Source organism: Octopus bimaculoides, chromosome 23 (genome assembly GCF_046866305.1).
Source record: "Octopus bimaculoides isolate indiv1 chromosome 23, ASM4686630v1, whole genome shotgun sequence".
Lineage (NCBI taxonomy): Eukaryota > Metazoa > Mollusca > Cephalopoda > Octopoda > Octopodidae > Octopus > Octopus bimaculoides.
In genome coordinates, this window is record NC_142950.1 from 11,915,530 (window position 1) to 11,983,029 (window position 67,500).

General features: G+C 38.3%; 3 protein-coding genes across 3 annotated transcripts in view; 2 read left to right on the forward strand and 1 right to left on the reverse strand.

Annotated features, from left to right (window-relative positions):
• The first annotated feature begins 2,153 nt into the window (after window positions 1-2,153).
• LOC106881279 (F-box/WD repeat-containing protein 9) lies at window positions 2,154-8,497 on the forward strand. The gene is made up of 5 exons (XM_089340138.1): window positions 2,154-2,280; window positions 4,382-4,616; window positions 4,730-4,843; window positions 6,485-6,661; window positions 8,354-8,497. The coding sequence occupies exons 2-5, from the start codon at window positions 4,410-4,412 to the stop codon at window positions 8,432-8,434; spliced, it is 579 nt and encodes a 192-aa protein (XP_089196264.1). The 5' UTR covers window positions 2,154-2,280; window positions 4,382-4,409; the 3' UTR covers window positions 8,435-8,497.
• Window positions 8,498-9,002: 505 nt separating this feature from the next.
• On the reverse strand, window positions 9,003-32,904 carry LOC106881280 (succinate dehydrogenase [ubiquinone] iron-sulfur subunit, mitochondrial). The gene is made up of 9 exons (XM_014931609.3): window positions 32,810-32,904; window positions 24,507-24,593; window positions 20,796-20,854; window positions 19,135-19,278; window positions 18,291-18,369; window positions 16,129-16,251; window positions 14,110-14,219; window positions 13,008-13,122; window positions 9,003-10,962 (listed from the first exon to the last, which is right to left on the reverse strand). The coding sequence occupies exons 1-9, from the start codon at window positions 32,879-32,881 to the stop codon at window positions 10,873-10,875; spliced, it is 879 nt and encodes a 292-aa protein (XP_014787095.1). The 5' UTR covers window positions 32,882-32,904; the 3' UTR covers window positions 9,003-10,872.
• A 28,635-nt stretch (window positions 32,905-61,539) lies between these two features.
• The window catches only part of LOC106878417 (uncharacterized), a 94,159-nt gene continuing 88,198 nt past the window's right edge, over window positions 61,540-67,500 (forward strand). The window contains exon 1 of the mRNA XM_089340139.1: window positions 61,540-61,795. The gene's annotated coding sequence lies outside the window, so the exon portion shown is untranslated. The remainder of the gene's footprint in view (window positions 61,796-67,500) is intronic.

Here is a 67,500-nt window from a genome sequence, read left to right on the forward strand (position 1 = left end):
CTGATGCCTTATTTCTAGTGAGACAGTTGCAGGAGAAATACCTAGCTAAGGATAAACCTCTGTACCTGGCTTTCGTTGACATGGAGAAAGCCTTTGACAGGGTCCCCCGATCCCTTATCTGGTGGTCAATGAGGAAACTTGGGATAGAAGAATGGTTAGTGAGAGCTGTGCGAGCCATGTACAGAGATGCTGCCAGTAAGGTGAGGGTTGGAAATGAGTACAGCAATGAATTCCGGGTAGAGGTAGGGGTCCACCAAGGTTCCGTCCTCAGCCCCCTCTTATTTATCATAGTCCTCCAGGCAATCACAGAGGAGTTCAAGACAGGTTGCCCCTGGGAGCTCCTCTATGCTGATGACCTTGCCCTAATTGCGGAGTCACTATCAGAACTAGAGGAGAAGTTTCAGGTGTGGAAGCAAGGTCTAGAATTGAAGGGCCTTAGAGTCAACCTAGCTAAAACCAAAATCCTAATAAGTAGGAAGGTAGATAAAACACAAACCCCTTCAGGTAGATGGCCCTGCTCAGTATGTAGAAAAGGAGTAGGTAGTAACTCTATAAGATGTACCCGGTGCAAGCTATGGACACATAAGAGGTGCAGCAACATCAAAGGCAGGTTAACTAGCAAGTTAGTTTTTGTTTGTGGCAGATGTTCAGGTGCAATAAAGACTGTAAACAAACAGGAAACAACTTCTATCTCATTCCAGGGTGAAAAACTAGAGGTATTCGATAGCTTCCGCTATCTGGGCGACCGAGTTAGTAGTGGGGGTGGGTGCGCTGAAAGTGTAGCTGCTAGAATAAGAATAGCCTGGGCAAAGTTTAGAGAGCTCTTACCCCTGCTGGCGACAAAGGGACTCTCACTCAGAGTAAAAGGCAGACTGTATGACGCATGCGTACAAACAGCCATGCTACATGGCAGTGAAACATGGGCTCTAACTGCTGAGGACATACGTAAGCTCGCAAGGAATGAAGCCAGTATGCTCCGTTGGATGTGTAATGTCAATGTGAATACCCGTCAGAGTGTAAGTATCTTGAGAGAAAAGCTGAACATTAGAAGCATCAGTTGTGGTGTGCAAGAGAGATGATTGCGCTGGTATGGACATGTGGTGAGAATGGATGAGGATAGCTGCGTGAAAAAGTGCCACACCCTAACAGTTGAGGGAACCCGTGGAAGAGGTAGGCCCAGGAAGACCTGGGCTGAGGTGGTGAGGCAAGACCTTCGTACATTGGGCCTCACCGAGGCGATGACTACTGACCGAGACCTTTGGAAATGTGCTGTGCGTGAGAAGACCCGGCAAGCCAAGTAAGATCGTTGCCAGTGCCCCTGGAGTGGTTCTTGTGCGGGTGGCACATGAGATGCACCATTTTGAGCGTGGCCGTTGCCAGTACCGCATGACTGGCTCCCGTAGGATTTTCGAGCGAGATCGTTGCCAGTGCCCCTGGACTGGCTTGTGCGGGTGGCACATAAAAGACACCATTTCGAGCGTGGCCGTTTTCGTGCGGGTGACACGTAAAAGCACCCACTACACTCTCCGAGTGGTTGGCGTTAGGAAGGGCATCCAGCTGTAGAAACTCTGCCAAATCAGACTGGAGCCTGATGTTGCCATCCGGTTTCACCAGTCCTCAGTCAAATCGTCCAACCCATGCTAGCATGGAAAGCAGACGTTAAACGATGATGATGATGATGATGATGATATATATATAAAAATATATATATATATATATAAATATATATATAAATATATATATATATATATATAAATATATATATATATATATATATATATAAAAATATATATATATATATATATATAAAAATATATATATATATATATATAAAAATATATATATATATATATAAAAATATATATATATATATAAAAATATATATATATATAAAAATATATATATATATATATATTTATAAATATATATATATATATTGTATATAAACCCAAGCTGTTATATTTATTTTGACTATCCACATAATTACCTGCATATCTGCTCACCTAGATTCCTCTTATAGATACACTTTACCTTGTGAAATTGTTCCCTTGTAAAGACATTTGCATCATTTGAGTGCTACTAATTGTTTTTTTTTTATGCCAAGAATCTCTAGATCTCATCTGTTGACTATATATGTGTATATATATCTTTCATCCTTTCATTTCAGGGCTGGGTATGGTGTTTGAATTCTTACGGTGATCAGTTCTGCTCAGGATGCTGGGATTCAAATATCCGGCTGTGGGATTCAAACCCTAACATTGCTCTCGTTTCTACATTCAGGTAGGGGCTCAGAAGCCACGCGCCCTCATTCAGAAGGAATGGCCCTTTTTCTTGATTCTTAAAACTTTATTTTAATTTGTATTTTAACCCTGAGCTGAGGGAGCAAGTTACTTGCAGCTTTGTGAACCTCTCCTGGATGTTTTTACCTTCTGTCATTTGTTTTACTCAGTTACTGCAGCCCTGCTTGGGCACTGCCTTGAAGGGTTCAGGGAAACAAATGAACCCCAGTATTTTTTTTTTTTTTGAAGTCAGGTACTTATTTTGCAATGTTACAGAGCATAAACAAACCAAAACCAGTTAAGTGGTTGTATGGGAGGGGAACAAACAGAAAGACCCATTCACTAGCAGATATGCATGACAGGCTTCTTTCAGTTTCTGTCTACAAAATCTACTCACAAGACTTTGGTCATCCCAAGGCTATAGAAGGCACTTGTCCAAGGTGCCATGCAGTGGGACTGAACCGGAAATCATGTGGTTGGGAAGTAAGCTGCTTGCCACACCTGCACCCTGTGAGTTTTTAGCAGAAATTTTTCTTGGTTAGCAAAGTGAAGAGGAAGTTCCAGAAAGTTTCTGTTCTGTGAAGAAGAGTTTGGACTATTAAATGCTGTGGGAGTTATTTAGCAGGGCGATGACACTCTAGGGATGAAGAGAGGCAAGTGAGTCTAGTAATAGACTTGATAGGAACTGTTGAAGTAATAGAGAAGGTAGTATAAATATAAAACTTTGTCCTAACAGTCTTACAGCTGCCATGCAGTGGCACTGAAGACCAGAACCATGTGGTTGGGAAGCAAGCTTCTTATTTCTTTATTGCCCACAAGGGGCTAAACATAGAGGGGACAAACAAGGACAGACAGTGCGTAACTGGTACTTAATTTTTCGACCCCGAAAGGATGAAAGGCAAAGTCGACCTCGACGGAATTTGAACTCAGAACGTAACGGCAGACGAAATACCACTAAGAATATCGCCTGGCGTGCTAACGTTTCTGCCAGCTCACCGCCTTCTTACCACACAGCCATACCTGTGATTATTTATTCACATTGTTTTGAATTAATCAAACATTTTCTTGCAGCTTTGAGATTTTGATGAGGCAACTGTTAATTTTTAGAATGATATTGTAGGGTTAGTGTAAAAGGCCAGGTGTGACTATTTTGAACATAAAACAGGTAGAATATTTTGGCCGGATATGGTCAGTTTAAATGTTAAACTTGTTTTTACAAGTGAAGTACTTTATTCTGCTACTTTTGTGATTAATCATTCATCACCATGGCCCAAGCAGTGTCAATACAATGGCACACTGAGACAAATACACACACATATCCATGTGTGTATGAAGGCATGTGGTCTAGCTGTTATGGTGTTGCACGCACGACCATAAGATCATCATTTCAGTTCCTGAAACGGTTAGTATTTCTATTAACTGGAATTTTTTTAATGAAACTTTGATTTCTAGCATAAAACAGCTTTAGAAACACGCTGGAATGATCAAAATAACATTTTAAATCGAAATAAGCGAGATATTGGGTGAAAATTTAGCAAACCTCATTTGAATATCAGAGAAATATACCTAGTAGATATAGCAAAAAGGTTAGATATGTGTAAATATTGACAGATAATTATGAAATTTGTAATTCTTAAGTGATCTCATATGAGATCACTGGTAGGTAATGGGTTAAGCAAAACACATCATTTCTTTATTTCACATAGCTCCAGTCAATTCAGACTGTAAATGAGTTACCTGCAGTGGACTGGAATCCTGTTTAGAGTAATGTCATGATCTTGATCGTCCATATATCATAGACCTACTTGCCTAGCTAGCTGGGTGGTTATCATTTGAAAACAACGGCAATACAAGGAAGTACATTGTGACTAGCAGTGTATAGAAATGTCTAATAGTAATGTTAGAAGACGCCCAATGTGCCAAACACTGGGATCAAACACAAAGCCTCAAAAACTGAATACGGTTAGGAGTATGGATTGGGTACATTACAATTTGGGTACTCTACCATTGTAATTATTTCCTGGGTATTTTAGAGTCTGCTATATAGATTGGTTACTTCGTTCTTACTGGGTACCTCTGCACTGACTACATTTCACTTGCAGGTGTAATTCAGCAGTCTTGGATATCTATATGGAACCAAACTTGATCATTGCTGGCACCCACTTCAGAACTATGTGCACCATTGACACAAGGGATGGACTCGTTAATGAGGTGAAGTTGCATCGGATGCCTGTCCTGTGCTTGGCAGTCACACAAAAATACATCATTACAGGTAGTGAAGACAGCCAGATTTGTGTCTATGACCGGAGAGCGGGTTCTGTCTACAAGAAGATTGCTGTGAGTTTTCGGTAACCTTTTCTCTCAACATGTTGTCCTATCTTTTGCCACCATCGTTTCTCTCCTAAATTGTTATTCTGTTGATGACTCAGTGATGCTGTTTCTTCTTCCAGCTAGACTACTACCCATTGTGCCTGACATTCAACAATAACCATTTATGGGTTGGTGACCATGTGGGACACTTACTGCTATTTGATGCTACAGATGACCAGTTTAACCTTGTGATGGTGAGTAAATGGCTACTCTTCCCTCCTCTTGTGATCACATTGTTGTATATTTTTATTTTGCATAAGCTCCAGCAGTCTTGTTTCCATGCCGGTGGCACATAAAAAGCACCATTTGAGTGCGATCGTTTCCAGCTTCGCCTTACTGGCATTCGTGCCGGTTTGGACTGACTCCTGTGCTGGTGGCATGTAAAAAAACACCATTTGAGCGTGGCCATTGCCAGTACCGGCCCTCGTGCTGGTGGCACATAAAAGCACCCACTACACTCTCGGAGTGGTTGGCATTAGGAAGGGCATCCAGCTGTAGAAACTCTGCCAGATCAGACTGGAGTTTGGTGTAGCCATCTGGTTCACCAGTCCCCAGCCAAATCGTCCAACCCATGCTAGCATGGAAAGCAGACGTTAAATGATGATGATTTGACTGTGACCAAGCTGGAGCGCTGCTTTTGATCCTTTGCCATTCAGATAACTATCAAAATGTACGAGGGGGCGCTGAAAAGTTCCTAGCTTTAATGGCATCACGAAAGGCCTTGCAAGCCCAACCTTCCGAGTTCTTTTACAGGGCTTAGAAAAACTGAAAGATCACTGCAATGAGTGTGTGAATCTGAGAGGGGAATATGTTAAATAAAACCATAATTAACTGATCCTCCCATATTTTCTTGTAATAGGTGTGTGAATATGGAGTAAAATCATTAACTGATCCTCCTGTATTTTCTTTCACCCAAAGCCAGGAACTTTTCAGTACCCCTTTGTAATGCTTATTTATTCACATTGTTTTGAATTAATCATAGATTATCCTGTAGCTTCAAGATTTTGATGATGTGATTGCTTATTTTTAGAATGACATTGTAGGATAAGTGTGAGAAGCTAGATCTTGCCAGTTTGAACATAAAACAGAATATTTGGTTGGCTATTGATGGTTTAAATGCTAAAGGGTTAAAGTCTGACATTGACATTGTGACCAGGAAGGCTATTGAGCATGTATCCTCACAAATCAAGATGGCGGAAAAGAGGAGTTTGCTGTGATTAGGCTGGGGCACAGCCTTCACCCTTTAATATTTAAACTGGTCATATATTCCCCAAATATTCTACTTGTTATATGTCCAAAGGCACATGGCTCAATGGTTAGAGCATTAGGCTCACAATGATGCAATAGTGAGTTCAATTCCCAGACTGGGCTCTGTGTCATGTTCTTGAGCAAGACACTATTTCATGTTGCCCCAGTTCACTGGTGCCAAACTGTATTGGTCTTTCCCTTGGATTACGTCAGTGTCATTGAGAGGGGAGACTGGAATGCATGGGCGACTGTTGGTCTTGAACAACCTTGCCCGGACTTGTGCCTTGGAGGCTACTCCAAGGCACAAGTCCGGGCAAGGTTTCTAGGTGCAGTCTCATGGTCAAAGGGGATCTTTACCCTTTTATATGTTCAAATCAACCAGATCCAGCTTATCACACCTACCCTACAATGCCATTCAAAAATAAACAATTGCATTGTTGAAATCACAACACTACGAGATAATGCACATTTAATTCTAAACAAGGTGAATAAATAAACATTACATTAGACAGAGTAATCTGAAAGCTGAAGGAGTTAACTCTAAAATAACGATATTTTCAAATTCATGTTTCCATTTTTTTGTTCAGACACATGATTTAGGTTCAAGTTCAAACCGGTGCAAGTTGACCACAATAAGGCATTCCATGGGAGCTTTGTTCACATCATCCAATGAGAGAAAGGAAGGAAAAGTTACAATCATGGAACCAACAGCAAATCTACAACGGATCTCTAGTATTTCACCCAATTTTGGAGAAATAGCTGGGGTAAGTCCAATTCTTGTCTTTGCAGAGAGAAGTTAAAGTTGAACATCAGCTTCCATATGACTATAAAGATCATGACCTATTCTCTACCCCATTTACCTTAAACACGCACACACACACACATACATACAGAGCTAATATGTATGCTTGTATATGTTGGACCTCTTAAAACCAGAAACCTTGAAACTTGCTCATTGTCAGACCACAGAAATTGATACCCTTGTGAGAACTCTCAATGGAAACATGATCATACCATCTGATTCCACATACATTTCTATATACACCTGTGTGTAAAGATATGAGGGGTATTGAAAAGTTCCTGGCTTTAAGTGTTTCACGAAAGGCATGGTTGAGGACCCAACTTTCCGAGTTTGTTTTACAGTGCTTAGAAAAACTGAAGGACCACTGCAATAAGTGTGTGAATCTGAGAGGGGAATATGTTGAATAAAATCATAATTAACTGATCCACCCATATTTTCTTTTACCCAAAGCCAGGAACTTTACAGCACCCCCTTGTATGTATGTATATATATAGATATGGGAGGTGCTGAAAAGTTCCTGTCTTTAAGGGTATCGCAAAAGGCCTGGTTGGAGGCCCAACATTCCAAATTCTTTTGCAGGGCATAGAAAAACTGAAGGACTACTACAATAAGTAGTACATTGATTCTCCTATATTTTCTTTTACCCAAAGCCAGGAACTTTTCAGCACTCCCTTGTATATTTATATACCAAAGTTAGCAAATTCTGCCACAAGAAGTGATATAAGCCCTGAAGTTTAAAACTCAAAAATCCAAAGCTGTGGCACTGGATTTAAGGGCTCCAACTTGTTGTAGGAAGGGTTCTGCAACAGACATACAGAACATGGCACAGCTGTGTGGTTAAGAAGCTCACTTTGCCATCATGAGGTTCAATCCCACAGCACAACACCTTGGGTTAGTCTCTTCTACTTCACTGCTCGGAGCCAAGCAATGCCTTGTGAGTAGATCTGGTCGATGGAAACTGTGATGGAAGCCTGTCTTTTTTTGTAAGTGTGCATACATTTAGTTTCAGTTATAGGAGCACTGCCTTGAAGGGGTTAGTCGAGCAGATTGACACCAGTACTTGTTTCTTAAGGCCCACTATTTATTCTATCTGTCTCCTTTCTGGCAAACTTCTAAGTTACAGGAGATGTAAACAAACCAACACCAGCTGTGAAGTGATGGAAGGAGACAAACACAAACAAATAGACACACATATATACATAGATATACGCACACTCATGAAGGGCTTCTTTCAGTTTCCATCTACCAAATCACCTCAAAAGGCTTTGGTTGGTCCAGGACTATACGTAGGAAACATTTGCCCGATGTGTTATGTAGTGAGATTGAACCAGAACCTTGTGGCCAGGGGAGCAAACTCCTTACCACACAGTCATGCTTACAGTTGTATATGTGTGTGGTGTTTTTGTCCCTCCACCACTAGACAACCGGTGTCAGTTTATTTACATCCTTGTAACTTATCCGTTCAGCAAAATAGACAGAATGAGTACTGGGGATTGATTAGTTTGACTAAAATCCCTTGAAAGCAGTGTGCCATCTTGGCCCCAACCCAATGACTAAAACAAGTAAAAGCTAGAAAAGAAAAAAATGACTTCCTTAATTCTATCTAACCATTCTCTTCCATCTTGATTCTACCAAATCTTTTTTTCTTTTGCAGTTGGATCATAGCAATAATACCCTTGCTTATGCTGGCAGTAATTGTTGCGTTGAGATTTGGAGACCAAAACATCAACTTTAGCTTTTTTTTTTTTATCATTATTATTATTTTTGTCTGTTTATGTAAATAAATTTTAACATATTTTGTTTTGTTTTCCATGCTGTTTAACATTATTGCATTTATTTGGAACTGGATTACTTGTACACAAGCAAGAAGCAGTAGGTGAAGTCGTGGTTGGATTTCTATGTAGGAAGAGTCAACCAAGGCCTTTTGGGTGGACAGGATGCTTTTTGCATGGCACAAACAGTGGCAGGGTCAGCAAGTAACTTGCAAAACAAAGATCCCTTGAGAGGGGGCATTGGATGAGATGATCTCGTGTCAGATGATGAAAGGTTTGAGTGTGATACAGAGGCAGGAACAGGTGTCTTGCTGTAGAGGAGGTACATGGTTACCCAGCTGCAAGTTCTACTCAGAGCGTACCTTCAACGAAAGGTCCACTCAATAAGAGCATGCTTTTGACTACACTACACTAAAGCTCCTCTCACTCCACTCAGTACACACTTTCAACTCATTACTGCACACCAAAGCTTCACATGCTAGAGGATACCTTCAACTCTTACACCAAAAAAAAAAACTAAGAAATACCTTGTTCCTTCCTATGAATGTTTTATTCATCAACTTTTATATTTAAAAGAAAGAAATATAATTCTCTTGTGATAATGTAGTTTTATTAATACCCAATAAATAGAGCTAAATGTCTATATTTATAAAATATACACTATTAATAGTTTGTGTGTGTGTGTATATATATATATATATATATACATATATACATACATACACACGCATTTGCACACAGCACAGTTTGTGTATGTATGTATGTCTATATATCTACACAGACATACACAAACTATAATTTAGTTTGTATGGATATATACATCATACACTTACAGTACAGTTTGTGTGAGTATATATGCACATACATAAATATAGTTTTTATGTATATATGTACATACACTTACATTATAGTTTATATAAGTACATATATAAATGCACAATCATACAGTACAATTTGTGCATGAGTGTGTGTGTGTGTATACATATGCACATACAGTGTGGTTTGTGTGTGTACTAGTATATAAATATAGACACACTCAATGACATGTTCTTATTCTGTTATATATACATACATACACACACACACGTGCTTTATGCCAGTCCTGTGCAGAAATAAAAAGTAAATATTTGTAGTTGCCATGAGAGAAGGTTACCAAAGAATCGCCCCAGAAAGTGTATTTTAAAAACTGCTTGCATTAAAAGCAGCTAATATTGGGGTAGTATTAAATGACATCCCTGGATTAATCTGGTGGCAGCTAATCTATTTATGGCTGACCATCTAATGAAGGATTCAAACTTTGACCAGTTTTAGATAAAGAACTTCAAATCAGAAGAAACTGCTCTATTTGTCAGCAAACAACCACAATGAAGCCATACAGAGCAACAAGACTATACCTGCACCAACAAGGTATTGTGGATCAAGTCAGGAGGGGACCAAGAAAACTTTCGAAAACCTTAAAACTAACAAGTAATTCAAGCATTTGTAGCTTTTTCGAGATTTCCTAACAAAGGAGGAGTGTGTGAGCATAAATTAAATTTTCGAAGACAAGACACGGGCAACCTTTTACGAGATTTTACAAGAAGCAGACCACATAAGACATGGTTCATAAGAAGGCACCACTAAAAACAATTGAAGGTAAGTTTTCACTAAGCATGCCATTCAGAAAGTCTGTTGGGCCGCAGGTTGCTCTAAGAGGTGGCAGATGGTCAAACACAAATTATAACATTTGCACAACCTGTTTGAAGTGACCAGCGAAAGAAGTAGAATTCCCTCACCCCTGCCTGAGAACTGGGAGAAAGGAAGGAAAATCTCAACATGGACCATTGAACTATATATATATATATAATGATTTTGCTTAGGTATAGTAATACTAATAACCTGTCATTAGAACTTTTCGTTTTGAGTGCACAGCTGTAAGCTAATGGAGTATGTAATTCTTCTCTTAACATAACACACTATGTATATATGCCTGTAACGATATTCCTCACTACTACTGATCCAAACCAGGGCAGTAACAATGTGGCTTACACCAGGGGGGTAAACAACTGAAGAATATAAAAGAGAGAGGAATTTGGTAAATGCTGCTTTGAAGTGTAATGACTTATGTAATCTGTGATAAGAAAAGAATCCAGATTAAAGTTTTCTTTTCAAGTTCACCCACTAGATCCATTGCAAAGCACTTCTTACGACATCTAAAGAACATTTAGGAAAACAGACTTTTAAATAAACAAGTTTATATTCTGGAAATTAAAAACAGCAATAATTACAGCTAAATAGTTTCCAGAGGCAACATTTTTATTCTAACATAAAAAAAAAAGGAAATGTAGATGTAATAATATACTTTATATATACTGTGGAGAAGTTCATCTGATTATAATTAAATACTACCAGCTAATTACCATTATGCATGAGCTGCACTAGTTTCAGCATTCTTTTTATAGAGAGCCAACATCTTTTTAATTTCTCCAATAGCCAACCCAGGATTCAAATGCTGAAAAAAAATAAAACCATTTCCATTGTGAGTATACAAACATTAGAGACAGAACATGTGGAATTTGTGAAAAACTTAAAACACAAGGTCACACATTAAGGACACAAGATATTGAGTCAGCCTTAGTATAAAGCTATTTTTGATTTTGATACAGAACCATAAATTTAGGAGCAAGTCTACTGAACAAGTCGCAGTACAGGGCTATTACTAACTCTGGCACACAACAACACAGTTGTAGTAAAAGATGAATACAGTCGTTAACAAAATCAACCCCTCAGCCCCAGTCCATAACTTGTGATAATTGATACACAGTCACACATTTTGTAGTAAAAATGGAATATAGTCATCTATTGAATCAGTCTCTCAGCCCTAGCATAGGGCTATTGCTAACATCTGGATTAAAATTAGAATGCAGGCAGTGTATACTTAGCCATTTAGCATTCAGGTTTTTGTCAAATGTATTGCTTATTTATTCACATTGTTTTGTAGTTTCAAGATTTTAATGGTGTGTTTGTATACTTTTATAATGACATTGCAGGGTAGATGTGAGAGGTTGGATGTGGTCAGTTTTAACATAAAACAGGTAAAATATTTGGGCTGGATTAAATGCATTTTAATGCAATCATGGCCAAACTGCAGTCCCGGGTACTTTCTGAATGGCACATCAAATGATAGGCCATGTCTCTTGAAAAAGGCTATCCATTCGTGGTTTAATCTATTTAAGGGGCGTAAACAAATCAGCTTTATTATAATGCTTATTTATTCAAATTGTTTTGAATAATCCATGCAATTATCTCATGGTTTTGAGATCTTGATGATGTGACTATTTTAACACTGACTGGTTTACATGCTAAAGGGTTAAAGGCTTCTTTGTGTGATTTGGTTGCTATTTCTAGAAAATTAAACAACTGTGTAGCAGCCCGTTGCCAACAGAGGTGACATCATCATCAACAGTAATACAATGAGGGTGATATAGAGTATATCATAGGTTCTTGAAAATGAAAGGAAGTATTTATTGGAGTTGTGTGAGATCTGCAATGCTGTATGCGAGTGAGACAAGGTTTCTGGGGGAAGTGAAATGGCAATTTTGAGAAGGACCAAGAGAGAGCAATGTGTGGTGTTAAACTATTGTACAGTCTCACACTTGTATTTCAAATGATTTAGGCTCAAGTTCACTGGCTTTCAGTGTTGCTTTGAGTTGGTCCTTGTATCTTCCAAAAAGGTCAGCCTCAATCTTTTTCCCTGATGTGAACTCACTGAATAAGACTTGGCATAAGAACTTTGACTCTCCCATTCTTGATAAATATCCTGACCATTGAAAACAAGTGTTTCAAGATCAGTGATTTGATACATTGACTTGGTCACATAGTGTTCCTGTTTGATGCTCAGGATTGAAAATTGTAAAATAAGTAATGAAAAACTGGCTTGAAAAGGAAGCATGCCAACCACTTCATACGGGTGGGTGTACTGGGTATTTTCGTGTGCCACAAGCACTATTGAGATCCCTATGCAACTCGCAAGACTATGAATCCAAGGGAAATGGGGGGGGGAGCTTTATACTAGGGGATGAGGGGGTCAAAGTATGACAGAAGGAAAGGTAGCAGAACAGGTTCTTGTAGAAGAGCTGCATGGTCACTCACATTTAGTAGGGGAGGGAGAGAACGATCAGTTGGTGCTCCAAAGACACAGATAGTAAAGATGGGGTGTCCAGGTGGACTCCTCAGGATATGAGATGAATAGAAGAGGTGGAGGGGGCGTTATTCTAAACAACTAAACCTTACATTATAACTGAAAGAGCAGCAGATAAAAAGCCTTGCAGTGTTTAGTTACATTGAGTTGAAATCCTACTTAGGCAGGTTCTATTCTTTTTGCCCTTTCTGGGTTGGATTACTTTACTTATTTGTGGCCTTGTGCTAATAATAAAAGTCATTATTCAAATAGACAAATCATAAATGCTACAGCAATTTTAGTCAACAGATTTACATTAACAGAAGACAGAATTAAAAAAAAACAAAAAAACAAACAAAAAAAAAAACAAAACTTACTTTTGGACAGGTTTTGGTACAATTCATGATAGTGTGACACCTGTAGACGGAGAACTTGTCTTCCATTTTGGATAGCCTTTCAACAGTAAAATCATCTCGAGAATCAATCATCCAACTGTAATGTAATGAGACAGTTGCAGTTAAAGCCTCTGATGTCTTAATTTAACTGTTTAGCATTCAGATTAGTAACACTTACTTATTCATATTGTTTTGAATTAATTATCTCAGAGCTTCGAGATTTTTGATGATGTGATTGTTTATTTTTAGAATGACATTGTAAGGTAAGTGTGAAAGGCCAAATCTGGCTGGTCTGAACATAAAACTGGAAGAATATTTGAGCTGGATATACTCTTTACTTGTTTCAGGTCATTTGACTGCGGCCATGCTGGAGCACCACCTTTAGTCGAGCAAATCGACCCCAGGACTTATTCTTTGTAAGCCTAGTACTTATTCTATCGGTCTCTTTTGCCAAACCGCTAAGTGACGGGGACGTAAACACACCAGCATCGATTGTCAAGTGACGTTGGGGGGACAAACACAGACACACAAACATACACACACACATATATACAACGGGCTTTTTTCAGTTTCCGTCTACCAAATCCACTCACAAAGCTTTGGTCAGCCTGAGGCTATAGTAGAAGACATTTGCCCAAGGTGCCACGCAGTGGGACTGAACCCAGAATCATGTGGTTGGTAAGCAAGCTACTTACCACACAGCCACGCCTGCGCCTATGGCTGGATTAAATGCTAAAGAATTAAATTTGGACATTTTAAAACTAAGAGGTTTTATATTACAGAACCAGAGCAAGTTTCAAGTGGATTGGCATGGCATAAAAATGGTTAATTGTGCATAAATATGCTGGAGTGCTGAAAAGTTTGTGGTTTTAAGGGTATAATGAAAAGCCTGGATGGTGGCCTAACCTTCCGAGGGCCTAGAAAAACTGAAGGACCACTGTAATAAGTGTGTGAATCTGAGAGGGGGGGGGGTATGTTGAATAAAATCATAATTAACTGATCCTTTTGTATTTTCTTTTACTCAAAGCCAGGAACTTTTCAGCACCCCTTAGTATGCAGTAATATAACAGAAACAAGTTCCTACCGATAAGCTTGCATAAGGACTGCAGGACCAAGATATTTGTCAGAGTTCCACCAGTAACTGGGGCAGGAGGTACTGCAGCAGGCACACAATATACATTCATAAAGACCATCCTGAAAAAGAAAACACAATTCACCATATTGGAATATGCAAATGACATAAACACAGTTTTATTTGAATCTCTTAAACATAGACACAAGATCAGTTTTATAAAGAAAAGATGGGGCACATAGTCTACTGAGTCTACCCTAAAATATTGCTGGTATTTTATTTGTAACAAAGATTTATTCAAGATGAACCATGTGTTGAGGGATCAAAGACCAGTCATCGGTAGTTGCCACCATAAAGTGGAAGGGACACTCAATAAACATTGTTGGTTGGACAAGATCAACAAGTACTAAGGTAGCAAAACTGGCAGACTACCTTCTGATCCTGCCTGAATGAACTTCCTCCTCTCAGACCTCCCCACTCCATCTTCTCTTCGACCTATTCCTTGAATTACTGCCACCTCTCAAAGACCACTTCATCACTGAACTATATCCAGATCACCACTGGAACTATATTTGGAATACCACAATTAACCTACTTAGATTACCACCTTCCTAGATCTTAACCTTGGATTGCTGTTGATTTTTATCTTCAATATCAGATGTCAAAGTAACACTAACGAGGTTGAGAAAGACATGAGCATCATAACATCTCAGAACATTTGTACATTCTAGAAAAACAACATAGGAGTAAAGATGAAGTACTGACTTCTCCGTACAGGTTCATAAACCAGGAACTTATCTTGGTTTCTCAGTAATGGAGAATACAAGAACCTACTGAGCCAACCCATCACAAGATTAACTCCTCTCCACCCAGCTGTTGCGGCTACAAGTTTTCAGCTGAGTGAACTGTAGCAACATGAAAGGAAGTGACTTGCTCAAGAACACAACGGCCTATCCATTCATCCATTTTCTCTACCCATCATTCCTGGGAGTAGAGCCTTTAGGCACTTTCTTCTCCATAGAGTCCTATCAGAAGTAACAATCATGAAACTTTTTGGTTGGATTCCCAAGCATGACTAACAGATGCTATGCAGATTATCCCACCACTTTGTTCTTGGTCTACCCCTAAGTTTTCTGTCAGTCGTGGAGGTACAGTTCCTCAGGCACCTCCTCCTCTACAGAGTCCTTTCAGAAGCAACCATAATTACATCTTCTGGTTGGATTCCCAAGCAAGACCAATTGAGACTAGGGATAACATCCAACTACTTTATTCTTGGTCTACCCTCAAGGTTTCCTGTCAGTCATGGAGGTAGAGTTCCTCAGGCACCTCCTCCTCTACAGAGTCCTATCAGAAGCAACCTTCATTACACTTTCCTGCTAGATTCCTCAAGTGTGACCAACTGAGACTATAGATGTTATGCAACCATTTCGTTCTTGGTCTACTCCTAGGTCTCCTGCTGCCAGGCTTTGCATGAAGAATATGTCTTGCAATTCTTTCCTGTGACCCTCTAATCACATGTTCGTAGGACCAGAGCTGTGACCTCTCAATGTGAAGCAGTGGCTCAGCTTGAAGAGACCCTCCACTGATCTCTCAGCTATGCACCCTATTGATTACTGTTACTCCAGAGACCCTTCAAACCTATGACTTCATGACTGTGAACTCAACACCCAAACCACTGGGTCACACGTCTTCAATAGCAACAGTAAACCAGTTTTATATTTTCATTAATGCTTTGGAAAAAAAGTATGAACATCACAATAATCTCAGGAAACTACATCTTTTACTCATGTGATTATTAATACTAAAAAGTCAAAATTGAACCCATAAAAGTGTATCCACTTATGTATCCCAGTGACTAAAACTTCTTAGAAGTCTCATCAATCTTGCTTAATCATTTAACAATATACTTTCGAGTATTGTTTGGCCGTTTAAGAATTTATCTAAAAGCCTTGCCAGTTAGTTCTGCTTGGTCTGTAAATAGACTTCAAAGACTTACCAATTTTAATGTGTTTTAGAACATACAAGCCTTACCAATTTTGCTCTATCCCGCACAGACTGAAGGTACTGTTCCTTGCCAATATCTTCTTCCTTAATATCTTTCTTCTTCAAGTATGGTTCAATAGAAGCATACTGGGCATAAAAGTTGTTCATATCCTGAAGAGAAACAATAGAATATCTCAGTATAACACATAGATCACTGGAGGGAGAGTGAGAATTAAACCTTCCTGGTTATTATTCTAAAGATACTCATAATAAAAAGACATCATACTTTCATACCTCTCAATACTACTACATACCACTTAGTTGAGGAACCTTGTCTTATGGGTGTTAGGTGATCTCAACAGCTCTGGTGCCACAAAGAAAAAAAAAAAAGCACCCTATACACTCTGTTGGCATTATGAAGGGCATCCAGCCATAAAAACTATGCCAAAACTGACATAGGAGCTCAGAACAGCCTTCTGGCTTGTCAGTTCATGCACAAACCATCCAACCCATACCAGCATGGTTAAAACATTAAATGATGATGATGTTACTTTTTAGGGAGATTCAGTTCCATGTATGTAATCGTTGTAGTAAAAACAAACTTTGCTATTCTTAGTAGACATTTTCAATACATCTCCTGATGTATTTTATTATAAACACACAGCCATAAACATTTATTTATCTATATATCAAAGGGATTGTGTTATAACATTATTCCACATATACAAAAACAGCCATACCAACAATCCAACATACTTCCATCATTAGCTGCCCCATGGATATCATTATGGTTTCAACACCTGGGAAGTACCATTCAATCCGACAGTGTCAACAGCACTAAAAGAAGTGCTGTTTGGGAACAAACATACCAAAAAACAAAACACACAACTTTCAAACACATTTACCCTATGCACAACAGTATTCAATCAAATATAGGCAGGATTAAACACTGACTTTAAAATTAAACTACAAGAAATACACAAATCTATTATGTAAATCCCTCTACCATACTTTAGTCTTTCAAGACCTGGCATAAAACCACCTCCCCTTCTCAAATACTCTCCCTACTTTGCTTTGTTTTTTTTTTTATCCCTTTCCTTTTTATTTTTCTGCCTTACCTAACCCTAACTTACTTGGCAATCTCACTGTGCCAGTGTCATGTAAAAAAAAGACACTCAGCACACACTGTAAAGTGGCCAGCATTAGGAAGGGCACCCATATGTTAATAAATACATGGCCATAAACATTTATCTGTAAGGCCCAAAGGAGATTTAAATATTATTCCTTGCTGATCTTATTAAACACATATAACCTTTAACAATTATCCTATAATATGAAAAGGATAAAGTTCCTGAATCATATAGACTCATAGTGATGGTTTCCATGGGGAAACTGGGAAACCATCGCTGGATGGGATGCTGGTCCACCGCAGGAATACTCATTTTATTTTTGCTAGCAGAGTGAACTGGAGCAATGTGAAATGAAGTGTTTTGCTTAAGAACACAACACATCACCCGGTGCAGGAATTGAAACGCCCTAACCATTAAGCCACACAGCTCCACATCCAACAAGATATTTATTCGTATATGTAAGGTCTAAATGACATCTAAATATTGTTAACTAGAATTAACTAGTGCTTGTCTTTAGGATTGTTTCCAACATCCTACACTGTTGTCCTCATCAACTTCTGATTTCCATGCTGGCATGAGCTGGACATTTCATCATGGTCCAAATCAGCAGCAGTACTGCTCTTCTAGAAGGGTTGGCTGGCTTAGGGACACTATGTCTCATGTATCATTTTTGGCATGGCTATGAGGTACGAAGTTTGCCTCCTAACCACATAGTTCTGGGACTCTAGGGCTCTGGGCTCAGTCCTACTGCATGGCACCTTGGGCAGGTGTCTTCTACTATAGCCCCAGGCTGACCAAAGCCTTGTGAGTGGAGTTGGTAGACAAAAACTGAAAAATGACCGTTGTGTATGTTGGTGTGCATGTGCTCCTGTCTCTTGGCCTTGACATCATGATGGTTACTCACGTTTAGGAGAAAGACAGTGATGATATTTCAAATGTTTACACTATATACATTGACTTGTATGCTAGAAAATATGGTAAATAAGCATTACATTTCACGGTGTAATCTGAATGCTAAAGAGTTATATAAACATTTTGTTTTAAACAACAAAAACATTGAATTCAAAAACTGCCACTTACAGGCACAAGGTCCTTAATCACATACATGTGAGGTAGAGGGTAAATCTTGGTGGGCTTCGATAAATTACCATCAATTTTACTGGAAAATAGAAAAGGGATAAAGAAAATTGAGATGTCAAACAGATTGAAAAAAAAAAAAGGAGACTAACCTGACATAGTCAACATTTGAAGAAAAAGAGAATCTTTCATTATCTGTTGCTTGTTTCTATTTAAAAGTTTAATTAACATAAACGACAACCTAGAAGAGATATTTAAGGGTGCCAGTGACACGTAAAAGCGACCTGTGGCAGTGACACATAAAAAGCACCCACTACACTCTCGGAGTGGTTGGCATTAGGAAGGGCATCCAGCTGTAGAAACCAAGCCAAAATCAGATGAGCCTGGTACGGCTTACCAGTTCCAGTCAAACCGTCTGACCCATGCCAGTAGGGGAAATGGACACTAAATGATGATGATGATGATGATGATGAAGTAAGTCAATTACATTGATACTAGTGCTCATTTTATCGATCTTGAAAGGATGAAAGACTAAGTCGACATTAGCAGGATTTGAACGCAATAAATACATCTAGAGCAAAAATTTTTAATGGACCTATAAAATAATACTGTGGATCTCCAGTTTACTATTTTGCTTGTGTGGATCCCTAAAATTTTGTATGGATCTCAAAAGGTTATAAGGACCCTGGTTGAGAACCACTGCTCTCTACAGTCTCCTTCTCCCAAACATCACAGCCTTGAGAAGAGGGAGAGAGAGAGAGGAAGTGTGTGTGTGTGTGTGTGTGTGTGAGATGTATACATCAAATAGATTGTTCAAGTTATATATTAAGAATTTCAAGTTACTCACCAGATACATGCCAAGGTGTTCACACCACCGATATTCATGGCACAAGAGCCACAGATGCCTTCACGACAAGACCGCCGAAATGTTAAAGTGGGGTCATCCTCATTCTTTATCTTGATCAAGGCATCAAGGACCATGGGCCCACATCTGTAAACCAGAATAAATGACAATGATTCTTTTATATTTTGGTACAAGGGCAGCAATTTTAGGGGGAAGGGGGAAGTTGATTACACTGACACCCACCCCCCGCCAATACTCAACTGGTATTTATTTTATTGAACCTCCCCCCACCAAAGTATGAAAGGCCAAGTCAACCTCAGCAGTATTCAACTTTGCCTTTCATCCTTTTGGTTTGACAGCATCTAATGGGTCTGAGGACTGCATCATATTCCAGCGACTGTTTCGGCAGGTTTTCTACAGCACAAGGCTTTGGTCTGCCCGGGGCTATAGCAGAAGATACTTGCCCAAGATGCCATGCATTGGGACTGAACCCAAATCCATGTGCTTGGGAAGCAAACTTCTTACCACACAGCCTTTTCCATGCTGGCATGGGTTAGACAAAACTAGTTGAAATAGATTTTCTATCACTGGACACTCCTGCTGTCACCAATCCTTAACTGTTTTGCTGGAAAGATATTTTCTCATTCCAATGGTCTTTACATGTCATAAGTTGAAACTAAAGGACTTTTGCTTACTGGGGATCATAAAGAAATATACTTTTTATTTTAAGTCCCACAGACAGCCTTTGACTTTTACTATTGTAAAGGGGTTTTCAATCCAGTATTTGACAAGTCCCTTAACCCCTTGAGGGTTGTTGGGAGCGCTATAGCCACGCAGTATATCTAGGCCAAGAAAGCCTAGTGGAACCCATCCCTCTCCAGGCTAAACTCATTTCTACTGCTGAGTGGACTGGAGCAGTATGAAATGAAGTGCTTTGCTCAAGAAGACAACACATTGCCCGGTCCAGGGATCAAAACCACAATCTTATGATCAAGAGTCCAACACCCTAACCACTAAACCACATACCTCCACCTCCGGTATTTATATACAATTAATTATAGCTTTATATGCTCCAAGAGCCACTGTTCTAAAAGAAAAAAATTCACTTGTTTTCTTTTATATTTGCTCAGACAGTGTTAATAAGCACACACACATCTATTGTGTTTTACTGACAACACAATGACAGAGTGTATGTGTGTGGGAGGACACATAATACAAAAAGTGACTGGGGTGGGTGAAGATTCATATATTAAACTGTAAATAGGTGCAGGAGGAGTTGTGTGGTAAGTAGCTTGCTTACCAACCACATAGTTCCAGGTTCAGTCCCACTGCGTGGCACCTTGGGCAAGTGTCTTCTACTATAGCCTCGGGCTAACCAAAGCCTTGTGAGTGGATTTGGTAGACAGAAACTGAAAGAAGCCCGTTGTATATATGTATATATATATATATATATGTATGTGTGTTTGTGTGTCTGTATTTGCTGGTGTGTTTACATCCCCGTAACTTAGCGGTTCGGCAAAAGAGACTGATAGAATAAGTACTAGGCTTACAAAGAATAAGTACTAGGCTTACAAAGAATAAGTCCTAGGGTTGATTTGCTCGACTAAAGGCGGTGCTCCAGCATGGCCACAGTCAAATGACTGAAACAAGTAAAAGAGAGTTACCTGTTTAAGTCAATTTCATAGCTTTGCATCCGTGGTTTATCTCCCTGCTTGTCTGGATCCTAGAGAAGAGAGAACAAAGTAATTAGTGTAACTGGTAACACTTCACTGATTAGGGAGCAAAAGAGATCAAAAAGAGTACCCATCAGTAATATTCCCTGTCCCATCCCATCTTCTTCGCTCACTATTCCTGAGAGAGTTGTGGGGTTAGAGTCTTCAGGCACCTCCTCCATAGGGTCCTATCAGAAGCAAGTGTGACTAACTGAGGTTATGGTTATTATCCGACCATCTATCCGTAGGTATTCTATCAGTCGTGGCCATAGAATCCTCAGGAAGCTCCTCCATAGGGTCCTTGCTGAAGTGACTGCCATTACACTTTCCTGTAGGGTTCCCAAACATAACCAACTGAAACGATGGATATTAGGCACCCATGACAGTGACACATAAAAGGCACCTGCTACACTCTTGGAGTGGTTGGCATTAGGAAAGGGATCCAGCTGTAGAAACCAAGCTCAAATCAGACGAGCCAGGTACAGCTTTCCAGTCAAACTGTCCAACCCATGCCAGAATGGAAAACGGACACTAAATGATGACGATGATTATGATCTCATTCTTGGTCTACCACTGGGTCTCTTGCTGGTTGAGTCAACTTGAGGAATTCATCTTGTGATTCTTCCTTGCAACATTCTAATCACATGTCAGTCACACCGGAGCTGTGATTTTTCAATGCAGAGAAGTAGCAGCTCAACTATTAGAGATACCCTGATCTCCAAGCTATGCACACTGTCGATTAATGGTACCCTAGAGATTCTTCACAGGAATTCCATTTAAAGTGCTTCTATTCACAATCGTACATATCTTAAACTACATTTAGTATGCAATTACAAACACTGTACCTTATAAAAACCGAGTCACTGCATTTCTGACAGGTGCTGGTGGCATGTAAAAAGCTAAATTCGAGCACGACCGATGCCAGTGTCGCCTGACTGGCACCCATGCTGGTGGCATGTAAAAAGCACCATTTGAGCATAGTCGATGCCAGTGCCACCTGACTGGCTTTCTTGCTGGTGGCACGTAAAAAGCACCATTCAAGTACGGTTGATGCCAGTGCCGCCTGACTGGCTTCCGTGCTGGTGGCACAGAAAAAGCACCCACTACACTCTTGGAGTGGTTGGCATTAGGAAGGGCATCCAGCAGTAGAAATCTTGCCAGATCAGATTGGAGCCTGGCGCAGCGTCTCAAACTATCCAACCCATGCCAGCATGGAGGCGAACATTAAACGATGATGATGATTGTCTATACAACCCAGTCAGATGAATCTCACAGAGAATACTTTCATTCATACATGCATATGCATTGACAGAATCGTTAATGTTGTACAAAATAACTTGTAGTATTTTCACCATCAGCTAAAGCGTTGAGTTCAAATGCTACCAAAGTTAAGTTAGCCTGTCATCCTTTCAAGGAAAATAATATAAAATAACACTTGAATTACTGGTATATTTTATGACTTCCCCCACCCCACCACCTTCCAAATTTGCTTTGTGCCTATGCGTATTATATGTACACACAGATTATATACTCTTTTACTTTTTTACTTGTTTCAGTCTTTTGACTGTGGCCATGCTGGAGCACCGCCTTTTAGTCGAGCAAATCGACCCCAGGACTTATTCTTTGTAAGCCTAGTACTTATTCTATCGGTCTCTTTTGCCGAACCGCTAAGTTACGGGGACATAAACACACCAGCATCGGTTGTCAAGCGATGTTGGGGGGACAAACACAGACACACAAACACATACATACATATATATATATATATATATATATATATACATATATACGACGGGCTTCTTTCAGTTTCCGTCTACCAAATCCACTCACAAGGCTTTGGTCGGCCCGAGGCTATAGTAGAAGACACTTGCCCAAGATGCCACGCAGTGGAACTGAACCCGGGACCATGTGGTTGGTAAGCAAGCTACTTACCACACAGCCACTCCTGTATATTATCATCAGTTAACGTTACCTTTGCAATGCTTGAATGGGTCAGAAGGAATTTGTTGTGGCAGATTTTCTCTGGCCGGATGCCCTTCCTGTTGCCAACACTCAGCTGTTTCCAAGTAAGGTAATATTGGTTTCAAATTCTGACACAAGGCCAGCAATTTCGATGGAAAGAGTAAACTCAAGTACATCAACCCCAGTGCTTAACTGGTACTTATTTTATCCCCCACCACCACCACCCACTCCCCTGAAAGGCATGAAAGGCGAACTCAGTCTCAGTGGAGTTTGAACTCAGAAAGTAGACGGATGAAATGCCGCTAAGCATTTTGCCTGCTTTGTCTGCTGTGGTAATGATTCTGCCAGCTGTGTAATATTGGTTTCAAATTCTGGCAGAAGGCCAGCAATTTCTACCCCAGTACTCAACTGGTACTAATTTTACATACTCCCCCCGCCAAAAGGGATGAAAAGCAAAGTCGACACTAGCAGAATTTGATTTCAGAATGTAAAGATGGACGAAATGCCACTAAGCACTTTACCTGCAGCAGTAAGGATTCTTATTTCTTAATTGCCCACAAGGGGCTAAACATAGAGGGGACAAACAAGGACAGACAAAGGAATTAAGTTGATTACATCGACGCCAGTGCGTAACTGGTACTTAATTTATCGACCCCAAAAGGATGAAAGGCAAAGTCAACCTCGGCGGGATTTGAACTCAGCCTTCCGCCCGGTGTGCTAACATTTCTGCCAGCTCACCACCTTGAAGGCGAGCTGCAGTAAGGATTCTGCCAGTTCACTGCATTCACGTAAGGCAGTATTTAAATGATGATGATAAAATTTATTTTATCATGGTACATCTTAAGATGGTACATAAGATGTACCATTTTGAGCGTGACCGTTGCCAGTACCGCCTGACTGGCCTTTGTAGGGTTTTCGAGCGAGATCGTTGCCAGTGCCCCTGGACTGGCTCTTGTGCGGGTGGCACATAAAAGACACCATTTCGAGCGTGGCCGTTCTCGTGAGGGTGACACGTAAAAGCACCCACTACACTCTCTGAGTGGTTGGCGTTAGGAAGGGCATCCAGCTGTAGAAACTCTGCCAAATTAGATTGGAGCCTGGTGTTGCCATCCGGTTTCACCAGTCCTCAATCAAATCGTCCAACCCATGCTAGCATGGAAAGCGGGCGTTAAACGATGATGATGATGATGATGATTAAACGACCTTACTATACAAAACTCCACACTGGCACAGGTATGGCTGTGTGGTAAAAGCTTGTTTCCCAACCACATGGTTCCAGGTTCAGTCACACCATGTGGCACTTTGGGCAAGTGTCTTTTACTATAGCCTCGGGCCAACCAAAGCCTTGTGAATGGATTTGGTAGACAGAAACTGAAAGAAGCTCATCGAATGTGTATATATATATATGTGTGTGTGTATGTATCTTTGTGTCTGGGTCTGTCCCCCACCACTGCTTGACAACCGGTGTTGGTGTGTTTACATCCCTGTAACATAGCAGTCTGGCAAAGAGACTGATAGAATAAGTTCCAGGCTTTAAAAAAAAAAAATGTCCTGAGGTTGATTTGTTTGGCAAAACCCTTCAAGGTGATGCCCCAGCATGGCCACAGTCAAATGGCTGAAACAAGTAAGAGATAAAAGATCAAACAGCAAACATTTGGAGACACCTGTAATTAATCTTATAAACACATTGTAATTACTCACCCATCTGTAAATAGTAAAAGTTTTTACATGCTTGCTTGGTTCCGCTGCGACTGCAGCTGCAGTCTGCGCACATCTCACTGACTGGGACTGAAAGTAAAAAGATAGAATTGATTATGAAAATTTCAATTAATTTGGTTTTTTTATGTCATCATCATTTGAAGTCTGTTTTCCAAACTGGCATCAGTTGGATGGATTTGACAGGAGCTGGCAAGCCAGAGGACTGTGCTAAGTTCCAATGTCTGCTTTGGTATAGTTTCTATGACTGGATGTCCTTCCTAATGCCAAGCACTTTACAGAGTGTACTGGGTGCTTTTTATGTGGTACCAGCACCAGCGAGGTGACCAAGTAACTCGCAAAACAAGACTTCCTCAACTAAGAGGTGTAGTACTGATATTGAGGGGGGTGGTTTTAGGCTAGGTGATAAGAGGTTAAGGTATGACAGGGAAACAGGTACAGGTGTCTTGCTGTAGGAGAGATACATGGTTTCTTGTATTAAAAATTCCACAAGTACATAGGCGCAGGAGTGGCTGTGTGGTAATTAGCTTGCTTAACAACCACATGGTTTCAGGTTCATTCCCACTGCGTGGCACCTTGAGCAAGTGTCTTCTACTATAGCCTCAGACTGACCAAAGCCTTGTGAGTGGATTTGGTAGATGGAAACTGAAAGAAGCCCGTCGTATATGTGTGTGTGTGTGTGTGTGTGTGTGTGTGTGTGTGTGTGTGTGTGTGTGTGTGTGTGTGTGTGTTTGTCCCCCCAACATCGCATGACAACCGATGGTGGTGTGTTTACGTCCCCGTAACTTAGCGGTCCGGCAAAAGAGACTGATAGAATAAGTACTAGGCTTACAAAGAATAAGTCCTGGGGTCGATTTGCTCGACTAAAGGCGGTGCTCCAGCCTGTCCAAAGCATTTTCATAATTTTTAGTTAGCCCTTGATTCATACATTCTGAGTAATATAAAGCTTTCCTTTCGTAAGTCCCAAATTTGGTGATTGAAATGTGTATAATATATATGATGTACAGATGTCAGGGAAATATGTCCTCTTCATTACATGTGACACACAGGACAGGCAAAGGGTTAGAAAGAGTACATTGGATAAGACAGTCCGAGATACACTTTGTCTAGAAAAGACAACAAGACAGTTACAGCTGGAATATGCTTGGTAAAGTCGTATCAATCAGGCTGACTTGATATCAAACAGCACCGCAAACTGATGTAAGTCTTCCAACTGTAATTAATCTAGCTAATCTACAGCTAATCTAGGTCTCCGCAATAAAAACCCCAGCAGCCTGGAGGCAGTTACATTGGATTAACCCCTTAACATTCATATCATTCTGTCAAATGTAATGCTTTCTTATTCATATTGTTTTGAATTAATCATGAATTATCTTGTCGTTATGAGATTTTGAAATGGTAACTATTAATGTTTCGAATGATATTGTAGGGTCAGTGTGAGAAGCCAGATCTGGACAGTTTGAACATAAAATACACTGAATATTTTGGCCAGATATAGCCAGTTTAAATGCTAAAGGGTTAAAATGTTGGCACAGTTTGTATATATGAGCAGAGTCTATAACAGAAGCTTTGAGAAGATGGGAAAGAGCTGCTCTCAAAAATTAAGGGACTGCCTTTTTTTACTATGGGAGGGCTTGTCAGATATTCATGGGCTCCTCCTTAGCTCTTTAAATTAATATACCAGCTGAATACCCCTAATATGGGCCTTGTAGATGGCAGATGAGACTACAATAAAATCCTTTGCATGTGAAGGTCATGTTGTTTCACATCATCATCATCATCATCATCATCATCATCATCATCATCATCATCATCATCATCATCATCATCATCATCATAGTAATTCTTTTTAATTTTTGGTGGCAAGTGCAGCAATTGATGGGAGGGGCAAGTTGATTAGAACGACCCCAGTATTTCACTGGTACTTAGTTTACTGAACCTGAAAAAAAAATGAAAAAAAAAAAGGGCAAAGTCTACTCAAGCAGTATTTGAGCTCAAAATGTAAAGCTGTGGAAACACTACTAAGCCTTTTGCCTGGTGTGCTAAGGATTCTTTTGCCAGCTAGCCATCCTCATCATCATAATAATTCTTTCTACTAAAGGCACAAGGCCTGAAATTTTGAGGGAGAGGACTATCAATTACATCAACCCCAGTATTTCACTGGTACTTAATTTATCAACCCTGAAAGGATGAAAGGCAACGTTGACCCCAACAGTATTTGAACTCAGAATGTTAAGTCAGATGAAATACCAGAGCATCATAATAATAATGGTTTCAAATTTTGCCACAAGGGCAGCAATTTTGGGGGCGGGGACTAGTTGATTACATCAACCCCAGTGCTTCACTGGTACTTAATTTATCAACCCCGAAAGGATGAAAGGCAAAGTTGATCTCATCAGAATCTGAACACAGTATGTAACAACAGACAAAATACCACTAAGCATTTCACCTGGTTTGCTAAACATTCTGCCAGCGTTGCCGCCTTTAGCATCATAATAATAATGATTCTCATCACTGTAATAATGCTGGAGTAGGGTGGACATAGCAGGAAAATACACTGGTACCCAAGGAAAAATACTAGAGCAGTGTACAATGGTAATCTTTTCCTCAAGAAGTCACCATACTCTCACTTTGTACAGAAACAAACACAGCTAAATGCATACTGAAAATAATAACATAGCTTAGAACGATTCAAGTGATCTATAACTTGTTTAGTTCCAGCCCTAAACAATGGGAAATCACATTAGTTTCCTATCTAGCATTCAGTAAGCATTGCAATGTTTTAGAATAATAGGGTGTAATTTGGGATGGATGTTTGACTGCTATTTCCAGCAGCTGGATGTCTCCTTCCTACTATGTATTTATAAGTGTTTCTTTCTTTTTTGTTTACCTGTATTGTGTGTTAGTTAGCCATAGGGTTCATGTAATTCTTGTGTAATGTTTTGGCCAGCTTCAGCCACAGAACTTTCTGAATGATATGCTTAATGAAAAGTTACCTTGAATTCTTTTAACCCTTTCGTTACTGTATATATATTTTGAGATGCTCTGCGTTTCTTTCAATTACTTTAAATATAACAAAGAATTTAGTAAAATAACTTAGTTATCATTCAGCTAAATTGTGACTAAGGTTTGGTGGAAGATTTTAATTCAAAACTTATGAAAACAAGACATTTGTACTACAGAGCCGAGCCGGGTTCAGCCTGGTTGGTAACGAAAGGGTTAAGAGCGTGACCCACCTGATGACAAATCCTGTCTCGTGCAGTCCACTTCTTGCAAAAGGTTGCCCGTGCCTTTTTAAGGACTTAACAGTGAGGACAAGGAATGAAATACTCGCATACCTAAACAGTTTAGACCAGTGGTTCTCAACCAGGGTCCATATAAGATTTTGCAGGGATCCATACAAGCAAAATAGTAAATTAAATATCCAAGGTAGTATTTTAAGAATCCATGAAAGAATTTGGATTTAGATGTATTTAAAGCAAGAAACGGCTCAGTTTCTTTCTCTACCATTTTACATAATTCAAACTACACAAATGATTGCATATTCTCTCTTTTTCTCTTTTACTTGTTTCAGTCTTTTTGACTGTGGCCATGCTGGAGCACCGCCTTTAGTCGAGCAAATCGACCCCAGGACTTATTCTTTGGAAGCCTAGTACTTATTCTATTGGTCTCTTTTGCCGAACCGCTAAGTTACGGGGACATAAATACACCAGCATCAGTTGTCAAGCGTTGTTGGGGGGACAAACACAGACACACATACATATATATATATATATATATATATATATATATATATACATATATACGACAGGCTTCTTTCAGTTTCCGTCTACCAAATCCACTCACAAGGCTTTGGTCGGCCCGAGGCTATAGTAGAAGACACTTGCCCAAGGTGCCACGCAGTGGGACTGAACCCGGAACCATGTGGTTGGTAAGCAAGCTACTTACCACACAGCCACTCCTACGCCTGATGAACAAAATAGGAATTTTTTTAAAAAGTATCTACAAGAGTTTTTAAACGTTGAATGGCTATGAGGGTTCACCAAAATAAAATACTAACCAAAGGGGTTCAGAGGAAAAAAAAAAAAATGGTCGAGAACTGCTGGTTTAAATTATTTAGTATAAAATATTGGCTCCAGTCAATATTTATAGCAAGGTCATTCAAGCCAGACATGTTAGATTCGATGTGAAAGTTATATAACATTGAGACTACTCTCCTTGAAGATTTGCTACAGATACAAAAACAACTAGAAAAGCATCTGGAGCAGAGCCAAAGAGGTGGCATCAAATCTTGATTGAAATCAAACTCTCCCTTGGTGGCACGAGTTGAAAGAGAAGAAGGGTGAATTATTACACAACATCTGATGATAGCAAACAATAAATGACCAACACAGATGATTCACCTGAAGAGGCTTATTTCAGAAAATAGGCTTAACCCCTTTTGTTACAATATCTCTATTGAAAATTAACTACATTTGTTTCAATTAATTTTTTAAATAAATGAAGAATTTAATAAAAATAACTGTCATTATTAAGCTGGTGTTTGAAGTAAATTAACATGAAATTTTGATGGAAGATTTTAATATAGATCATTTTAAAAACAGGAAGCTTGTATCATAGAACCAAGGGGTGATCTAAGGCAAGTTGGTATTATTGCATAATAAACTGTTTACTGAAAATTTTGATCTATTATGGTAATAATATTCCACAATGTCTGAAAGTGAGCTGCCAAGAAAGCAAAATGGTTGGCATACTGATAATTCCAGACCTTAAACAATGAAGATTTCATAATAGAAAGGCAACATTTATAATCAGCACATAAAATTATGGAGAAGCAGAAGAAAAATCTGTGGTTGTGTGGTTAGAAGTTAGCTTTCCAACCAAATGGTTTCAGGTTCAGTGCAACCAAATATCTTCTAAACCTTGTAAGTGGATTTGGCAGACGGAAACTGAAAGAAGCCTATCATGTGTGTGTGTGTTTCCGTCTTCTTGTCTTGACATAACACAATAGTTGTAAATGATTGCCATTGTCAAACAAGCAGTGTCATTTCTAACATTCTACAAGAATATGATGTCTGACATTGGAAAATATTATCTTGCTTGGAAACAGGAGAGGATTGGCAATCGGAAGGGTAATCCTGCTACAGAAAATCTGTCTCAATTAACTCCATCTGACCCATGAAAGCATGGAGAAGGTGTGCGTTACAATGATGATGACTGAATGGCTACAAACTTTGTGAGATATTTCCAACCGTTTAGTTTGAAAACACTGAGAATTCCAGTAACAAAAACACAACAACCTTTTTTAGCAAGCTCAATAACTTAGTCTTTTACTTGTTTCAGTCATTTGACTGCGGCCATGCTGGAGCACTGCCTTTAGTCGAGCAAATTGACCTCAGGACTTATTCTTTGCAAGCCTAGAACTTATTCTACCGGTCTCTTTTGCCGAACTGCTAAGTGACGGGGACATAAACACACCAGCATCGGTTGTCAAGCAATGCTAGGGGGACAAACACAGGCACACATATATACATATTGTATATACATATATACGACGGGCTTCTTTCAGTTTCCGTCTACCAAATCTACTCACAATGCTTTGGTCGGATCCAGGCTATAGTAGAAGACACTTGCCCAAGATGCCACGCAGTGGGACTGAACCTGGAACCATGTGATTGGTAAGCAAGCTACTTACCACACAGCCACTCCTGCACCTAACTCCATAAGGTTTAAAACACAAGTTGCTGATTTAGGGAACATCAGTGTTAGAAATTGGTTTTGAAAGTGTTATTGGAAATTTTACAAACAAGAAAGTTTATGATTTGTTTTGTACAGAATATTTACACGTCTAACCAATGCAAACAAGGAAAGACAGACGTGAAACAAACAATATTATTATCAGGTCATTCATAATCCCAAACCCAAAAGCTGTCTACTTAGGTCATATCTTGGCACACCTACATATGTAACCCACCTTCTCCAACTTTGTTTCCTCATAACATTCAGAAAAATGGATATTTTCAAGGCAATTTTCTACAGGTACTTTTTAGATGGTGTAGTATACGATTATACTGGAATTTAATAAGAAAAGAAATTATTGAGTGCACACATACAATACTAACGTACATCACATAATTTTTCAAAAATTTCGAGTTTCATTTTGTAAATATACAAAATGCTCCAGCATGACCACAGCCTTAGTGCTGAAAAGAATACAGAATATATCTGATGTATCTCAGTATGTATGTGTGTGTGTGTGTGTGTGTGTGCATCCACCGTTTTCTTTTCTTTTTTCATATTAAATTTCGATATAATCCTAAGCTACGCCATCTGAAATGTATTTGTAGCATATTTCATTTAAAAATATCCATTTTCTGAAAGCTATGAGGAAACAAAGTCGAGGGATGGGACACAATCGTATAGGTGTACCCATATTTTATCGTAACCAGATTTTTCAATAAGGGATAAACTACATCTTTAAAATCCCACGATGTGCTATCGTCTTCATTGATAAAATTTAATCCAAGACAATCATGCTCCATTTTGCTACTCTTGAAATCACCTTCTCCAACATTACATATGAAAACAAACGGTCGACTGAAGCTGGCCAAAACATTACATAAGACTTACATAATAATTACACAGTCTACGTGACTAACAAACACACCATACAGGTAAACAAGGAAGAAACACCTGTAAATACGTAGTAACAACGAGATATCCGTCTGCTGGAAATAGCAGTCGAACAGCCATCCCAAATCACTATTCTTTAAAAGAAAGAAAAGGACACATTAGAAAATGTAGTCTGCGGTACACTATGCCTAAAACACAAGTGTTCACAGCTGAAACTTTCCCTTATAGACATAGACAGCCAAGTTACATGAACCAATTATAACGGTTGATAGATATAGAGAAATTATGATTGATTTTCAGGACAATTATGTATATATGTAAGTGTGTGTGTTTCAGTCACTGGACTTGAAGGGTTTTAACCAAACAAATGGAACCCCCACCCCAGTACTCTATATATTTTAAAACCTGGTACTTATTCTATTGGACTCCTTCGCCGAACCGCTATGGTATGGCGATGTATATAACGGGCTTCTTTCAATTTCCGACAACCAAATCTACTTACAAGGTTTTTCTCGGCTCGAGACTATAGTTGAAGATATTGACCCCAGGTTCCGCGTAGTAGAACTGAACCCAAGACCACATGATTGAGAAGCAAACTTCTCACATCACAGCAGCAATAAGAAGAAACGGTTCTTTCAAGGGTAACGTGGGTTTTTGTTATTTAGTCCTAATCCATCCTTTCGTATTCTCCAATGTATCCTTACTTTGAAGACAGTCGGATGTGATTTTTAGGAAGACTTAGATGTTGTCTTGCAAGTAGAGTTACCGTGTAGATGCTCCCTTGTTAACCGGAGTTAAAATGTTATTATTTAACCCTAGGCTCTATACCTCAGATCAGTCTGAAAGAGCAGTACTATGACTTGGCCGCTATTTTTAGTAGGGTCAATGCTCGCGAAGAACTTCACACCTGTTCAGGTTAATATGCTACTTAGTAGAGGTCTTCGCTGCTCTGCAGTTATTAAACAGACTAATATATATGTGTTTGTGTGTGTGTACATGCATATGTCTGTATATGTATATATGCTTCTGTCTGAGTATGTATATATTCGTGTGTGTGTCTGTGTATCTGTATATATGCGTAAGTTTCTGTGTATCTGTATATATGTGTGTGTGCCTGTGTATATGTGTATTTACATATATATTTATATACACACACACACACTAGGGGGATGTAGAAAAGTTTCTGGCTTTAAGGGTGTCGCGAAAGGCCTGGTAAGGGGACCACCCTTCCGAGTTCTTTTACAGGGTATAGAAAAACTGAAGGACCATTGCAATAAGTGTGTGAATCTGAGAGGGGTGCATGCTGCAGAAAATCTTAATAATTAATCCTTCTGTATTTCATTTTACCCAAAGCCAGGAACTTTTCAGCCTCCCCTCGTATGTATGTATAAGTCTGCCTTAATAGCATGTTGAGAAAACAGCACCGTATGGTGACAATAAGTAACGGAATACCGTAAGGAAGCAAATATGTAAGGGAATTTTAAATAGAGACATCAATAGACACAGCAAGTAAATGTTTGGATTTAAAAAAGTTGTTGTGCCTAACCAAGGTCAGACTGCATTATATATTGCTAATGTAAAAGGACAAGAAAACGTAGAGAAAGCTAAAGGAAAAACTCTATTAAAATGAAAGAAGCATTAATTGATTGACTCACTTGTAGAACTGGGACCAAGGCTTTCGAAATGGGCAAAAGTCGAGAGAGAGAAGAACAAGGGACAGCCATCATGTTTGGGTTGTTGTTGTTTATGTAAGAGTACACTTACACTCTACTTGTACCCACACTCCACTCCACTGTTAACTGCGCATGTCAAGTGCGTCACACCGGAATAAGCTTATGTAAGCGAGACAACACATGCACAAACACGTACGCAGATATATATATATATATATATATATATATATATATATATATATATATATATATACACACACACACATTCATTTTTACATACAACACACGCATGTATTTATATGTATATATATATATATATACATACACACACATATACATACATCTATAAGCATACCTACACTAATGTGCCCCACCTCCTCTCATTAGACTGTTTCCTCCAAACTTTCAGAAAAATGGATATTCTTTTAATAAATATTTCTAAAATACTTTTCATTTCGTGTAGATTACGATCATATATGAATTTAATGTGAAAAAGAAAAAATATTATTTGGCGCGAGCGCGCACTCTTTTTTTTTTTTTTTTTTTTTCATTTCAGCGCTTTTGATCTTGAACTGAACTATTCGACGGTTTATCTTGTTTTGCTCTATTCCCCCTGTCATTTTGGAAGATTTTAAGCTTTTTTGATAGCGCTCTGTATAGTTTTGCCACCTTTCTTTTCTTTTCCTCTCCCCACCACCTTATTCTTGTACATTCGTTGCTCTTTCTCTCCCAATCACCAGTGACTGCCGATTGGTAGGGTTGCCACTGCTTTAGCCTATCCATTCTTGGTGGCGGAGGCATGCGTCGAACGACCAAGAGACCTGCTTGGTGGCGCGACTAATGTAACAATAGATCAACTTCTGACCTCTCATTCTCCACCAACTTCGGTACGCTCGAGAGAAGCTAACCTCTCTCTACCATGGGTTCCGAACGGAATTAACCCTGACAACCCCACCACTCCTACAAGTTTTAAACCTCCCTCCACACCACCTGACCCCCGTTCTACTCCCACCATTGGAACCGATGCTGCTTACCCTGCCTCCTCTGCTAATTTACTTCCTCGGTCGATGCTAGCTCACCACTTGACTGTGCTCTCTGCTTGCACTAGCCGATATCTAAAGACAATTAATTGTCACCTGTGCCACCAAAATTACCACAGTAGTTGTGTCTGCATCACCAAGGCTCAAGCGAAAAGTCTTCCATACTGGACTAGCAGTCAGTGCCACTTTTATCCAAAGGAGGGTGCGCTGAAAGTGTAGCTGCTAGAATAAGAATAGCCTGGGCAAAGTTCAGAGAGCTCTTACTTCTGCTGGTGACAAAGGGCCTCTCACTCAGAATAAAAAGCAGACTGTATGACGCATGTGTACGAACAGCCATGCTACATGGCAGTGAAACATGGGCCGTGATTGCTGAGGACATGCGTAAACTCACAAGGAATGAAGCCAGTATGCTCCAATGGATGTGTAATGTCAGTGTGCATACTCAACGGAGTGTAAGTACCTTGAGAGAAAAGTTGAACATAAGAAGCATCAGTTGTGGTGTGCAAGAGAGACGATTGCGCTGGTATGGTCATGTAGCGAGAATGGATGAGGATAGTTGTGTGAAAATGTGCCACACCCTAGCGGTTGAGAGAACCTGTGGAAGAGGTAGACCCAGGAAGACCTGGGATGAGGTGATGAAGCACGACCTTCGAGCATTAGGCCTCACCGGGGCAATGACTTCTGACTGAGACCTTTGGAAATATGCTGTGCGTGAGAAGACCCGGCAAGCCAAGTGAGACCATAATCCAAGGCCTCTGCCAGGGGTGTAGCCAGCCCACTTATGCATACCTTTCCTTCACTGGACACTAAATTCGGCTTGTGAAGACCTGTTGGGGCAAGCGAAATTGCGATAATACCTGTACCAGTGGAGCGCTAAGAGCACCGTCCGAGCGTGATCGTTGCCAGAGCAGCTGTCTGGCTTCCGTGCCAGTGGCATGTAAATAGCACCATTTGAGCGTGATCGTTACCAGCGTCGCCTTCCTGGCACTTGGGACTAGACAGAAAAAGTGAAAGTCATAGGAAGTAACAACAAGGATAGCTACAATCTGCCAATGCCAAACATTTTTCTCTGCGGCTACAGAACATAGCATAGTCAAAGAGAAAAACAATACAAACAACAGTGTAAAAAAAGTGCTGGTTGAAAATGACAGATGTTCCGAGTGGACTGGCTGCAGCTTGTCAGTTGGAGGGCCCAGAACTGAGGAAGCTGCAAAACATGCACCACATAGGGGTTGACAGGATTTCCTTTTTGGCCAGGACGGTCGACCCTGATAACATCAGGGTGAGTGGTTGGAAAGTAGTTGCGAGTTGTGACAGGTGTCAGACCATCGACCCGACACCTAGTGTGCATGAAACAGGAAAGATCTGCGCGAAGGAAAACTTGAAAAGGCTAGCCATAGATGTGATGCATTAACGGGGAAGGTTATACCTCTCGATTGTGGGCCAGGGTGAATATGGAGAGAAATCAGGACAGAAATTGCAGATGCACTGAATGCAGTGTTCTTGGAAAGAGAGCCAGTAGATGAGCTGTTGATGGACAATAGTATAATTTTTCGCTCAGAGCAGCTGAGGGAGATGCTCGAATGATGGAACATCAGACATTTCTTCAGAGTTGTGTACAGGCCTAGTGGAAATGGGATTATGGAACAACATTGCACAATCAAAGCCATAGCTGAGAGGAGACGAATCTCCCCCATGGAGGCAGTCTTCTGATACAACATTTCACCCAGGGTAGGACAAACTGAAGATTCAACCCTGCAAAGAGCCATATATCAGTACGAGTAGAAACACCCAAGCATGGTGCCGCAGCTGCCAGAATTGTAAGGGGTTGCATCTGTCCAGGTTGGAGATGAAGTATGGGTGAAGCTCCCTAATGCACAGTACACAATACAATGAGAGAAAGGAAGGGTGACTGCAATTAGTCCTCAGAATAATATATCAGTGGATGGAATGTCACGTCACATCTTGGACATTTGGAGGGCAGTTAGCTCCTCTTCCGCAGGTGCCCTCAATTTTAAGCACTTTTTCATATAGCTGTCTTCATTCATACGTATCGCATGTCCAAACCAGCAGTCTTCTCTCTTGCATGTTGCATCTGATTCCTCTTACATCCAACTTTACTCTCAATCTATTTCATTATCTATTATATTTGCACTTTATTGTACATTCACCCTGATGTTGCATATCCATCGGAGTATACTAGCTCCATTCCTCTCTAGTCACTAGATCAGTGGTCCCCAACCTTTTCACTATCAAGGACCCCTTTTATTTAAATAAGTTTTCCCTCGGATCCCTTTTAATATGCTTATCATTATGTATGTGTGTGTGTATATGTGTGTGTGTATATATATATATATATATATATATATATATATATACTTAATTTAAAAGCAGCAGAAATATAACAAAAGACTGTTACTCTGAGTTTCACGTTCCTGTTCATCCGATGAATGAGAATGTGAAACTCCGAGTAACAGTCTTTTGTTATATTTCTGCTGCTTTTAAATAAAGCATATTACTCTACCTCCGGTATTTGAGTACTCTATTTTCTACCTTGTTGCACATTTATGTGCTTACTCCGGTATATATATATATATATATATATATATATATATATATATATATGTGAAATTTTGAATTTAGTTCACTGACCCCCAGTACTACCTTTGCGGACTACAGGGGCCTGCGGACGACAAGCTGCGAACCACTGCACTAGATCTTAGTGACTACCCTAGTGACACTTAATTGTACACATCTATTTCTGAATTTTTTTGCTTTTTACTTCGCTTAAAACTAGTGAACAAAAAATATACTCTGACCTAGTTTAGGTTCTAGTTTTATGATTTGAATTTCAAACCTTAGGATCATCATAGGGTCATCCTGTTAACCATTTTATAGTCGTATTAAGTTCCTGAATGTTCATCTCTAATTCTTTGCACTCATAAATTATTGTTCCCTGCCAAATATAATAGCACCAAACCAATATACTTCTAGTTTGCTTCAAACCACAACACATTGAAGAAAGCTGCATAGACTCTTAACCAGATGAGCAAACTGGATGCAAATAAAAACCGCGTAGTGAGATGTCCATGCAGCAGAAACATATGTTGGGCAAATCTAAATTAAATATACTGTATAATTGATTGTAATAATAAAAATATGTGTGGATGTACTATTCTCTTTATTCATTGAATTGTCTTGTGTCTGTGTATGTATGCATGTGTGTATATATATATATATATATATATATATATATATATATATATATATATATATATTATATATATATAATACATCAAGTACAGGACATCACCAACAAGTGAAAAATATGTAAACACACGAGAGATAAGTACAGGACAAAATACCAAGAAAAATAGCCTGAGGCTATAGTAGAAAACACTTACCCAAGATGCTAAGCAGTGGAACTGAACTAGGGATCATATGGTTGGGAAGCAAATTTCTTACCACACAGTCACCTGAAAATTTTTTGGGGTGGGAATAAGAGGAGTTCCAGAAAATTCATACGAGTCGTTACCTCATAACTCTCAGAAAAATAGGTACTTTTTATTTAGTTTTTTCAATGAAATTTTCTATAAATATCTTTTAGATGATGTAGATTACGAATTTCTCGGAAAAAAAGATGAGGGTGTGGATATTTCATGCACGTTGACTTTGTTTCCTCACTTGTTCTGATGATGTAGATTAAAATTTTGTCCGAAAAAAATTACTTTTTCTTCTGCAATTTATTAAACGAATACTCTTAATACAATAAAATTCCCCGAAGATCCCAGCATAATTTTTGGTATGGCTGTTTAGCATATTATAATTTTTGGTATGGCTGTTTAGCATATTATAATTTTTGGTATGGCTGTTTAGCATATTATAATTTTTGGTATGGCTGTTTAGCATATTATAAGTCTAAAAAAAAAAATTTTTTAATGTATTCATTTAGCAAATTCCAGAAGGAAAAAGGAAGAATATTATGGGGGCTAAAAAGTTCCTGGCTTTAAGGGTATTGCAAAAGGCCAAGTTGGAGGACCAACCTCCAAGTTCTTTTACAGGGATTAGAAAAACTGAAGGACCGTTGCAATAAGTGTGTGAATCTGAGAGGGGAATATTTTGAATGAAATCATAATTAATTGATTCTTCTGTAGTTTCTTTTACCCAAAGCTAGGAACTTTTCAGCACCCCCTCGTAGTTCTTAAAAGAATTATTTTTCAACATAAGCGCAGGAGTGGCTGTGTGGTAAGTAGCTTGCTTACCAACCACATGGTCCCGGGTTCAGTCCCACAGTCTTCTACTATAGCCTCGGGCCAACCAAAGCCTTGTGAGTGGATTTGGTAGACGGAAACTGAAAGAAGCCCATCGTATATATGTATATGTATATATATGTGTGTCTGTGTTTGTCTTCCCAACATCGCTTAATAACCGATGCTGGTGTGTTTACATACCCGTAACTTAGCGGTTCGGCAAAAAGAGACCGATAGAATAAATACTCGGCTTACAGAGAATAAGTCCTGGGGTCGATTTGCTCGACTAAAAGGCGGTGCTCCAGCATGGCCGCAGTCAAATGACTGAAACAAGTAAATGAGTAAAAAGAGTAGTAACTACAACTGTCGGAATTCTGCTTTAAGCACCACATATAAACCCTCAGAACTTTTTGTATTTTGGGGGATATTCAGTAAATTCTTAGGAATTTGTGTTCTATACATGGGAATTCATACGATTTTGAAAAAAACAAATTAATTTTTATTTCTTTTATTTCCCACACCCATAAATACTAAAATTTTCGCTCTTTTTCCAATTTGTCTTTTTAAATCAAAGTTCAAAATTCGGACAGGCTGAATGTTTTGCTTAAATCACAGCAACTGACCACATTTGGGTGCATCGTCATTCCGTTATGTTTATGGGGAGAAAAATATTGAAAGGCATCAATATATGTTAGAGTGACGAAGAAGCAAGGTGGTTGAGAGTTGTGCTAGAAATAACAGCTATATCGCCCTTAAATAATCATACACAATTTTTTTTTTTTTTTTGCATAATCGTATGAATTTCCATGTGTAGAACACTAATTCGCAAAAACTTTCCGAAAATTCCAAAAAACAAAAAAGTTATGGGGGTGGGTTATTATATGTGGTGCTCAAACCAGAATTCAGAAAAAGTTTCTGAAGGAATTAGGGAATATGTCCGTAGGGTGAAAACAGTTTTTTTTTTTTCTAATCTAAGCTTATTTACGGTCTAAACTTCGATTTCAAATCCCGCTAGAGGTCAAATTTGCCTGCATTCTTACTGGAGCCATCAGTCAAGCATCTGTCTTAAAAGGTACTACTAAAGCAGCGCGGACCCGAACGCGCAGTCGCGCGTCCGCACTAGCTAGTCGTGAGTGGTCGATCCTAACCCTAACCCTATTCCTAACCCTAACCCTAACCCTATTCCTAACCCTAACCCTAACCCTAAACACGTATTCATTTGCACACGCGGGTTAGGGATAGGGTTAGGGTTAGGGACAGGGTTAGGGTTAGGGTTAGGGATAGGGTTAGGGTTAGGATCGACCACTCAAGACTAGCTAGCGCGGAGGCGCGACTGCGCGTTCGGGTCCGCGCTGCTTTAGTAGTACCGTCTTAAAATACACTCTAGGTGTCATTGGAAGGTGATACACTAGTTATGGGGAAACTTAAACTAACGGGCGATTTAATGGCACACTATCGACAAATTCTTTGGGGTTTTTTTAAGTTTAGCTCGCGTGATGAGGCATGTCCCATGCTTCTCGAACACAGTTGCCCACGTGCGGTGAGATACTAGGTGCAAGGGACGGAATTCCGGTAGTGCTAACGCAGTGACTTCCCTTGAATTATGTCTAAACTTATAAACTGACAAGTTTTTGGATTTAGGTGAATGACAATTTCAAAATAAAAAATTTTAATTTTAAACAATTGCAAGATACATCCTCAAAATATTTTCTCTGCAAAAATTTACATTACAAGCGCAGGAGTGGCTGTGTGGTAAGTAGCTTACTTACCAGCCACATGGTCCCGGGTTCAGTCCCACTGCATGACACCTTGGGCAAATGTCTTCTACTATAGCCTCGGGCCGATATGATTGACCGTTGACTGAACACTATTCAATTTTTTTTTCTCCGTGTTTTTCTCCTTGTCTCCGTATTCTTTCTGTTGAAGAGCGTAGCTTGAAACGTCAAAGACTTTCCGTATTCCCGAGCGTCATACTAATATATACTTTTGTTATTTACACCACCTGTCCTCGTCTGTTGTTATTTTTTGTATATTCTCCCATATATATATATATATATATATATATATATATATATATATATATATATATATATATATGTATATATATATATATCATCATCATCATCGTTTAAGCGGACGTTAAACGATGATGATGATGATATATATATATATATATATATATATGTATGTATGTGTGTGTTTGTGTGTCTGTTTGTCCCCCCAGCATTGCTTGACAACCGATGCTGGTGTGTTTACATCCCTGTAACTTAGCGGTTCAGCAAAAGAGACCGATAGAATAAGTACTAGGCTTACAAAGAATAAGCTCTGGGGTCGATTTGCTTGACTATAAAGGCGGTGCCCCAGCATGGCCGCAGTCAAATGACTGAAACAAGTAAAAGCGTAAAGGAGTAAACAGAAAATTTGTGAATGTAAGAATTGAAACCACTACAATCAGACATGGGAAGTGACATCACAATCATAAATGAGAAAACATGGGAACAAATGGGTAAACCGAAATTATGTAGTCCAAACAAAATAGTGTAGGGTGTTATGAGAAGAAAATTATATTTCACAGGCGAACATGTTTGTAATATAATGTTCAAAGATTGAACCAAAAAAGTGAATGTTTATGAGTTGAAAAAAATCCGAGAATTTATTTGGAGAAATTTAATTTATGGCATACACCCATAAGCGTTTTGTGCAATAATGTAAAAGGGGCAGTCAAACGATCAAACGAGGTCGATGAACTGAAACCAAAACAAGTGATGTGGAACATCATGCATGAACTACTAGTAACTTTGGAAGAAATAAAAAAGAAATGCGAGAAATGACAAATTTACTAATGAGACAAAAAGAAAACTGTGATGGACAAAAGCAAATAAAGAAAGGTCTGATGCAAAGAACCCTGGTGTACTAATGTACACTCAGAGGGTGGTCATACCACAGACTTTACAGAAAAGAATGCTGAAAGAGTTCCATGTGGGACACCCAGGCGTCTCTAGAATGAAAGCGCTGATCTGAAGTTTCATATGCTGGCCAAGCATGGACAAGGAAGTTGAAAACCTGATAAAAGGCTGCAGAAGCTGTGTGCTGGCAGGGAAACTACCAACTACAAAATGTGAACCTTGGCTGGAAGTAAAAATATCATGGTCTTGATTTAATATCAATTTTGCAGGCTTGGTAAATGGATATTATTATTTAATAGTAGTGGACAGCTAGCATGCTTGTGACATTACCATGAGTGATGGCTTGCTTCAGTCGTTGAATCTTGTGGTGTGTGACCAATTGACACACCAGGTGTTGAATTGATGTTTCTTTCTTTTCCTTTTCTTTCTTCCTCTTTTTCTTATTTTTCTCCTTTTTTCTTTCTCCACTCATGTTTGTGTTTTCTTCAGTTTGGAATTTGTACTTTAATGTGGTTTTGTATCATATATGCATCATATACATACATATATTCCAACAAAAAAAAACAAACTGGAGGACAACTTTCAAGGGTTTAATCCAGTGGTTCTCAACTGGGGTCCATATGACCCTTGAGGATCCAATTAAGATTTTTGTGGGTCCACACAATAAAATATTAAATTTGGGATCCATAATAGTATTTTAAGGGCCCCTGAAAAAACTCTGGCTTAGATGTATGTATTGGTATGCATTGCAAGAAACAGCCGGGTTTCTTTCCCTAACATTTCACAGGGTTCAACCTAAACAAGTTAATGTGTGAAAAGCAAAATAGAAATTTTGAAAGAAGGATCTATAAAACTAATTTTTCAGCATCGAAAGGCTGTGGGGTCCACCAGAATAAAATAGAAATCAAAGGGGTCTATAGGTAAAAAAAAATGGTTGAGAAACACTGGTTTAATTGAATAAGTCAACCCTAGTACTTATTTGCACACTCACACACACACACACACACTCTTTTATCTTTTACTTGTTCCAGTGATTAGATGGCAGCCATGTTGGGGCACTCACAGCCTTTTGCTATTTTCAGCTTAACAAATCAACCCCGGTATTTTTTTTTTAAGCCTGATACTTATTCTATCAGTCTCTTTTGCTGAATTGCTAGATTACAGGGACAACAACAACAACAACAACAGCAGCAGCAGCATCAACAACAAATCTTGAACTACTTTCTTAATAATTGTTAACAATACTGAACTGGATTCCCAAAATATTTCAATTTAAACAATCAGCTTAAGGAAACAAACCAAGCACTAACCTTCAACTCTGACATGCAGCATTGCAATCAGTTCAGAATTATTGTCAATGATTCTGTGTTTTTGATTTGATTACTCAAAACATTCCAACTATGTCACAGACAGGTTTCAACAATGGAGTGAACAAGTGTATTGTTACATATACAGGTATAGGTATATACAGGTGTGTGTGTATGTATGTATATATATATATATATATATATATATATATATATATATATATATATATATATATTGGAGCCTGGTGTAGCCATCTGGTTGCACCAGTCCTCAGTCAAATCGTCCAACCCATGCTAGCATGGAAAGCGGACGTTAAACGATGATGATGATGATGATATATATATATATATATATATATATATATATATATATATATATATATATAATCAGCTATTCTGATTATATGTCTGTGCACACGTTTGAATGTGGTGTGTGCCAGAGGGTTTGCAAATCCAATGGGGGTCTTAAAAGACATGTTAGGATCCACAATGAGCAGAACTTACTTGCAGGTATTGGTAGTGCAAATCAGAGGTGCAATCTGTGTGGGTGTTTTTTCAAAACACTGTCTGGTTTAAAAAGCCACATCAGACGCCATGAAAGGGCTAAGGTGTAGGTGCAGGAGGTGGTCAAACTCTGTTTAAGGAGTAGACAACCACCACCATATATATATATATATATATATATATATATATATACAAAAACATACATATATATAAACACACACACTCATACATATATACATACACACACATATATGTACATACATATACATATACATATGCATGGTTTTAGTGAGCAAGTGTAGTTACATATACAGATATGCGTGTGTGTGTATGTGTGCGAAGAGAGAGAGAAGTATAGAAAGATAAAAAAGATATATAGACAGATAAATAGATAGGTACAGGTATATACATATATATATATAAACATACACACACACATGCATGCACACACACACACATATACACATATATGGCTTTAGCATTTTATAAACCATGTTTTGTTTTCAAACTACAATGGAATGTCAGAAATGGCAGAGTGCCATTCAACGAAGGTTCTGGAATTTTAGTACATTTTTAAAGTTTTCATGTATTGGCCTGAGCCAGTGCCATATAAAGGCATGGGCACACAAGGCAGTTGCCCAGGGGCCTCATGGGTCAATGGTGGTGGTGGTGGGGTGGAGGGGTTCTTAGTTCTAATCCATATATGCCATACTTGCAGTCAATAAACAAACATCTCGAGTCATATATGTTATTATTATTGGAAAAATTTTCCCAATAATAATGTATTCAACTTGAGATGTTTGTCTTGCCTTAGTATCTATATACACACACAAGGGGTGCTGAAAAGTTTAAGGGTATCGTGAAAGGCCTGGTTGAAGGCCCAACTTTCCGAGTTCTTTTACAGAGCTTAAAAAACTGAAGGACCGTTGCAAGTGTGTGAATCTGAGAGAGGAATACGTTGGATAAAATCATAATTAACTGATCCTCCTGTATTTTTTTTTACCCAAAGCCAGGAACTTTTCAGCATCCCCTTGTATACATATATATCAATTGAGGGTTCTTTGCCTCACAAGTTATTTGGTTACCTCACTGTTGCCACATAAAAAGCACACAGTACAATCTGTAAGGTAGGTACTGCTAGGAAGAGCATCCAGCCATAGAAACTACGACAAAGACGTCGAGCTGGCAGAAACGTTAGCCAGCTCGCCGGGCGAAATGCTTAGCGGTATTTCATCTGCTGCTATGTTCTGAGTTCAAATTCCACTGAGGTCGACTTTGCCTTTCATCCTTTTAGGGTCGATAAATTAAGTACCAGTTACTCACTGGGGTCGATGTGATCGACTTAATCCCTTGTTTGTCCCCTCTATGCTTAGCCCCTTGTGGACAGTAAAGAAATAAGAAGCTATGACAAACCAGACAGAGCTTAGTACAGTATTCTGACTTGTTAGCTTCCGTGAAACCGTCCAACCCATGCCAGGATGGAAAACGAACGTTAAATGATGATGTTGGTGATGATAATCATCATCATTTAATGTTCGTTTTCCATGCTGGCATGGATTGGACAGTTTGACAGGGGCCAGCAAGCTGGAGGGTTGAACCAGGCCCCAGTCTGTTTTGGCATGATTTCTATAGCCAACCACTTTGCAGAGTGTACTGAGTGCTTTTAAGTGGCACTGGCACAGGAGCTGTTTAATGTGGTGCTGGCATGGGTGCTTTTTTATGTGGTGCCAGCACAGCTGCTGTCTACATGGTACCAGTACCAATGGGGTTGCTAAGTGGCTTTGAAGACAAGGATGTCTCAGCTGAGAGAGAGAGAGAGAAGAACTGAGAGAAGTGGCTGTATGCCAAGAGAAGGGTTAGAATATGATCGAGGGTCAGTGATAGCTGTCTTACTACAGAGAAAAAACATGGCTACTACAGTAGGACAAGAAAGCGGAGAGAAGTGGGAGAAAGGGCCTAGCCACAGGAAGCAGTGGTGGGTAGCATGGGTAGCACAGAGGGTATAGAAGCGATATTTAGAGAATAGCAAGTGATGTTGAGAGGTAACTACAAGGGCCTGTAGTAGGTGGTGGGGTTTTGGGGAGATGGTTGTGGGTAAGATTTTTGCCAGAGGACAGAGTTATGTGTGTGTGAAGGAAAGGGATTTTATGACCATAAAGGACAAGCCTGTCTGTATGGATGGCCACGATTTTACTTAGCTTGACATGTCTTCTGAAGCTCAGCAAATCACCAAGAGTCTCCATCCCTTGTCATCTCAGTGTGGTCAAGATCTAAAGATCCTTTCTCACCATTTCATCGCACATTTTCTTTGGTCTACCCCCTCCACAGGTTCCCTCCACAATCAGAGATTGGTACTTCTTTATGCAGCTGTCCTCGTCCATATGCATCACATGACCATACCAGCACAGTCTTCTCTTTTGCACACAACATCCGCCTCCTCTTATAACTGATTTTTCTCTTAAATCATTTACACTCTGATGCACATGCACACTGATGTTACTTATTAATTTATAAAGAACCAGTTGATAATAATAGTGTTGATATGATTGACTAAAACCTTTTGAAAGCAATGCACCAGCATGGCCATAGTCCAGTGAATAAAATAAGTTAATGAGTGAAATTATACAAAAAGAAAGATTTGTACCAAACCTATTTACAGTTGGCTGGTTAAATGTTGGGGGCTGACGAAGTTACCTCCCTTACGTTGTTTACTGTAATATTATGAACCTACATAACGCGTGTGTGTGTGTGTGTGTGTGTGTGTATACATGTGTGTGTGTCTATATCTATCTATCTATCTATCTATCTCTACCTCCTCTACAGCAAGACACCTGTTTTTGTTTCTCCCTCTCACTATAACCTTTCATCATCTGACACAAATTCACCTCCTCCAATGCCCACTCCCCTCTCAAAAGATCTTAGTCTAGCAAGTTACTTGGTGACCCTGCCAGTGCTGATGTGTAAAAAGCATCCAGTCCACACTGTAAAGTGGTTGGTGTTTGGAAGGGCGTCCAGCTGTAAAAACCTTGCCAAAACTGACCTTACCTGTGCTTGTGCCGTGTAAAAAGCACTCACTCCACTCTGTTGGGTGGTTGATGTTAGGAGGGGCATGCAGATATAAAAACCCTGCCAAAACAGAAATCTGGTACAGGCTCCTGCCTGGCCATCTCCCGTCAAACCATCCAACCCATACCAGCATGGAAGGCATACGTTAAACGATGATGATGAGATGATGATATATATATATGTATATAGATATCTATTAAAAAAAATGAACTGTACTCCATGTCATTCCAAACCAAGATAACCCCTGTACACAACCAGCTACAGGCAAATAAATTGTATTATAATTGAACTAAGTGAAACTGAACTTATTGAGCGAGGTACCTTTTGCAAAGTCACTTGACAAGTTACATCTGCACCAAATGATGCACCACAACCTGTTGTACAATATCTCACCCCCGAGGAACCGATGCAAGATGGGCTGAAATGATTGTTGTGATTAATAAAGAATCTTATGAATTCCATTTCCTCTTTCTCTCATATGTTATATACCCAGTGGAGGCGCAATGGCCCGGTGGTTAGAGCAGCAGACTCGCGGTCACAGGATCGCGGTTTCGATTCCCAGACCAGGTGTTGTGAGTTTTTATTGAGCGAAAATACCTAAAGCTCCACAAGGCTCCGGCAGGGGATGGTGGCGAACCCTGCTGTACTCTTTCACCACAACTTTCTCTCACTCTTACTTCCTGTTTCTGTTGTGCCTGTAATTCAAAGGGTCAGCCTTGTCACATGCTGTGTCATGCTGAATATCCCCTAGAACTACGTTAAGGGTACACGTGTCTGTGGAGTGCTCAGCCACTTGCACATTAATTTCATGAGCAGGCTGTTCCGTTGATCAGATCAACAACATATATACTCAACAGACATGGAGGAATTCCTGAAGTAAATCCAGTGGCATTTATATCTATACTGTTGATATGTCACAAGTTGTGAGACCTTGGTATAGCGGTAAACTGGGAGAGTGATTGCATGACTTCCTGAAAGATAGAAGTCAAACTGTTAAAGCTAATGGTGCCCTCTCTAAAGAAACACAAATTCTTAGCGGCATCCCACAATGAACTGTCTTGGAGCCATTATTGTTTATTGTAGCTCTTTTGGGCATACCTATGGTCACTCAGACAGCTACTATCACTAGCTATGCTGATGATACAAAACTATCAAATGCAATAAAGAACCTTGAAAATTATGCAAGCTTACAACAGGACTTAAATGCAATATACAATTGATCTGAAGAAAGCAACATGCAGTTTAATGCTATCAGATCACAAATGCACCACAGCCTGCATATACAGGGCCCGAAAGCACTGCAATTCCAGAGTCACAGATAGCGTAAGATTTGGGGATCAGTATGCGTAATGATGCATTATTTCATATGCACATTATCAAGATGACAACAAAGTGTAGAGAATTGACAGAATGGATACTAAGGCTCCTTATGACAAGAAACCAAGAAGTCATGTTGACCCTGTAGAAGACCGTTGTTCTCAGCTACCTAGACTACTGCTCTCAGCTGTGGTCACCACATAGTACCAAACTAACAGCAGAGCTTAAAGCAATCCAATGTTACTACACTAAAAAGTTTGTAACAATGCAGCAGATGAACTACAGGGAAATGTTGAAAAACCACAACTTTACTCTCTGGAGAAAAGATTTGAGAAATATGTAGTAATCTATATATGGAAAATTCTAGAAGGGCTAGTACCTAATTTTGGCATTGGGTGTTATTCAAATCCCTGAACTGGTCACCGTCGTATTGTACCAAGTGTACCGTTGTAGTATGAAGTATAGATGAGAGCAGCAGTGTCAAACTGTCTCGTACACCAAAATGGCCGACAACAAGGGAAAAAAAGCACATGCAGGAGTGGTGATATGAAATCACACCACCCTGAAGAAATCAGTCAAACAACAAAAATGTGGAAAAGATACAAAATCACGGTGGTGCCCCAGCATGACCATAACCATAAAGCTGAAACAAATAAGAGAAAAATATATGTATATATGTGTGTGTGTTTGTGTGTGCCTTCAATATTATGTACGAAATATGTGGACTTCTGGTAACACATGCACAATGGTATTGGGCACCCACAACACTCTTGGAGTTGTAGGAAAGTGGTTATACACCATTAGGTGTACTCCGCTTCCGTACATTAAATTTCTTGAAGAAACAACGGAACGCAGATTCTGAACAACACAACAATATTTATTTACAGTGGAATTCGGCTCACGCTTGGAGGGAATTCGGTAGCTCGTTGCCTTTGGTTACTGAGATGCCGTCAATGAAGTTCGTGGTTGTTTGTGTAGCTCTGGTGCTGGAATGTTGGAGAGAGCTCGATGGGACGGAGATCAGCGAACGAAGAGAGTGAGAAAAGGCGCCAAAGCTGGGTGTCGAACTCTACGCATGCGCATGAGACTCTTCCTGTATTCCTTCCGGAACTAGTCCCTGCGCATGCGTGGATAAAACTCCGGACATTGAACATATAACAGTCGTCTGCTATAGGTGTCACTACAGAGTGATTGGCGTTAGGAAGGGCATCCAGCTGTAGAAACCAAGCCAAAATCTGACTGCTAAATGATGATGATGATGATGATGATGATGATATATATGTTGTACTATGAGAGTGGGTGTTGATATTAAACATTACAAGCAAATGTGTAAACAAAGAAAAAGGAAATGAAGGTAGAAATACTGATAGAATGCTGGTGCTTGTGTGTGTGTATCTGCATATGTTTGTATGTGTGTGTTCATGTGTCACTAAATGTCTCTTGTAATATTGTAGAAATCTCATGTCACAACAAAGGAACTGGTTAGAGCCCCACACCCTGTCCCTTCCCCTACTACCACCACCACCACCACCACCACCACCACCACCACCAACAGCAACAGCAACACTTCAACCACCAACACTGATGCCATTAGTACCACCAGTAGCATACATTTCCGCCACTACTACTGTCACCACCACTACCATCACTGCCACCACCACTTTCGCCACCACCTCCACCACTATCACTACTTTCACCACCACCAGTAATATACAGTTATCTGTTGCTTTGAGTCATCAAATTAGACAGTGAATATACTAAGGATGGTGGTGGAGGTGAAGCAGAAGGAAAGGAAACACTTTGCTATAGAGGTGGGTGCCAGGGTGTTTGTGGGGAGATCTGTCAATGATTTCATGAAACAGCTCACAGTTTCTGCAAGAAAAGAACCACAGCTCTTAACTCTTTTGTTGCCATATTTCTGTAGAGATACACTGACTTTGTTTCAATTAATTTTGAAATATAACCAAGAATTTAGTCAAATAAATTTGTCATTCTCACGCCAAAGATTGGAATAAAAATCAACATGAAATTTTGATGGAAGATTTAAATTTAGATTACTTTAACTCTTTCATTAGCATATTTCTGTAGAAATACACTGTCATCGTTCCAATTAATTTTGAAAATAATGAAGAATTTACTAAAATAACTCATTATAAAGCCTAGTGTTTGGAACATAAATTAATACTCTTTACTCTTTTACTTGTTTCAGTCATTTGACTGTAGCCATGCTGGAGCACCATCTCTATAGTCGAGCAAATCGACCCCAGAGCTTATTCTTTGTAAGCCTAGTACTTATTCTATTGGTCTCTTTTGCTGAACCGCTAAGTTACAGGGATGTAAACACACCACCATTGGTTGTCAAACGATGGTGGAGGGGCACACACACGTGCGCACGCACACATACAATGGGCTTCTTTCAGTTTCTGTCTACCAAATCCACTCACAAGGCTTTGGCCGGCCCAAGGTTATAGTAGAAGACACTTGCCCAAGGTGCCATGCAGTGGGACTGAACCCGGAACCATATGGTTGGGAAGCAAGTTACTTACCACACAGCCACTCCTGCACCTATATATATTGTTACGAACGCTCGCACGCGAACGTCGAACGCTCGCACGCGAACGTCGAACGCTCGCACGCGAACGTCGAACGCTCGCACGCGAACGTCGAACGCTCGGTGAGTCACGCAGTGAAGAACAACACAGGCAAAAGGAGGGGAGGAAGAAACAACACGGAGACCATACGTTGGGTAGCGGAACTAACCCTTTCTTTTTACATCATCAATACATTACATCACAATTCAATAGCATATAATGGCGCATGCAACATAATCAAGGGTTTGCAATCATTACATGAACAAGAGTTCGTACATCGAGTCCTTTAAAAGTTCTTTCTTTTCTTTGTTTTCTTTTCAGTTACACATGTAAATGTTCTTTCTCTTTCAAGTTAACATCACAGTTAACAGTTCTTTTTCTTTATACATCATAACAACAAATACATTTTTTTCTCGGAAGAATATTTAGACAAACCTTTGCTTTAATAACTTCCTTTCTTTCACAAACACTATAATCCAAGAGGTAAACAACTGACTACTGCTATCTCTTTTGGCTGCCAGAATCCTATCTCTCTGTCAGAGACTCTATGCATTTCTGCTGACCATAGGCGCTCACTCTCTGTCAGACTTATCACTGTTCATCTTCACTTCATCCAACTCTGCCACCCAAAATCCTCGCCAACTGCTTCGGCCGACTACTACCACTCGACTGACGCCAAATCCTCCAGCCAACTGCGCCGCTTCAATCTCTGTTCTCGTATTTATCACAAAATACCGTAGCTCAATCGTGCTACCTTACCCCCTCCCAAAGCTGGGTCAGTTCAGTACGATTCCTATCCTGCTTTTTTGAACTTTCGCTGACCGGAAAGGGGCAGCAATCACTCCTACGCTAAAAATAGCTGTGGTTGCTGACAAGACAAAGGAAATGCCATTGTCCCCAACAACCAGAATACGGTTTCAAAACCTAGCTCGGGAGATAGGGATATAACACTAATTGTATTTTTGGTGGTCGCATCAATATATATATATATATATATATATATATATATATATATATATATATATATATATATATAACCTTCTACATATAGTTATGGCATATTCACACTAGTATATATATATATATATATATATATATATATATATATACTAGTGTGAATATGCCATCTTTAAGGCAGCATGTTTTACATTGATTTGATATCATTATATCATATATTCCAATAGAATGTATGCACAAGCGTATCTATGGCATGCATGCAGGAAGAACACTGGCAAGACGTACAACATGAAGGAAGCTTTAACATCAATAATGGAAAACGTAAAATGCTGCAAACACATCAACATGAATGTCCTTGGGGGCTAAAACCTTTTTCTGCAGGTACGATGCTAAATTTTTGTCCGACTTCACAAGAAATCACAACTAATTGCTTTTGAAGTCTTCTTTGAACAGTCAGATGTCAGTTTCCCTGGAAAGAAACAATGCAGTTATTAGTGAGAAGGATTGAAGTTAACGCATGCAAGATTTCACAGCACTAGCATCACTCCTTCATTCTTTTATTTGTTTCAGTTATTTTGACTGTGGCCATGCTGGAGCACTGCCTTTTAATCGAAGCTATCGACCCCTGGACTTATTCTTTGTAAGCCTGGTACTTATACTATTGGTCCCTTTTGTCAAACCATTAAGTTACGCAGATGTAAACACACCAGCATCAGTTGTCGACCGATGGTGGGGGACGGGCTTCTTTCAGTTTCCGTCTACCAAATCCACTCACAAGGCTTTTGTTGGCCCAAGTAGAAGACACTTGCCCAAGGTGCCATGCAGTGGGACTGAACCCAGAACCATGTGATTGGAAAGCAAGCTTCTTACCACACAACCACGCCTGCGCCTATGAAATTTTCAGCCCGCCCTTGTATACATACATACATACATACATACATACATATATATATACACACACACACATCTCTACATATATGCATATATATATACATATAAATATGTATATATACATATATATGTATATTTATATATGCATGTATACATATGTATATATATGTATGTATATATGTATATATATATATATATATATATATATATATATATATATATATATATATATATATATATATATATATATATATATATATATATATATGTATATATATATATATATATATATATATATATATATATATATATATATATATATATGTATGTATGTGTACATATATATATATGTATGTATGTGTGTAATTATGGATGAATGAATGTTTCAAGAAAGCCTAATTTTGTCTTGTGGATCACCAGGAGTTGGCGTCAAGAAAATGCCATGTCATGCTATGCCATTATAATTACCATTATGCAACTATAATTATGAAATTAGACACTGACATATATACTTATGGAATTTATGATATTCACACACACACACACAGAGGCACAGACACATATTTGTCTGAAATGTGAAATGTGATTTTTCACTCCTCACACCAATTTCACTGTACTCTTTCTGTGTGTATGTGTGTGTATATATATATATATCTATATCTATATATATATATATATATATATATATATATATATATATATATATATATATATATATATATATATATATATATATCGGTGGCAAAGGCTGACTTGGAAACCAGGGCATGCAGTCTATGATACAGGCCAATCATTGAGACAGAGAGTGGGGTAACGGACCCTTACTCTCTCCACCCTTAAAAAGTTTTCGTTCTTCCCCCACCACCTCTGTCTATGAAAGTGATATGAAATAATTTTAATGTGAGAAAAGGCACTTCTACTAACCAGCCACACTTTGGGTTTGATGCCTCTCTCCACTGGACTTGATGGTCCCCCATTAGCCTCCCATGATGTCTGTTATTGGTTACGAGAGAAATCAGAGAAAATAATAGAACCTACATATAAAGAGCTACTTAAAATTTATTTTTAAATCAGTTCAATCCTTCGTTTCGTTTTGGCAAATTCATCAATCATTTTGCTATAAAATGTATCAGCACCACATTCTTTATCAAAAGGTCTTTATTCATAGAAATGAAGACCAAATTATTCAATCATTCTTCACTTTGAGAACACCTCATATGATTATTTATTTGCTTTAGTGAAGAAAGCAATTACTCACAGGAAGCAGATGTGGCAGGTACATTCAAAATTAGACAAAGTAATTTTGCTACTTTGGCCAGAGCTGGGTTTAGTTCAAGCTCCCATATTATGTTTGTGATTTCTTGGATGCTTGACACATGCTTTGCTAAATCTGTTGCCTAAACTGATTTCTGATTGCACTTAAATCCATTTAATCCAAAGATGAAAATGCTTCCATTGAAAAGTCTTTCGTAAGTGTGAAAAAGCTTTGGATTCAACAATTCAACAAATCTGAACTCAAAGATTTTAAGCAACAATATTTTAAATCTTTGATCACTGAGAACAATAACTTCATGGAAAATGTTGTTAAACAAAGTTCTTCAAACAGCTTCTGGTTCTTGATGTTGACTACGCTTCTCTGGTGATTCAGCAACACCATCCAGAACTCAGCAGTAAAATTCTTCAAGCTTGTTGATCTTGATATTGTTGTGAGCCCTACAATTCGAACCCTTTTCACCAAATTATCAGTTTACTATCATGACTGAGCCACAGTTGGGGCATGTGATCTTAACTTGAACACTATTTATTGGCCAATCAGTTTGTAAGAGATCAGACTACCAGTTAGAACATCATTTCAAGTTTCCTTGAGATTCACACCCTTTTCTCTAGTTTAGCAGTTTAGCACTAAATCAACCAGAGCTCTCATATCATTCAAAGAGAACATAACTCTGCTCTTGCCAAGGAAATCAAAGACAAAGTTTACACAAAATTTAGCAGTCTTGCATTTTGAAGATAACTAATGGCTGAGCTAAAATAGTTAAGTCGATTCCTATTTTCTAGTCTGTCTACAAGTGAGGATTTGATAATTTATGTATGTATTCATGTTCAGCCTTCCCTTAAATAAATCTGATGTTAAATGTTTGTGAGTTTTGCTTCTGTTTGTAAAATACACAAAAAGGCTAATCTCACATCACAATTAATACAACATTTACACCTTACCATAAAAATAACAACCAATAGTTTTCTGAAGTTCTCAACTTCATGAATACACCTCAATATATCAAGTAAACTTTTACAAAGAGTCGAAAATAGAATCTCATAGCCACTCAATATGGTTAAACCACAAAAGAATTTAAAGTGAAAATCTTCTAAGATTTCAATGAATCACCTTGCAAATTCTAATTCTGAAGCATTCTAATCATCTGGATTTTCTAATATGGTTGAAAATAGCTCAGAAAACTCAGTAATTTTGTTGGATAAAATGGATAATTGTTGAGATGAATAATGCTTTAGGTAACTTTGGAAATTGCCTTCCAACAATTTCATTCAGTTGGGCTATTTGAGCCATTGACTTTGAGAAAAAAGTTGAAATTCCTTTCAAAGTTTGGAAGAAAATTCAACATTCATGAATACTTAAAGCCAATTGAGAGAGTACCAAATTACGTGAATGTGCATAACAATGCAAAAATATGATGGTCATGCCAAAAATCTCCATTCAAATGCCCAGTCACCATGCTCGCTCCATTATAAGTTTATGTGATGAATTTTTAGCAAAAGTTTTTCTGTCTTTACTGATATTGACATATCTCCAAAAACCTTTCTTGAGGCTTTTCCATCTCATCGACAAGTTGCAAAATGAGTAACAACTGAGATTTCAGTCAATGATCCATAATCTCATCAAACATAGCAGCAAGAAATAATGATTTTTTTTCAGTCATTGTCTTAATTTCGCCTTCAATTGTAGCAGGTTATACAATTAATGATCTCATTTTGAATATCCAAGTCCAGAAAAAGTGCAGTTGCCATTTTTCTTTGCAAAATTGAAATGTGATCTTCAACAATCACTGTATTCTGCTACTGCTTCACATATAAATTACCCTTATTGTTTTATTCTTGTTTCATCGTGTACCATTGACAAACATGAGGTACCATCATGTTCCCAACAAAGACTACATGCACACATTATCCCACAGCCTCCCATCTTATAGCTATCCATCGCATACACTAGTATGGACATATCCTCCAGCTCCTACTAGATCATACTACTAGGGCTTTATGCTCATTCAATGAAGCAGCAATGGGCTGGAAGAGGCCTCGTACTGAACCCCATGCAAGATGGCTGGACATGATTAAGGAAGATCTCCAGAGGTTTGATATCACCTCAGAGGCTGCAGAGGAGCTGGAATGTGACTGCCAGCGATGGAGAGCACTGACGGACATGGCTGGCTCTACATGCTATGATGCCTCTGGCACCACTAACTTGGAATGACCCCAGCCCAATGAACCAAGAGCATGAAGCAAATAAGAAGTATTGTGTACTCCAAATGGTAATTCTTGATGCCAAAATTTCAATACAGTAAATTAACCTTTTCAATATATCATCATTTTTCTCTAATGATCTATTATGGAACTGAATAAAAGCCGCTTTCCAGTGACCAATCGCTGTATCAATTCATTGTCAGCCAAAGGTTTTCAGAGCAATTACGGAATTCAGATGGTTCTGAGATTTTTATGTTTTGCCAGAGCTGTAATCAAATTGTGCAAATCACAGTAGCCAGTAGTCGTCCATGTGTTCTTATGCTGACAAAATAACAGACATGGGGAAACAGAATAATTTGTTCAGAATGGGACATCTCATCACTCACTCATACTGTTCATAATAATTGGAATCAAAATAACGATGACATACCTTGTTGCCCACTCTGATTCTGATTCACATTTCAAGCTTTGGCTTCTCTTTTTTGAGAATGATAATATTCTTCTTCTCTTTGAAGCTTCTTGTTGCAAGGGAAAAGTAGAGAGGAAACCGAGCTAACCGACTCTATTGCCATCCTGGAGTTGAATGAAAGCATGAAAAATGTTACTGGGATATAATCTTTTTAAATGAATTAAAGTTTTATTCTGACAAAAGAATTTAGATGCTAGTTTACTTTTTTATGTAACCTTTTTTTAAATAATTTTAAATATTTGAAATTAAATTTTAGAAGCATAGGTATCGATAAATGGATGAAAACGTCACTTTTTTATCACAAAAAATTATCTTTGCCAGCTGCCTCCTTTCGTTCTAAGTGTGAATTAGTCAAGAAGAAAATTCTGGGTAGTGGTCACATGAATGAATTCAGGTTTTAAGAAGGGATCAAGAATATTCTCCATGGGTTAAATAATTTGTAAAATGCAAGCGTGGCTGTGTGGTAAGAAGCTTGCTTCTCAACCACATGGTTTTAGGTTCAGTATTATTGCATGGCACCTTGGGCAAGTGTCATATTATAGCCTCAAGCCTTGTGAATGGATTTGATAGACAGAAACTGAAAGAAGCCCAACACACACACGCACACATATATACCTACGTGTATGTGTATTTGTCTCCTACCACTGCTTGACAACCAGTCAAGGTGTGTTTACATAACTTAGCAGTTCAGCAAAAGAGAATGATAGAATAAGTACCTGGCTTTAAAAGAAATGTACTGGAGTCAATTCACTTGACTAAAAAATCTTCAAGATGGTGCCCCAGCATGGTTGCAGTCTAATGATTGAAACAAGAAAAAGATAAAGGATAAAATATATATTCTTCAGTACTGGAAAAATAAACCAGAATCAGCAATAAAACAAACATGCAAATTGATTAAACACCCATTTCTCATCTAAATCTCTCCACTATGAGGAAAGCTTTAAGTTCTTTGAATAAGGAAGTCTTTGATCTTAGTTGCACAGGGTAGTAAAAATATCAACACTTTAGAAGAAAATAGGTTGATAGCATGTTTGCTAGTTTAACATGAGTGGAAGGCAAACAGTAAAACTTCTACTTTCTCTCTCTTGACTCCCCACTCTTTTTGTTTTGTCTCCCTTTTTCACCTTCCTTCTCCAAGAGAATAATAGATTATGAAGAAAACAACACTCCTCCTTTTCCTAATTATGATTGAAAGCAAGTAGAAAAAAATTCTGCTTTTTTCTGCCCTTCTCTCATTGACTTCCAACTCCTTTTGATTCTTTCTTTCCTGCTCCCTGCTTGAAGGGAAGGGGAAAGCAATTAACCCTCTGCTTTTCTTGCTAAGCAAACAGGATCTTTTTCTACTTACCCTTCTTAAATAATATGGATTGTTGATAATTCATACTAAGAACTGAGGGTATGGGAAATATAAAAAAAATATCACGAGTACAATGAGGATGGTAAAAATTGTCGATAATTAATTTTATATCACACAAAAATTATTTACTCTGGAATAAAAGTAAGGCATGCATTGCATACATACACCCTTCACCCCTGATATATGTATGTGTATATAATATATATATATATATATATTATATGTTTGTGTGTCTGTGTTTGTCCCCCCAACATCGCTTGACAACCGATGGTGGTGTGTTTACATTCCCGTAACTTAGCGGTTCAGGAAAAGAGACCAATAGAATAAGTATAAGGCTTCCAAAGAATAAGTCCTGGGTCAATTTGCTCAACTAAAGGCGGTGCTCCAGCATGGCTGCAGTCAAATGACTGAAACAAGTATAAGAGCCCCCTGGTGTTGTGATTAGCCAGTGAACTTGTTAAAGAATATTTATTAGCAATGGAGGCAGTATTAATACCAAGAGATAATATTTATCCCCACTTAAATGTGGATGTCTCCTGAATTCTTTGTGGGTGTTTGTTTATACAGAATTCTACTGCTTCAAGTTCATATATATATATACTCTTACTCTTTACTCTTTTATTTGTTTCAGTCATTTGACTGCGGCCATGCTGGAGCACCGCCTTTAGTCGAATCAAATCGACCCCAGAACTTATTCTTTGTAAGCCTAGTACTTATTCTATCGGTCTCTTTTTGCCGAACTGCTAAGTTACGGGGACGTAAACACACTAGCATCAGTTGTCAAGCAATGGTGGGGGGACAAACACAGACACACAAACATACATATATATATATACATATATATGACGGGCTTCTTTCAGTTTCCGTCTACCAAATCCACTCACAAGGCTTTGGTTGGCTCGAGGCTATAGTAGAAGACACTTGCCCAAGGTGCCACGCAGTGGGACTGAACCCGGAACCATGTGGTTGGTAAGCAAATTACTTACCACACAGCCAGAATATTTGTGCAGAGATTAGTTACATCAAAGCTAACTAGTAATATCTCTTTATCTACCTGTTCTGGAATATGGTTTCAGAAGTCCATGTCATCTCTGATGAAACTGGGAACTAATCTGCATAAAGGTTATATAGCAACATTAAAGGCTTGTGGGCAAATCAAGTACTGGACCTTATAGTCTTATTTATTGTTATTCATTGACAGCAAGTCATGGCATACATAGATCAGAATGATCCCCTAGACCAGGGGTTTTCAAACTGTGGTCCGCAAGGACAAGACAGGGGGTCCATAGACAGCAAATACTTTTTATGGGCAATTTCATTTTATATATGTTTTTTAATCGAAATCTTTTAATTGACAAGAAACCTATTTGTTAAATACTGTTAAATAAATAAATGTAAAAATATATGTTATTTTAAGCAAATATTTATGTATAAATTTCATAAGCGTTTATAAGGGGGTCCCTAAGGTAAAGCCTGAAATATAAAGGAGTCCGCAAGTCAAAAAGTTTGAAAACCCCTGCCCTAGACCAGCGTGCCTCTGTTTACATACGTGTTCCTTTGTCTTGACATTATGTCATGATTATATACAGGCCTCATTATCATATGTGATGTTGTTTGTTTCCAGCCATCATTATCATCATCATCATCATCATCATTGTTTAATATCTGTCCAGAAGAGTTGCAGGAGATTCTGAAACTGTCTGGAGGCTCTGGTTGAAGCCAATGGCGATTTTGTTGAATAAATTTACTCTTTAGTATTTCAAGATGTTTTTATGTAATTTTGGTAAATGTATTTGCTAGAATGAGATGTCAGTGTTATTTTCATTTTTACATAATTCAGACAACAGTTTATTCACCACACCCTGTATGTATGTGTCTGTGTGTGCGTGTGTAAGGGGTTAGTCCAGACTATTGTTTAAGTAGCACAGGACCAGTTTCTCTGGCATATATATTTCTTCCTGGTCAGGACGCCAAACTGTTGCGAGGTTACCCATTTGCAGCTGAGTCGACTGGAGCAACATGAAATGAAGTCTTTTGCTCAAGAACACAATGCATCGCCCAGTCCAGGAAATGAAACCACAATCTTATGATCCTGAGTACAACACCCTAACCACTAACCCATGTCCTTCCATATATATATATATATATATTACACTCTCTGAGTGGTTGGCGTTAGGAAGGGCATCCAGTTGTAGAAACTCTGCCAAATCAGATTGTAGCCTGGTGTTGCCATCCGGTTTCACCAGTCCTCAGTCAAATCGTCCAACCCATGCTAGCATGGAAAGCGGAGGTTAAATGATGATGATGATGATGATGATGATGATGATGATGATGATGATGATGATGATATATATATATATATATATATATATTATATCATAATTGTAATACCATATTATAATATAACTCTAATATACATTTAACCCTATTAGCATTCTGTAGGAAATTACTACTTATATCATTAAGTAATTAAATCAAATTACACTCATCAAAAATGTTATATCATTATTGTAGATTATTATTTAATGACAATAATCACAAATGTCATCAGTCTAGCACCAAAAAGGTTAATATTATTTCGACTGATCTTGCAAATATAACTTTAAATAATGAACATTCCTACACATGTAGCAAGCTTAATGTCTCATTAAGTTATATCTATAAATTATCTAACCACCCTCAATCTATAATTAGGAATTTAGTTGAGAAGATATGCTTGAGAATTTCTAACAAACTAGCAAAACAAGTCATATTTTCAATGATTATTTCCAGTATTATAATGAAACATTACATTATATAAGAACAATAATAAACAAAATAAAAATATATATATATATAGTGCTTGTGTTTGTTTGGCAAGAAAAAAAATGAACATCCCAAAATATATATATGTATGTATATATATATATATATATATATATATATATATATATATATATATAAAGAATGATCTCTGAAATTTGGGCTTCACAGAGGCAATGAGTAGTGACCGAGACCTTTAGTGAAATGCTGTGCTTGAGAAGACCTGTTAAGCCAAGTGAAATTGCAGTTGTGGCTGATGGTGGTGTCACATTACCTGCACCCGTGCAGCTGGCATGTAATAAGCACATTTCGAGCATTGATCCGCACGGAGCCAAAGTGGTTGAGCTCCTTTTGAATGTTGGGCCTCACAGGGGCAATGACCAAGACCTTTGGCATTATGTTGTGCTTGAGAAGAAGACCCATCAAGCCAAGTAAAACCACAGTCATGGCAGATACCAGTGTCACGTGAATGGCACGTAAAAGCACCCATTACACTCTTGGAATGATTGGCGTTAGGAAGGGTATCCAGCCATAGAAACCATGCCAAAACAGACTGGAGTCTGGTGCAGTCCTCCAGCTTGTCAGCTTTAGTTAAACTGTCCAACCCATGCCAGCATGGACAATGATCATTAAATGATGATGATGATATGTGTGTGTGTGTGTAGGTATATATGATGATGATGATGATGATGATGATGATGATGATGATGATGATGATGATGATGATGATGATGATGATAATAATGATAATAATAATAATAATAATAATAATAATAATAATAATAATAATAATAATAATAATAATAATAGAAGGGTTTATCATAGCAGCCCAAGATTAATGCCTACCTACAAGGAGCTACCAGCCAACATATTAAAGAATGGCAGTAGCCCAACATGTCGTGTATGTAAACAACAAAATGAAACCATCAATCATGTTGTCTCCATGTGCAGTCTTCTTCTGCCTGCAGAGTATCTCAAAAGGCATGATAGAGCAGCACAATGTATTCACTGGGTAATCTGCAAAAACTTGGACCTGATCACTATAAAAACTGGTGGGAACACAAACCACCTTCAGTGCTTGAAAATGATCACATCTCACTCCTCTGGAACTTCACCATTCAAACTGACAGAAAGATAGATGCAAATAAGCCAGATATTATATTGAAAGACTTCAGACAAAAATCATGCCTCCTCATTGATATGACTGTCCCAATCGATATAAACGTATCTGTCAAGACCTACCAAAAACTGAGCTAGTATAAAGACCTTGAAATAGAAATTAGCAAAATGTGGAACCTCAAGACTAAAACAATACCTGTTGTCATAGGTGCCCTAGGAATGATAGCAAAAGGGGCTGATTGCTACCTAGCTCAGATACCAGGAAATCCAAACGTCACAGAAATTCAAAAAATAGTATTCATGGGAAGTGCTCATATCTTACACAAAATACTGTCTGTAATCTCAAATTTTAAAACAAACTTATAATTTTCTTGTTTTCTTAAACCTTCTCTAGAACAATACTTTGTGCAAAACCAAATATATGCTACCCTAATCATGACACCAACTTGAACTTCTAACTTGTCTCTTGACATCTCTGGGTGAGACTTTGAGTCAACAAGTACAAAGCAAAAGTCAAACATATAATAATAATAACAATAATTCTCGGATGGAATTTACAAACATTTAATGCATTGCTATGACAGCTCAATGCAACTCTGAAAAACTGGTTCACCAGTCAGCATTATTAGACTGTGGCCAGCATAAGAGAATAGGAGCTTCATTTGCTTATTCAAAACATTCCCCATAAACAAATTTAAAAGACAGGTGCAGATTTGGCTGTGTTGTAAGAAGATTGCTTCCTATCCACATGGTTCCGAGTTCAGTCCCACTGCATAGCACCTCGGTGTCTTCTACGACAGCCTTGGGCTAACCAAAGACTTGTGAGTGGATTTGGTACACAGAAACTGAAAGAAGCCCATTGTATATATATATGTATATATATAATAATATTAGGGACAAAATCCAAAATTACAGGTAAAAACTCAATTAAAATCAATTTATAAAAAATTTTAATTAAATTGAGCTTTATAGATTAAAATATATAGTTTTAGGGAAAATAACCAAGTTTCAAGAACTCATCGATGAAAATCCACTATCACATATAGAAAAATTAATAATTAAAAGCACAATAAATGAGCATAATATAAAACAAAGTAAATATCATAAGATAAAGATATGATATTTACTTTGTTTTATATTATACTCATTTATTGTGCTTCTGATTATTAATTTTTCTTTTTTCTATATGTGATAGTGGATTTTCATCGATGAGTTCTTGAAACTTGGTTATTTTCCCTAAAACTATATATTATATATATATATATATATATATATATATATATATATATATATATATATATATGTATATATATATATATGTATATATTTATGTGTGTAACTTTGTCTGTTTGTCCCCACCACCCTCGCTTGACAACCAATGTTGGTGTGTTTATGTCCCTGTAACTTAATCGTTTGGCAAAAGAGGCCAATGAGATCAGGCTTACAAAGAATAAGTCCTGGGGTTAATTTGTTCAACTAAAAGGCAATACTCCAGCATGGCCACAGTTAAATGACTAAAACAAGTAAAAGAGTAAAAGACATATATATATATATATATATATATATATATATATATATATATATATATATATATATATATATATATATATATATATATATATATCTGTATATATGAGTGTATGAAGGAGTAAATGTTGTTAGGTACACTGTGTGTATGTATGATTTTCTCACATGAGAATCTTCTCTCTCTCTCTCTCTCTCAACACACACACAAATACACATTGATATGGATTAAAGATCATTAAAATTCTTATAAACAAGGATTTAGAAATATGTGGTATTGTTATCAAAAATCTTCCAAAATTATATATTTGACCTTTAACCTTCAGCCATTGACATGCATGGGGTATTTTTCCATTTTTTGTTTTTTTCCTTTTTTTTTTTTCTTTTTCTTTTTTTCTTTCATCATCTGTGAGTGATTCATTGTATTGCTGGCAGCTTCAGAAATGGTGTGTCCCCTAGGACTGAGACCACTCCTTTGGAACCAATAGAGGAAGCTATAAGACATTTTCATTTCCTCTCTCTCACTCACACACACACACACACACATGTCAATCCTTCAGCCTTCAACCACTTTGGTCCCTCACTTCAGCATACAAGCACCTCCACTTAACTCACCCACTCACCTCCACCTCCATCTCCATTAACACCATCAACATCACCACTACCATCTTCAACCACAACATGTATCAGTCCACATCTGTGTCAATCTCCCCCCCCCACTACACACCCTCTTCTATTCACACCCTTCCACCTGTTGCTCACTTGTACCCAAAGCATTTCTTCCTAACCCATTCCTATATTCTAATCAGTCAATGAGTGCATATTCCTGTATGTGTATACAAATATTCTTTTACTTCATTCAGACATTTCACTGTGGCCATGCTGGAGCACTGCCCTGAAGAATTTTAGTGGAATAAATTGACCCCATTACTTTTTTATTTTTTAAGCCTACTATTTATTCTATCAATCTCTTAAAATGAACCACTAAGTTGCAGGGACATAAACACACCTACACCAGTTGCCAAGTGGTGGTGGGGCAACAAACACAGACACAAATACACACATACATAGATAAATGCATACACACACACACATTGTAAAAAAAGTTCGTTTTTTGTGCTTTGTTTATGTTCCCGTTCCTTTTTTGTCCACGTTTTTTTGACGTCCCGTACCCATACATGTCTGCTTACAAAGAAATGTTATCTTGCTTGGAAGCAGCTGCTGGTTGGTGACAGGAAGAGCATCCGGCTGGAGAAAATACACCTCAACAAATTCCACCCAACTCATATGAACATGGAAAAGTGGATGTTAAAATGATGATGATGATGATGATGATGATGATGATGATGATGATGATGATGATGTATGCAGCTGTGTGGTAAGAAGCTGCTTCTGAAACACATAGCTGTAGGTTCAGTCCCACTGTGTGGCACCTTGGGCAAGTGTCTTCTACTATAGCCTTGGGCTGACCAAAACCTTGTAAGTGGATCTGGCAGATGGAAACTAGAAGTCTGTCGTATGTGTGTGTGTATCTGTGTTTGTCCCCCTCCCACACACACACACACATCACTTGACAACCGGTGTTGGTGTGTTTACATCCCTGTACCTTAGTAGTTCAGCAAAAATGACTGACAGAATAAACACTAGGCTTAGCAAAAAAAAAAAATTAATAAATAATTAAGTACCGAGGTACATTCATTCAACTAACAATCCTTCAAGACGGTGCCCCAGCATGGCCACAGTCTAATGACTGAAACAAATAACTGATACAAGATATATACAGTAATGCCTCGATATACATGTTAATTTGTTCCTGGAGATTGCTCATAAAGTAAATTAATTTCACATTATAGCAATGAAATTTTATGCCGTCATTTTACTTTGTCACTGTGTAGACACTTCAGAACCAGTGTTGCCACATGTTGTGACATTGCCACATGCACAAAATGGCTATTTAACCTTTTTATATTTATTATAAAATAAAACTCGTAAACCCAAGGTCTTGTAAAGCAGGTATTACTGTATATATATATATATATATATATATATATATATATATATGTGAGTAAAAATAAATACAAAAAAGGTGGGGGGTTATTTTGGGGTTTTTTTGTATGATTGTGTATAGAGGAATATATTATTTTGCTTAAAAGAGTTCCAACACTGTCTGTTTTTTATGTTTTATTTATATTCCTGCAGAACCAATGTGGGGTATAGAATATACAATATATAATATAATATACAATATATAATATAAAATAAAATAAAATAAAAATGGATGGCACTATGAAATAAAGTATTGAATCTAGATGAAATATTGAGTGTTCAATATAAAGGATCAAATATATATATATAAATATATAAAGGTGACTCGAGTTTCAGGGCTATTTCCCTTCGTCATGGCCGGTATGACAGTCTGTTAAAGTCTGTCATACCGGCCATGACGAAGGGAAATAGCCCTGTGACCGTTGACTGAACACTATTCAATTTTTTTTCTCCGTGTTTTTCTCCTTGTCTCCGTATTCTTTCTGTTGAAGAGCGTAGCTCGAAACGTCAAAGACTTTCCATATTCCCGAGCGTCATACTAATATATACTTTTGTTATTTACACCACCTGTCCTCGTCTGTTGTTATTATTTGTATATTCTCCCATATATATATATATATATATATATATATATATATATATATATAAATATATACACACACACACACACACACACACACATATAAATGAAACATTCAAACACTGAGATTTGAAATTAGATGTTACTACTGTTCATATCATCTGTGGATAAATTCTAAATTTGATGATATCACCAGTAGTGGCATGGGTGGAACGCAGTTATAATAGCTTTAAATATGAATTATGCTTCGTGCAAATTTACATATATATATATATATATATAATGAATAAGGGAAACAGAAAATGGAGTTAGCAAGGATCTTTATTCACCACAAGGATCGTTTCAGTCCATCCTGGGCACAGACAGGGCACAGATGTGTGTCGATAGCCAGCTGGAGGAGATGTCCTCCTGGGGCTAAAAGCAACAGTAACATCCACCCCTCGGGGTCAGCCACATTTAAGTGGCAAATATACTTCACTTTATTTACTGTTAATACCTCGTTCAGAGATTTAACATATATATATATATATATGTATACAAACACACACATATATGTCCAAACACATGCATAATATAATTACTTTCACTTATAAATAAGAACTGGGTTTACAAAGAGATTTGTTTGTTTCTATTTGGCAGTTCAAATATATGTATAAAAAGAAGAGGTAGAATTTATTCAAATTTTCGAAATGATAAAACAAAAGTTGTAGAGGAAGAATAAAGCAGCAAATAATAATAACAACAATAATAATAATAATAATAATAATAATAATAATAATAATAATAATAATAATAATTAATTCGTTTTATTGGCCACAAGGGCTAATATCAATTAAAAACATATAAGGACAAAGATGGTCAGAAAAAATAAGAAAGGGGTATAGAGCCCTTTCTCCTTTTACATTACCTTTTTTTTTTAATAATAATAATAATAATAATAATAATAATAATAATAAAATAAATAAATAAACCACAAAAATTTTTTTTTTAGTGTTAGTTCAAATAACACTGGAGAGGACTGAATGGGGAAAAGGAAAAAAAAACAAAACAAGTTTATTTCACAACCCAACATATGTATCTATTTACAAACACACACACACACACACACACACACACAGCAATACATATTCTGCACAAAAGAACAAAAACTTAAACAACAAACTTTGAAGTGAAAGGTAGGTTGAGAAGAAGCCTATATAGGTAGATGGTACAGGGTAGCAAGCTACAGGAGTTAGGTTCCACTCCCACCCGTCTCCCCTGTCTCATTCACCCAGTTATTCTATTCCTGCATCACATTCCATCTGCTTCATATTGCCTTCACTCTGTGGCATTTCTCATTCTGGTATCATTTTCTCTTTCATTTATTTCTTATTTTACTGTTGTTTTGGCTTCTTTTTTTTTTTTGTTTCTTTTACTTCCTGTATTGTGAAATTCAGAGATTCCCCTCTTGGCTGCCTGCTGTGTAAAGTAGACATTGACAAACACAGATAATACAACAACTAACTATAGCAGTGTAGGCTTTTGTAACTGCAAGGTTTCAGGGTCAAGAATAAAAGAAGAATCAGATGTAATGTGCAAGAAAGAAGACTGCATTGATAGTTTAGTAGAAAGTGGGTTATACATCTTTAGATTGTATACCTGACTTTCTACTATAAAATTAAGAATATATGACGGAACGAACGCTGAACTCCAGACTAAACAACTTAAACAACACTTTATTTAGGTGGTAAATATATAAACACATCTTTACTGTCCATGTTCATGGTCGGCCGACCGTAAAAGAGCTAGCTGTCTAGTGTAGAGAGACAGCTTAAACACACCTCCATGTTCAATCGCTGGCCAGCGAGAAAGAGAATGAATTGAGCGGGAAACGCTTGCTTGTTTAATTCTACGCATGCATAAAACTACGCATGCGCAGGCGTTACTACAGAGCTCCCTCGCCAGAGCGGAAACGCACGATAAATGAAATCTGTTAGAATGCCTGAGGCAGGATGGCCACTGAAAAACCACCCACAAGATGTGGTACAAACACACACAAAGAAAATTCAAAGAAATGAAATGTACACTTGTGAAATACATGCATGCAACGTATAAATGAAATGACAATGACAAAACAACCGTGATGACAACTGTCCAGGAAACTGGAATCACGCGATATAAAAGTCTAAGTGTTTGTTTTTCCTGAAAGGAAAGAAAATGTATGAGTGCACAAGTGTGTGTGTGAGAAAAAACACAGAACATGCAATGTATAAATGAAATGACAATGACAAAACAACCGTGATGACAACTGTCCAGGAAACTGGAATCACGCGATGTAAAAGTCTGAGTGTTTGTTTTTCCTGAAAGGAAAGAAAATGTATGAGTGCACAAGTGTGTGTGTGAGAAAAAAACACAGAACAAGTGAAAGTGTCTGTAGTATAGACTGCGAAAAATCCCAAAACACCTGAGATAGAGTACATTGATGAAGACG

Coding starts and splice junctions, on each gene's coding strand:
- LOC106881279 (XM_089340138.1), top strand. CDS start 4,410: ATGGAACCAAACTTGATCATTGCTGGCACCCACTTCAGAACTATGTGC. Junction 4,844..6,484: donor ACCAGTTTAACCTTGTGATG/GTGAGTAAATGG, acceptor TTTTTTGTTCAG/ACACATGATTTAGGTTCAAG. Junction 6,662..8,353: donor ATTTTGGAGAAATAGCTGGG/GTAAGTCCAATT, acceptor TTTCTTTTGCAG/TTGGATCATAGCAATAATAC.
- LOC106881280 (XM_014931609.3), bottom strand. CDS start 32,881: ATGATGGCTGTCCCTTGTTCTTCTCTCTCTCGACTTTTGCCCATTTCG. Junction 20,855..24,506: donor CTTTTACTATTTACAGATGG/GTGAGTAATTAC, acceptor TCTCTTCTCTAG/GATCCAGACAAGCAGGGAGA. Junction 14,220..16,128: donor TGCGGGATAGAGCAAAATTG/GTAAGGCTTGTA, acceptor TTTCTTTTTCAG/GATGGTCTTTATGAATGTAT.